Source organism: Heterocephalus glaber, unplaced genomic scaffold (genome assembly GCF_053883595.1).
Source record: "Heterocephalus glaber isolate CG9 unplaced genomic scaffold, H.glaber_assembly_v1.0 deba00001571, whole genome shotgun sequence".
Classification (NCBI taxonomy): Eukaryota; Metazoa; Chordata; class Mammalia; order Rodentia; family Bathyergidae; genus Heterocephalus; species Heterocephalus glaber.
Window position 1 is genome coordinate 6,747,044 of NW_028258356.1, and position 70,840 is coordinate 6,817,883.

Sequence of the window (70,840 nt, forward strand, 5' to 3'; positions counted from 1 at the left end):
CAGTTCATACAATTAAATGACAATGCCAATACAACATATCAGAATCTATGGGACACAAAGCAGTCTTACGGGAGAAATTCAGAGCAGTGAATACTCAGAAAAACAGAGCGAGCCCAATTAAACAACCTGCTGATGAACCTCAAGCTTTTAGAAAAAGAAGAACAGGACAAACCCAAAGCTCATACAAGGGAGGAAATTATAAAGATCAGAGCAGAAATCAATGCAATGGAGACTAAGAGAACCATAGGAAAAAATCAATGAAGCCAAGAGTTGGTTCTTTGAAAGAATAAACAAAATTGATAAACCCTTAGCCAACCTTATCAAAAAAAGGAAAGAAAAGGCCCAAATCCTGCAATTAGGAATGAAAAGTATGAAATTACAATAGACCCAGCAGAAATCCAGAGGGTCATCAATACCTATTTCAAGAACCTATACGCCAATTAGATGGAAAACAAAAAAGAAATGGACAGATTCCTAGGTACGTATGAATTACCAAAGTTGAACCAAGAAGACATAAAAATTCTAAACAACCCAATATCAATCAATGAAATTGAAAATGGAATTAAAAACTTATCAACTAAGAAAAATTTGGGTCCTGATGGCTTCACTGCTGATTTCTACATGACATTTAGAGAGGAACTACTGCCACTACTGTTCAAACTCTTCAACGAAATTGAAAGGGAAGCAATGCTCCCAAATTCATTCCTGGAAGCAAGCATCACCTTGATCCCCAAAGCAGAGAAAGACTCAACCAAAAAACAGAACAATAGGCCAATCTCACTAATGAACATAGATACAAAAATCTTTAATAAGATACTGTCAAATAGAATGCAGAAGATCATCAAGAAGATCATAAACCCTGACCAAGTGGGATTCATCCCAGGGATGCAGGGATTTTTCTGCATACGCAAATCAATCAATGTAACACACTTTATCAATAGAGCCAAAGTCAAAAACCACATGATTATCTCCATAGATGCAGAAAAAGCATTTGACAAACTCCAACATGCATCTATGATTTAAAAAACCCTACAAAAAATCAGAATAGATGGTCTCTACCTCAATCTTACAAAAGCCATCTATGAAAAACCAACAGCCAATATCATACTAAATGATCAAAAACTAAAATCCTTCACAGTAAAATCAGGAACAAGACAAGGATGTCCACTATCACCACTCCTGCTCAATATAGTTTTGGAAACAGCCACAGCAATTAGACAAAAGAAAGAAATAAAAGGAATAAAGATAGGAAAGGAAGAAGTAAAATTGTCATTATTTGCAGATGACATGATACTCTATATAGAAGACCCCAAGAACTCCACCAAAAGTCTTCTAGACTTAATAAGCAAATTCAGTAAAGTAGCTGGATACAAGGTGAACACACAAAAATCAATAGCTTTCCTGTACACGAACAACAGACTCACTGAGAGAGAAATGGCAAACAATTCCTTTCACAGTAGCATCCATAAAACTTAAATACCTAGGAATCAACCTAACAAAAGAAATCAAAGAGGACTTCTCTGAAAACTATGGCACTCTGAAAAGTGAGATTGAAGATGATATCAGAAAATAGTGAAAATGGCCATACTTCCAAAATTGCTATATAGATTCAGTGCAATCCCAATTGAAATCCCAGCAGCATACTTCATGGACCTTGAGAAAACAATCCAAAAATTCATCTGGAACAAGAAGAGACCCAGAATAGCAAAAGCAATCCTAGGCCACAGAGACATGGCAGGGGATATCACAACCTTCAACTTGAAACTATACCACAAAGCTACTGTGATAAACACAACATGGTACTGCAAAGAAATAGACCTGAGAACCAGTGGAATAGATTAGAAGATGGAGAACTCCAGATACACTCAGCCACCTCATCTTTGAAAAAGGAGCCAAAACACCCTCACTGGAGAAAAGATAGTCTCTTTAATAAATTGTGATGTAAAAATTGAGCTTCAGCTTGCCAAAGATTAAAACTAGAACTATATATCTCACCACGCACTAAACTAAAATCGAAATGGATTACACATCTAAATATTAAAACAGAAATGCTGAACCGGCTGGAACAGAGATTAGATAGAATTCTTGAAGGCATTGGTGTAGGAAAAGATTTTATGAACAAACCTCAGTTGCCCGTGAACTAAAACAATCAACAAGTGGGATCTCTTCTTATTAAAAAGCTTCTGCACAGCAAGAGAAACCACCAACAGTGTGAAGAGACAACCCACAGTGTGGGAAAAAATTTTCACCTGCTGTTCCTCAGACGAATGTCTACTATCTAGAATCTATAAAGAACTTTTGAAAAATCAGACCTCCCAAATTTAAAGACCCAATCCAAAAATGGGCATCTGAAATGAATAGACATTTCTCAAAGAAGTAGAAACAGGAAATAAACAGATGAAAAAATGTTCAACATCACTGGTCATTCGAGAGATGCAAATGAAAACAACACTGAGATTCCACCTCACCCCAGAAAGAATGGCTGCTATCATGAAATCAACCAATAACAAATGCTGGTGGGGCTGTAGGAAAAGAGGAACTCTGCTCTACTGCTAGTGGGAATGTAGACTGGTGCAACCACTGTGGAGATTAGTATGGAAATACCTCAAAGAACTAGGACTAGAAGTCCCATTTGACCCAGCTATTCCCCAAAGAATTAAAAGAAGCATACCACAGTGATATATGTGCACCCATGTTCATAGCAGCACAATTTGTAATAGGTAAAACTTGGAAGCAGCCCAATTGCCCATCAAATGGAGAGTGGACAAAGAAAATGTGGCTTAATAAAATGGAGTACTACTCAGCCATAAAAAATGAGAAAATAGAGACATTTATAGCTAAATGGATGCACATTGAGGTGATACTCTTAAGTGAATTAAATAGGAAACTCATGTGTAAATACCGAATAGTTTCTCTAGGGTGAGAAACTGAAAGTATAAATAAGGACTAAAAGGTATAATAGATAATGTGAAATAGGAAGAAAAAGGGCAAAGGGGAAAGGGAAGTGCGAGGAGTAGGGGAAAGGAAAGAAGGGAATGGAATTAATATGAGAAAATGAAAAAGTGGAAACAAAGTATCTGTAAATAGTGGAGGGATGGAGGGGTTGAAGGGAGGGCCAGGGAATGGGGATAAAATAAGAACCAAGAGAGATTATATAAAGGTACAAATTTCCAATGATAAATGTCATTATATTGTATACCTAAAATGTACCAATATAATTAATTAAAATTTAAAATAATTTGAAAAAAAATAGAGGTTTGTTTCAAGTTCAAGGCCAGCCCAAACTGCATAGCGAGACCCAAAAAACAAACAGAAAACCAACCAAACAACAACAAAACAATAAAAAAGAAAGAAAAAAAAACAGATGGCTGTAGTAGTGTGTTTGTTTCTGTAGCTTTTTCTTCTGTATTAGTTGTGTGTTAAATGTGAATTGTCTTGCTCTCTTTGCTTAGGATTGCTTTGGCTATCCTGAATTTTTTGTGCTTCCTCATAAATTTTAAGATTACTTTTTCTAGTTCTGTGAAGAATGTCATTGAAATTTTAAATAAGATTTCACTGCATTGAATTGAGTCTGTAGATATGGCCATTTTAACAATATTAATTCTACTGATCCCTGAATATGTGAGGCCTACCCATCTAGTGTCATCTTCAATTTCTTTCTTCAGTGTTTTAAAATTCTCGTATAAGTTTTTCTCCTGCTTGGTTAGGCTGATATCTATATTTTGTTAGCTTTTGAAGTTGTGGATGGAATTGTTTCCTTTCTTTCTTTCTCAGCTAGTTTATTATTGGCAAATTTTAAAAGCTAGGTTATTTTTTAATGTTGGTTTTTTAATCCTGCCACTTTGCTGAATTCTCTCATCAGCTGTAAAATTTTTTGGTAGAGTCTAGGATCTTCAACATTTCTTTACTCTAGAGGTTTTCATTAGAATTTTCCCTATTCCATTTTCATATTTCTTGATTTTCTAAAAATTACAGATGCTTTCTGAAGCCAAATCAAACTCCATCAGCAGCTAAAATCCTCCAGTGACTTCTATCACCTTTGTGATAAAATCCAAATGGTTGGCAAAATCTAAAAATTCTCTTTGATCTGACTCTTATCTCTCTCCCTGCCAAAAGTACCATTTCCATTTTATATTCCATGAGATACCAGTATCATGTTTCCTACTAGCCAGAATCAATACCTAAAAGATCATATTATAGACAACAATGAATATAATGAGAATTAGAGACTGTCTTGAGATGAGGGGGCACTGATTCCTCACTTGGGAATGCAGATGCCCAGTGAGTAATTAAAAGCTTGACCTCTGCCTTAATCTTGAATCTGTCTCCTTTGGTGCCTTAATTTTTGAGTCAGACCTGTGCAGCTCTGCATATAAGCCTGTCAATCACTTACAGAATGTCTGTCTAAAAACTTATTGCAGCCCTAGCTTCACCTAACCTCTCTCATCCCCATTTCTAGATAGCTACAGTGATGAAGATTCCATTCCTACATCATACTTTTCCATTTGCTTTTTTAAAGACAAATGGCCAGAGGGCCAGGGATTGAGCTCAGTGGTTCCGCTGCCTGCCTTGTAAGCACGAGGTCCCGAGTTTGATCCCTGGTACCAAAAAAAAAAAAGACAAATGGCCAGAGCTGCTTTGTTGGGACCCCCAGATTCAGTACTTTAGCCTAGGATTCCACTATTCCTAGATTCTTCCACTATTCGTCTTCTATGCTTTTCAAAGCATCATGTTTCCAACTTCATATTTAGGTATACTATCTCTCCAATTCCCTTCATCTCATCAGCCCTTTTTGTTTTGATCATCAACTATCTGATTCTCATTTCAGCTGAATACCTCACTTGATTTATGTAGGTGGCCCTGTCCGCCCTTTCCAGGATGGGTTATGCATCCTTTCCTGTTGAACCCATAACTCTGTGTATTCCTCTACCAGATCTTCAGTAGCCTCTATTGCAACCCCCCTTGTCATTATCATCTCACAATTCCTACCACTATACTCTCCTTGAGGGCAGTGACTGTGTATTTAACTCTATGTTACTAAGCTGAACACACTGAGCAAGATTTTAATGTGTGTTAAATTAATATAGTATTAGCTAACTCATTTAAACCTCTCAAACCTCTGTGAATAAGGAGGTAGAAAAAAAATCTCTATTTTCAGTCATTTAGTAGGCACAGGGATGTGAGAATTCAGTAACTTATTCAAGGTCTCAGCTAGTTAGGAACTTTGAGACCAGTATTCTTTCTACTACTCTCCCCTCCTTCCTATACTTCCTATATGTATGCATACACACACACACACACACACTTCCACCTTTGTGAATGAATTTCAGGTCAAGTTATGATATTAGCCAGACACAGCAGTCCCTTCTTATCCATAGTTTTACTTTTTATAGTTTCAGTTACCTGTGAGTAATCACAATCTAAAAATATTAAACAGAAAATTCTAGTACTAAGCAATTCATAAGTTTTAAATTGTGCATTGTTCTGAGTAGCATGATGAAATCTTGCACCATCCTACCTCAAGAAGTAAATCACCCATCTGTCCATTGTATACATGTCCATTAGTCATGTAGCAGATCAATTTATGCATGGTATAATAATGCTTTTAACCAAGTAATCCTTATGTTACTAATGGCCTCAAAGCACAACAGTAGTGATACTGGCCATTTTATTACAGTGTATTGTTATAATTGTTCTATTTTAGTATTAATCATTTTCCTACTCTATATAATTTATAAACTTACCACAGTTATGTGTGTATAGGAAAAAACAGTATGTATAAGATTTGGTACTATCCACTGTTTCAAGCACCTACTGATAAGGACTCAGATAAGAAAAGGCTACTGCATTCCTATGCCTCTAAAAGGGATTTTTTTAAAAAGCATTTTGCCAGTCATTTATAGAAGTAAGAAGTATGTTTTTATTTACAGTTTATTACCACAATCTACATTATTTTAAAAACCTAGAGACTGTTATTTCTGGAGACTTTAGAATTTGCTTTCAAAACATCTCCGGACTCAAAAGAAAGTCTGATGCAATCTCTTAAAAATCTGTGTTGTAATAGGCGCCATGTCACCGAGAACCACTGAAAAGATAGGGTTAAGACCAGACCTCAAAATGAGCTCCAAACCATATATGGAGAAACCCATTTCTTAAAACCTGTGAACTCAGCTTCCCGGTTCTCTCAAACTGAAGTCTGCTGTGGTTTGTGAAGCTGCCAGCTGAAAACTAGGAGCGCAAACACAAACTCAGAACCCCGTGGGGCTGAACTCCAGCACGCCTCCAGGGCGCCTCCACGCCAGAAACACGGAGCATGTGGGTCACTCTCCTTACAATGGCCTGGGTGATTTCTTTTGTCTCTAGTCATTCGTATACAGCAAATACTTTGCCAGATATCGAAAATGAAGATTTCATCAAAGACTGTGTTCGCATTCATAACAAGTTCCGGTCAGAGGTGAATCCAACAGCCAGTGATATGCTATACATGGTAAGGAAAATATCGCATTTATAGCGGTAGTAAATCAAGGCAGCTCATGTGTATAATCTGTGGGGGTGAATCCTTGGCAAGCCTAAATTTTTTTTTTTTGACTTGTAATTAATCTGTGCGGTAAATTCACAATCTCTGCTCAAAACATATCCAGTTTCTCTCTTAACTCTTATATAAGAAAGCTCCACAAATTAATTTTAGTTCTCTTTTTTGGATACTTCTTTTCTCCTAGTCATGGGTAGACTGACTCACTCTCACTCTCTCTCTCTCTCTCTCTCTCTCTCTCTCTCTCTCTCTGACTCTCTCAATTTTCTCTGTTTTGGTATTTTTTGGTTTTGGTTGGTTGTTTTTGTCATTTTTCTCCCCTTTTAATATTTGCAAAATTTCTTTTTTTTTTTTCCTTGTCTTTTTTTTTTTCAGGGGTGGGGTTGCTGTTTGTTTGTTTTTTAATTAAATTATTGGTACATTGTAGGTATACAACACAATTACATTTCTCATTGGGAATTGTACCTTTACATAATGCATCTTGGTTCTTATTTTTTCCCCATTCCTAGCCCTCCCTTCACCCCCTCCACACTACCCTATTTACAAAGACTTTATTTCCATTTTTTACATTTCTTATCATTTTTCATTTCCCTTCTTTCCTTTCCCCTGCCCCTCCCACTACCCCTACCCCTTTGGACCTTTTCTTCCTATTTTGCATTATCAATTATTCATTCTAATCATTGGTACATTTTAGGTATACAATATAATGACATTCATCATTGGAAATTTGCACCTTTACATTTTCACCCTTGCCAACCCCTCCATTCCTCCCCATTTACAAAGATTTTGTTCCTATTTTTCCATTTTCTCATATTAATCCCATTCCCTTCTATCCTTTACCCTATCTTTCCCACTTCCTTCCCCTTTGCCCCTTTTCTTCCTATTTCACATTACTTATTATACATTTTAGTCCTTATTTACACTTTCAGTTTCTCACACCAGAGAAACTATTTGGTATTTATATATGTGTGTCCAATTTATTTCACTTAAGAGTATCGCCTCAATGTGCATCCACTTAGCTATAAATGTCTCTAATTTCTCATTTTTTATGGCTGAGTAGAACTCCATTTTATAAAAAAAAAAACACACACATTTTCTTTATCCAGTCTCCAGTTGATGGGCATTTGGGCTGTTTCCAAGTTTTAGCTATCAAAAACTGTGCTGCTATGAACATGCGTGCACATATATCACTGTGGTATGATTCTTTTAATTCTTTGGAGAAGATCCCCAGCAGTGGAATAGCGGGGTCAAATGGGACTTCCAGTCCTAGTTATTTGAGGAATCTCCATACTGATTTCCACAGTGCTTGCACCAGTCTACACTCCCACCAGTAGTGGAGCAGGGTTCCTCTTTCCCCACAGCCCCGCCAGCATTTGTTATTGGTTGATTTCATGATAGCAGCCATTCTTTCTGGAGTGAAGTGGAATCTCAGCCTTGTTTTCCTTTGCATCTCTCCAATGACCAGTGATGCTGAACATTTTTTCATGTATTTATTTGCTATTTCTACTTTGTCTGAGAAATGTCTGTTCATTTCAGATGCCCATTTTTGGATTGGGTCTTTAAATTTGGGAGGTCTGATCTTTTTAAGTTCTTTATAGATTCGAGATAGTAGACCTTTGTCTGAGGAAGAGCAGGTGAAGATTTTTTCCCACATTGTGGGTTTCCTCTTCACACTGCTGGTGGTTTCTCTTGCTGTGCAGAAGACTTTTAATGAGAAGAGATCCCACTTGTTGATTGTTTGTGCTAGTTCACGGGCAACTGAGGTTTTGTTCATAAAATCTTTTCCTACACCAATGTCTTCAAGGGTTCTACCTAACCTCTGTTCCAACTGGTTCAGAGTTTCTATTTTAATATTTAGATCTTTAATCCATTTTGATTTTACTTTAGTGCATGGTGAGAGATACAGGTCTAGTTTTAATCTTTGGCAAGTTGAAGCCCAATTTTTCCAGCACCATTTCTTAAAGAGGCTATCTTTCCTCCAGTGAGGGTGTTTGGCTCCTTTATCAAAGATGAGATGGCTGAGTGTGTCTGGCATTGTTTCTGCATCTTCTAATCTGTTCCACTGGTCCACAGGTCTGTTTCTTTGCCAGTACCATGCTGTTTTTATCATAGTAGCTTTGTAGAATAGTTGCAAGTTGGGGATTGTGATACCCCCTGCCATGTCTCTGTTACCTAGAATTGCTTTTGCTATCCTGGGTCTCTTCTTGTTCCAAATGAATTTTTGGGTTGTTTTCTTAAAGTCCATGAAGTATGCTGCTGGGATCTCAATTGGAATTGCATTAAATCTATATAGCAGTTTTGGAAGTATGGCCATTTTCACTCTATTAATCCTTCCTACCCAGGAGCAGGGGATGTCTTTCCATTTTCTGATACCATCTTCAATCTCTCTTTTCAGAGTGCCATAGTTTTCAGAGAAGAGGTCTTTGATTTCTTTCCTTAGGTTGATTCCTAGGTATTTCAGTTTTTTGGATGCCATTGTGAAAGGAATTATTTGCCCTATTTTTCTCTCAGTGAGTCTGTCATTTGTATAGAGGAAAGCTATTGATTTTTTTGTGTTGATCTTGTAACCAGCTACTATACTGAATTTGGTTATTAAGCCTAGAAGACTTTTGGTGGAGTTCTTGGGGTCTTCTACATAGAGTATCATGTCACCTGCAAATAATGACAATTTGACTTCTTCATTTCTTATCTTTATTTCTTTCATTTCTTTCTCTTGTCTAATTGCCATGGCTAATGTTTCCAGAACTATATTGAACAAGAGTGGTGATAGTGGACATCCTTGTCTTGTTCCTGATTTGAGTGTGAAGGATTTCAGTTTTTGACCATTTAGTATGATATTGGCTGTTGGTTTTTCATAGATGGCTTCTATCAGTTTGAGGTAGAGACCATCTATTCCAATTTGTTGTAGGGTTTTTATCATAAATGCATGTTGGATTTTGTCAAATGCTTTTTCTGCATCTATGGAGATAATCATATGGTTTTTGTCCTTGGCTCTATTGATAATAGTGTATTACATTGATTGATTTGTGTATGTTGAACCATCCCTGCATCTCTGGGATGAATCCCACTTGGTCAGGGTGTATGATCTTCTTGATGATCTTCTGCATTCTGTTTGCCATTATCTAATTAAGGATTTTTGCATCTATGTTCATTAGTGAGATTGGCCTATAGTTCTCTTTTTCAGTTGGGTCTTTCTCTGCTTTGGGGACCAAGGTGATGCTTGCTTCCAGGAATGAATTTGGGAGTATTACTTCCCTTTCAATTTCATTGAAGAGTTAAAACAGTAGTGGCAGCAGTTCCTCTCTAAATGTCTGGTAAAATTCAGCAGTGAAGCTATCAGGACCCGGGCTTTTCTTAGTTCAGAAGTTTTTAATTACATTTTCAATTTCATTGGTTGATATTGGGTTGTTCAGAATTTTTAGGTCTTCTTCGTTCAACTTTGGTAGTTCATATGTATCTAGGAATCTGTCCATTTCTTCTGTGTTGTCCATCTTATTGGTGTATAGGTTCTGGAAGTTGGTATTGATTATCCTCTGGATTTCTGCTGGGTCTGTTGTAATCACACCCTTTTCATTCCTAATTGCATGAATGTGGGCCTTTTCTTTTCTTTTTCTGATAAGGGTGGCTAAGGGTTTGTCAATTTTGTTGATTCTTTCAAAGAACCAACTCTTGACTTCATTGATTTTTTGTATCATTCTCTTAGTCTCCATTGCATTGATTTCTCCTCTGATCTTTATAATTTCCTCCCTTGTATGAGCTCTGGGGTTGTCCTGTTCTTCTTTTTCTGGAAGCTTGAGGTGCAGCATCAGGTTGTTTAATTGGGCTTGTTCTGTTTTCCTAACATGCATATTCACTGCTCTGAATTTCCCTCATAAGACTGCTTTCATTTTGTCCCATAGATTCTGATATGTTGTATGGTCATTGTCATTTAATTGAAGGAACTGTCTGATTTCTTCTTTAATTTCCTCTGTGACCCATTGGTTTTTCAGAAATGTGTTGTTAGATTTCCACGTTTATGAAATTTTTTGAGTTTCTTTTGCTATGAATCTCCAGTTTCATCGCACTATGGTCTGATAATGTACAGGGGATAACTTCAATTCCTTTGCACTTATTTAAACATGTTCTATGTGTGAGTATGTGGTCTATTTTGGAGAATGATCCATGTGCAGCTGAGAAGAATGTGTATTCTGATTTTGTGGGGTGGAAGACTCTGTAAACATCTCTTAAGTTCATTTGTTCAAGAGTTTGACTGAGTTCTAGTATTTCTTTACTTATTTTTTGTCTAGTTGATCTGTCTATTTGTGACAGTGGGGTGTAGAGGTCCCCCACTACAACTGTATAAGTGTATATATGACTTTTCATGTCCGTTAGTATTTGTTTTATATAGTTGGGCACACTAGTGTTTGGTGCATAGATATTTATGATTGTCATCTCTTCCTCTTGGATCCTTCCCTTTACAAGAATGTAGTGTCCTTCTTCATCTCTCTTAATCCATGTTGGTTTGAAATCTACTTGATTTGCAAAGAGGATAGCTACTCCTGCTTTTTTTCAGGTTCCTGTCACATGGAGTATCGTTTTCCACCCTTTAACTTTCAGTCTATGAGTTTCCTTTTGAATTAAATGTGTTTTTTGTATGCAACATATTGTTGGATTTTGCTTCTTGATCCATTCTGCCAGTCTATTTCTTTTGATTGGTGAATTGAGACCATTAACATTGATGGTTATAACTGAAACATATTGACTTATCATTGCCATGACTTTTTCTTTTTGTTGGGTTCTCCCCCTTTCCATTTAATTTCTTGTCATGCCAGATGGGTTCATTCTGCTTTGCTTCCTGGGGTTGTGATCCTCAATGTTTGTTCCTAGGCTATTGTGTAAAATTCTTTGGAGTGCTGGTTTGGTATTCACGAAGTTCCTAAGGTGCTCTTTGTCCTGAAAGTATCTTATTTCTCCATCCATTTTGAAAGATAGTTTTGCAGGGTCCATCAATCTGGGTTGGAGGCTGTTTTCTTTTAGGGCTTGGAATATGTCACTCCAAGCTCTTCTTGCCTTGATGGTTTGTGTTGAGAAGTCTGCTGTGATTCTGATGGGTTTTCCTTTGTATGTGATTTGTTTCTTTTCTCTAACTGCTTGTAGAACTTTGTTCTTTTGTTGAGTTTCTGGAATCTTAACAATTATATGCCTATGTGTAGATTTTTTTTGATCAAGGCTATTTGGAGTCCTATATGCCTCACTTATCTGTATGTCAAGCTCTTTTCCCCTGCTTGGGAAGTTTTCTGCCATTATTTCTGTGAAGAGATTTTTTTATGTCATCTCCACTCTCTCCTGTTTCTTCATTGACTCCAATCAGTCTTATGTTATTCTTCTTTGCATCATCTAGCAGCTGCTGGATTGATTTCTCATGTTCCCTTATAATTTTGAAGCAATTTTTCTTTTCCTGGTCACTAATTGTAATCTTATCTTCTATATCTGAAATTCTGTCCTCACATTGGCTCATTCTGCTGTGTAGACTTTCAATGGAGTTTTTCATGTCCTGGAAATCTATTTGCATCTGTTTTATGGATTCCATTTGTTTCCTATGTTGGGATTCCATCATATTCCTCAGCTCCTCTCTAGATTTATTAATCATGTCTTGCACTAGGGGCACAATTTCTCTTGTTATCTGAGAAATTATTTCTGATTTCATTTTTTCCAGATCCCCTTTTGTTGCCAGTTCTATGGGTCCAGGTGGTTGAGTATCAGAGTGTTCCATCTCATTTCCCTTTGGGGTTGCTGTAGGTGATCTGGAAGTCTGGTTTTGAGACTTATTTACATGTTTTCTCATTACAATTGGGGGGGCGGGCGGGGCGGCGCTGTTGGCGCCTGCACAGATTACCTCTGAGCTGGGAGAGGTGAGACAGGGGCCAGGAGCAGCGGCAGGGATGCTGGCCCAAAATCCCTTTCCTCTGGGCTGGGAGCAGTGGGAGGGATGGTGGCCTGGAAGCCCCTTCCTCTGGACCAGGAGCAGTGGGATGGTGGCTCAGAAGCCCCTACTTCTGGGCTGGGAGTGGTGGGAGGGATGCTGGTCCGGAAGCCCCTTCCTTTGGGCCAGGAGTGGCAGGACAGAAGGTGGCCCAAAAGCCCTTTCCTTTGGGCTGGAAGCAACGGGAGGGATGGTGGCCAGGAAGCCCTTTCCTCTGGACCAGGAGCAGTGAGACGGCAGCTCAGAAGCCCCTACCTCTGAGCTGGCAGTAGCAGGACTCAGTACCGTGGTCTGGTGGTCCAGTGTCCTCTGCGTCTTTGTAGTGTGGAACCAGATGGCTGTACAGAGGAGCGGGTTGGGTGGGGGTGGGGGCGCTCCAGTGGATTGTTGCCGGGGTGAGGGCTGATTCGGCATGTTCCACAGAACTCAGGACCTCGGTAGGACTTGCACAGACCTGCCTGTCTGCAGCAGGCTTGTTTGTTTGTTTTTGCTAGCAGAGCACTGACTATCTCAGGAAAGCAGCCTGCCTTCTGGGGAACAGATGGGATTTTGATTCTGGGTTTGAATCCCAGACCAGTGGCTTTAAACTGGTTTTTAACCTTTCTGAGCTTCTTAGGATGAGGCTGTGGTGGCCAATAAATTACAGAAAATGGTGTAAACTATCTTACATATAGTTGATCTTCAGTGAAATGTTGTTCTATCTTACTTAGATTCTGAATTCCTCAAAACTAGATCACCACATTTCTTAACAGCCTTAGTGCTTGAAAACTATTTTAACAGGACCTGTATGCAGTGGTTACTTCTCTAGTCTTGTCATCAAGCCTCATTTGCTATTCAAATTCCACCTGTTCACTTTAGTTACATTGTTGAGTAATAGATTCTATTCTTGACTTCTATATTTTTTAATATTTGTTATTGCAGACTTGGGACCCAGCACTCGCCCAAGTTGCAAAAGCGTGGGCAAAAAATTGTCTCTTTGGACACAACCCACAGCTGAAGTCACACAGGCTCCACCCAAACTTTGATTCACTGGGAGAAAATATCTGGACTGGATCTTTGTTCCTGTTTTCAGTGTCTTCAGCCATCTCAAATTGGTACAATGAAATCCAATACTATGACTTCAACACTCAGAAATGTAACAATGTCTGTGGCCATTACACTCAGGTAAGTACTGGCTTATATTTTTTTTAAGCTATCTTTTCAAGAGTAAGGAGAGAACTTCAAATTAAGAAAATACATAGGCTACTGCACCTGAAAATGTGAGTGAGTAGGAGTAACAGCCTTACTTTAATAATAAGTGGAACTCAGTTGTAGAACAATTGCATGGCATGTGCAAGGCTTTGGGTTTGATGCCCAGCATCACAAAAACAAAAAAGAAATAGAAAATAAATAGGACAGACTGTAATATAAAAAGAAATAGGGCTTGAAGAGTCTGGCCATATGAAGAGAAGTAATATGTAATATGTGAAGCCTATCAGTCTGAACAGCACTAAATGCTGCAACTTTTTATATAATGTACATACATTATATTATTTAAGGCCTTATAGCCAATATCTGAATGTGAATTCTTTCTCTTACTAGCTAAATGACATTGGGGAAACTTCTTAACCTCTCTGATCCATTTGTTCATCTATGAATAACAGTACCTCCCTTCTAGGTTTGTGGCAAGAATTGAATGAGGCCTTCAATGCAGAGAGCTAACATCCACCTCACTCAAAAATTGGTGGGGCCAGGGATTTAGCCCAGTGGTTCTGCTGCCTGCCTTGCAAGCGCAATGTCCCGAGTTTGATCCCTGGTACCAAAAAAAAAAAAAAAAGTGGTTGCTGAAGCTACATCTTAGCAGACCCAGAGACACTCTGGACATCCCATGATGGGGGTCCCTCTTCTAAGGTGGTGGAATACAGTTATCTTTTAAAGAGAAGAGTTTAGGGTCACTCAGCTTGAGCTCTAGCATCTATATGGAAAGGACTGAATTTTAGAAAATGAATTTTCTCATGCCCAAAACATTAGTTCTCCAGAGAGAATTTGTAAGTTCAGTTAATTTTGGGAGATTCATCATGGAAATCTTAAGCCCATATGACGTAAAGTTAAGTTTCCTTAAGCAACTCCAACCTAGACAGCTTTGCCCACCAGCTCTCTAACCACTTTCCTATCTCGAATTCCACTTCCAAACCTTGGGGAAGCTCAGACTCCATCTCAGCTCCCTTCTTCCTTCTTCTGTCCTCTCTCCCTAGGGAGCAAATTCTATTTGTTTCTGAAGTAGCCTTGATCCTTTTCTGTAGCTATAGTGGCGTTTCAGTTCCATGAATGGGCCTTCCCTAACTAGTGTTCACACCAGCTTTACTGGAAGACTTCTCTTGGCTCTCAGACCAGCTGTAGGTCAACCTCACTTCCTTAAAGGATCTCATGGCAAACATGCCCTTAGAATCCTTCACCAAGGTAGAAACTCTCATATAATGGCTTCATGACTACTTTTGTCTACATTTTGTGAAGGCCACCTGCTAACTCTAGTTCACCTTGTATCCCCCACATTTAGCAGAACTCTTGTCACAATGTTCAAAAAATTATGGTAAAAAAATGTAATTTGGTATCACTATAAAAAAAGTGTAAATTGCTAGCCTGCTGCCAGCTACTAGATCTTTAAATAACTTCTTCATTTTTTTATGACACAAAAATTCTTGGTCAGAGATGACCCACGTAATTTGTGAGGGACCAGTGCAAAAATGTAGAATCCCCTCAAAAAGCAAGAGAAATGCATACTGAAGGCACTGAAATATGCAACAGCATTGATTTAAACCAAGGATGAAGATCTTTTGAATCTAGAAGCTGGCTCTGTTTGATTTCCCTGCACATCACTGACCACTACTTTTCATTTGCTTCGTTAACTTGTTTTTGGGGGTTTTTTTCTTAATCCCAGGCTTTCATTTGTTTTTGTCTATTATTTTGCCTGTGGGATCTCACCTAGCCCCGTATCTTCCAGCTTTATATTTCTAGCCTAACCCTGTCCTCTGAACTGCATGTGGCTAAATCTAGCAGCCATGCCAATCTTCACTAGAACATCTAATAGGCAGTACCTAGAAGAATCAAAAGTATCTGGAAGAATCTCCATTATCTCTTCCTCCATCTTTGACCTCATCACCTATATCCTCCAATCAGTACATCCTGGCTCCACTGGCCTTCTTTCTGCATCCTAACAAGCAAATTCCACCTCGGGGCCTTTGTCCCTAAGAAGGCTGCGTGAAATGCACTTTCTCCGTTACTCAAGTTTCCTAAACGTTCATTCTCACCACTCACACCTCAGTTCAAAGTCTCCTCTTTGGAGGTGGTTCCCCAGAACACTCTTGTTAAACCAGAAGTTACCTGTTTTATTTCTTCAGCCTAGTTAAGAATTCTGTTATCTCAACACACACACACACACACACCAGGGTAATAATTACGAGTCTTGGTTCCAGCAGAATTCTGAGCACCTAAAACACACCTGGTAGAAAGAGCTTTAACTCTGAGGTGAATATATCTCACTATGTTTATGAAGGCATAATCATACCCAAATAGTCATCTCATCATTTCTCATTTCTGTGTTAAAAATCCTTATTTATTTTCAGGTTGTTTGGGCTGATAGTTACAAGGTTGGCTGTGCAGTTCAATTTTGCCCTAGAGTTTCTGGCTTTGACACACTTTCCAATGGAGCACATTTTATATGTAACTATGGACCACCGTAAGTACCTAAAGTAACCTCTATCTCAAAATATTAAGACATTACATTTTAAAAGAATGCATTTTCATTATTTAAAAATCCACATAATGAACCTTAAAGAAGAAAGTTAATATAACTCTTTAATTGCTCTATCCAGAGATCTACTGCATTTACATTCTGGTACCTTTTTTCTGTGTATTATAAACACTACATAAATATACTCATCTTTAAGAGCAGCAAGTCTAAATGTTCATCAGGGACATAAATTATTTGGATATGGTAATAACACAAGATGAAAAAATAGATATTGTTTTATATTTATCGGTATATTTAAAACTTGACAAATTTTAAACAATCTTCAAAGGAACAAGGGATTATGAATGAATTCCTCAATTTATATAAGCTTATTTTACTTTTGCCAGTTTTATTTTGAAAATGGAAACAGCTTTCCCTTTGAGAACTGGGAGGAAGTGACACTAGCATGTTCTTTAAATTTATATATGTGTATGCTTGGTCATTATATATTTAGAAAACTGTGATCATACTAGAAACATGTTTTGTTTTTTAATTAAAATTAAACCATAAGTATACCTCATTAAAATATCAAATATAGCTGGGCATAGTGGCGCAGGCCTGTAATCCCAGCACTAGGAGGCTGAAGCAGGAGGATCACTTCAAGTTCAAGGCTAGCCTGGGCTGTATAGTAAGTTCAAGGCCAATTGGAATTACATTGTGAGACCCAGTCTCTAAACAAAACACAAACAAGTTTCAAACCTAATTTCAGTAACTGTAAAAACATTGCATACTTTATATAATGCTTATGTGACAAGAACTGTTCTAAATACTGCTCATAAGACTTTATCTTCATAAAAGTCTATGAAATGAAAAAAAGGCACAGCTTGTTTTACAGCTAACAAAACTGAGGCACAGGCATGGTGAGTAACCCTGCCAGTGCTGCACTTAATGAATGCCACAGCTGTACTCTGTCCTGGCCGTCTGGCTTGAGTCTATGCTCCTGATAGTAACACATGGTTGATCTCCTTGAAGAATTCACTGTTTCATATATTTTAATATACGATCAACAACCTTGGGCATAAATCTTCAGTTACTTCCATTTCCCTACAATTCATAGACTACTTCTAGCATAACCACTTTTAATTTTTTAATACCTATTGGCAAATATCCTGTCATTATTGTATCAATTTATACTTCCTTGTCATTACTGAATGTTATAACTTTAAGTATTTTCTAAATTGATAGAAAATTATATTTTGTTTTCCTTTGCATCTCTTTGATGACTAGCAATTATAAAACTCTTCACTTGGCTGTCCATTTATAAGTCCTTTGGTGAATCATTTGTGGTCTGCTCATTTTCTACTACAGTGATTTTCTTTGATAGTAGCTGTTTGTATTTTAGGGTGGTTTTTTTTTTAACCCTTTACCATGCATATTTGTTCTAATTCCTTAAGGTTAGCTGGAACAAACCTCTTTTTCGTTGAAGTATTGTTCAGAAGAGGTTTGATATTCTGAATGAATGTGGGTAGGAAGGAGGGCTCTGAAAGTCTTCAGAAGAAACCAGCTTTGACTTAAAATCTCAAAGTCAGAAAATACAAGAAATCCAGGAAAAAGTAGCCAAAGGCATAATTCAACCAGTGGTAGCATTAAGCATTTAGTAACATTTTTAATGGTCAAGGTAATTTGCTGTGCTGCCTGAGAAATTAGTTCTCTGAATCTGAGTTTTCTCTCCAAAATTCAAAATAATAGCAAGTACCATTTAGTAAAGTTATAAGAATTACACAGAAACCCTGGTGCAAAAACAACAAATATATGTAATGCCTGGCAACAGTGATGGCTCCAAGAGTATTATTTTTACTCTTGTTCTAATAATAAAATGCAAATGTGAATTTTCATGGTATACATTCACTGTGCTTAGTTATAAACATTGTAAAACTTAAAACCAGCGTTATGATTCCATAAAGATGAACTTCATACATTCATTTATTCAACAAATTCTTGTTTACTAAGCTTCAAAGGAGAAAAGACTGATTCAGTCTTTGGCCTTACTAAAGTTGTATTTATGAGGCAGACACACAAAAGTAACTGCATTATCATAGAGGCAATTAAGAAAATATAAAGAATACTGGAATAGAAATTATCAATAGGCTAGTAAGTTTAAAGCATACACAGAAGACCAGTGTGCTTGGACTACTGAATGAGATAAAACTAAGGGGAAGGAGATAGTGTAGATCTTGCAGAACCTTGTAAATAATGGCAAAGTTCAACCTCAAATCACAACAGGAAGCCAAATAAGTATCTCAAATAGAGCACAGATCTGCCTTAAATTTGGCGATAAGTCTCCATGAAGTGTGGAAAAAGGATTGGAGGAGCGTAACAGTGAAAGAGACCTGTTAAAAGCATGTCCTCACTTCCTTCTGCCTTGATGATTTTTTACCATACATGATGAAAATCACAGGTCCCCATTCCTCCAAATTTTAATAAGTCTGGTGTCCTTTCCAATATTTCTGAGCATGCCAGGGTTTAACTCACCAGTCAACTGTAACTCTCCTCTTCGTTCCCCTGGTAACCACTGAGCAAGAATAGTGTGTAACAGAACTCTATCCAGAGTGGACTAGTGGAAGGGAGGTCTACAGCACAAAGAGGAAATAACCTTGACCATCTGTTAGTACTGTATCTAGTGAGCTTTCACCACCACCACTTTCTCAGATTCACCTTGTCTCTCTTCCCTAAGGTCTCAACCCACGTATCTCTCAGGCTACTAGGACAAACACTAAAACTTTCTGCTGCTTTTCAGGCCATTCTAGTGGGATGTTTTTCCCAGGATGAATTCTTATTTCCCTACAATTCACAATTGCCTTTTTAATTTTTTTTTTTTACCTTATTTCTAAGTAGCATTTTCTCCCTTCTTTACAGTTTGTAAAGCACAATTAAAGAATAAAGTAGCATTAATGATTTTACTAAAACCGTTTTAGAACTTAAACCACCCACTGTGTACTGTGCTTTTCAACAATTAAACATATCCTGATGACTAATGTATGTTTCGGAACCTTTTGTAACTGCTATCAGAATCTCTTCTATATTGACTATTCTCCATGATACAAAATAAGCATAAGAATAAGTTTAATTTCTGAAGCAACCTAAATTAATCTAGAGCTAAACAAAATTAAAACATACACTTGAGGTCAGAAATGAGGTATTATGGGATTTGTTATCTTTGGAGGTCAATGTACAGTACTAGTGGGGGGAGAAGTGCATGAACTTGGATTAGAAAAAAAAGTTACATCTTTCTTTAAAATATTTCCTTGTACTATGAAGACAACAGTACAATCATTTTAGTAATAACTAGGTACTAAGATATAGGTATTTATAGATATAAGTGCAAATATTTTTGTATCACATTCTAGTTGTTGCGGATACCTCAAAATATACCTATGTTCATTATTACTTTGAAATTAATTATAATTATTAGACCCCATCTTGGATCTTAATAAAGCACATATTACTATGTTGCAAGTCTTTTCTTCAGCATTTTGATAGCTATTTCATTTTAATCAGCTTCCTTTATATCCTGTGTATTCTATACAATGAAAAAGCAACTTATATATAGTCTATAGTCTTCACCAAATTGTCAAAGGGTACCATACAAAGAGCCACATTCCAAAAACAAGAGTTCCAAAAATGACAGATTCACTTAATTAAATGTACAGCCTCTCATCATTACTACTTTGAAGATACTCATGGGGATATAAAATGTTTATATATTATTTTCTAATCAGTGACCTTGGTAAATCTACACTGCCTAAGCCTCTAGCTACACATATAACAGTACCATACTCATAGGTTTGTGAAGATTATTTCATTCAAGGATGCTTAAAATATGCCTAGCACAGTTGAGTGTCCACTAATCATCTATTATTCATATTACATTTTTTATGTGAAAACATATCCTTTTTTTTTTTTTTGGTACTGGGGATCAAACTCAGGACCTTGCAATGCCACTGAGCTAAATCCCCAGCCCACATCCCACTTCAAAACTTCCCCTATTTCATTATTTTCTTTGGGAAAGCATTATCCCATCTAAATAGCTCTATCTAATAAAAACTATGATGACTTAGTAGACTAGAAAATAAATAAGGGTCATGATAGCTTTTCTAAGAGAAGTTTTTAGATGGCAATAATCAAGCCAGAAGGTAAGTAGCAGGACCATACCCTTGATGTCAGACAAATCTAGGTTTCCTTCTGAATCTGTTATGTGTGAACTGTCATGTTTGGCAAGTTATTAACCTTTTAGACCAGAGCTGTCATAAGTAAATGAGAGGATGTAGATTAAGAAAGATTAATAGACATAAGCATATAAAATAGGACTATTAGCAACCTCCTATTTTGTTTCTCTTGTTACATATTTTACCAACTCTCTAATACTCTGCACTTCCACCTTATTGTTCTTCTGAATATGGTCAAGAATTCATGGGACACTGCAACTGCAAAACAACTGCAACTGCAAAAACAAATACATCTCTACTAATGGAGTCTTCTGCTTTACAGAGGAAATTACCCAACTTGGCCATATAAAAGAGGAGCCACATGCAGTGCCTGCTCCACTAATGACACGTGTTTGGACAATCTCTGTGGTAAGTAGAAGTCTACAATGGACAATGTGATAGAAACTACTATAACTTTGCATAGAACTAAGAGTACAACTATGTGTTTTATCCTAACAGCAAGTTCCAAGGAAAATAGCATCAAGGAGCAATCAAACCAACAGCTTACCATTCTAGAAATTATCATGTTTAAGAGAAATGAGATACTCTTTTGAATATCTTAAGATAGCCACTATTTTTCCATGATATGAGGGGAAACCTCAAGTTACTCTAGTTATGCAAATCCTGTGGGACTTTTCTGTTCACATCTGTAACAAACTGGACTCCTCAGAGCAGCAGGGCTGAGATGCTTAAAACAGACAAGGGACAGTAAGCTGAGCTTCCCTGTACAAAATCTTGTGTGGTAGAAAAGATCCCTTCCAGGCCTAAAACTCTCATTCTATTAAACTGCTGCTCACTTCTTCCATTTGTAAAAAGAATTTTTAGCATTACTCCAGGAATAGCAGCACTTTTTAGACTGCCTATCTGAGCCAATCATTTTTCTTTCTAACCAGTTTATTTTACTCATATAAATGAGACAATTCTAACAAATAACCACACTATAATTTCTTCTCCAAGTATCATTATGTCTTTTATGTTGGTTTAATGCTACAAAACAATATATATATATATATATATATATATATATATATATATATATTTGCACGCATATATTCTGGTAATTTTTCCTTCCTAAATTAGGACTATAACATAGAAGTTAAAACTATAGCTATTATGCAAGGTCCCGAGTTCGATCCCCAGTACCAAAACAAAAAAACAAAAAACTATAGCTATTAGAACAATTATACCAACTTCCTACTTCAGTGTCCAGTTCTACCACTGTGACCTTTAGCAACCTCTGTACAATAAAATGTCCATGAAAGTACCATCTCAGAGAAATGGTGAAATAACCACTTTCCCTTTGAAAATCTAGGTAATTAGTACCACTAATACAGTAAGAAAAAACTATTCCTGGGGTTTTAGCTTTTAATCTTTGAAGCTGTAGTATGAGATGAACTCTGAACTTCTGGGGTAAACTCGCAAGATTAAAACTCTAGTGTCAATGATGAGAACGCCTCAGCTCAAAACAAAAGCACGTGACAATTTGGTATTTATAAAATGTGAAATTAATCACTCATTTACTTTATATGACTTAACTTTCAGACTGATCCTGTCATTTATTTTCTATTCAAAAAATTTGATTTATGAAATTTACTTTCATATAAATTTTGGCTTATTTGAAAGCATTCCACTTTTTGCACTAATACTGAATAAATGATAGGATTTATGATTAAAGCAACTTAATAACCACCCATTCTTTTATTATGAAGTCTGATAAGGTAAAGAAGATAAAAGCTTTTCTTTAACAAATCTCCATCTCTAATTATGGCAAGCACTAGAATAAAAACTTCCTTCATGGTGTTTTAAATACTGTTTGTAGTTCAATAAACATCAGACTTATAAACTATGCTGGGCATACCAGTGGTACATGAGATTTTAGCTGGTGCACAGATGTACATTTGTTTCTATAGAATACTGAACACCTTTGAATTTGGGGATATAACTGCCAAGAAGAGTTAGGACAGGAACTTTATGTTAATTCAGAAATGCTCACAAGTGCTCAGAGAGCCAGCTGCCTGATGGGTTCTATTATAAGCATCGAATACCAACTGATATAGATACCAACTGATATTACACTGTCAGTGTAATAAAAGAAAGCAAAGACTAATGGCAATTGTGGAATTTATTTCTTTCAAATGTTTTGAATGTCCAAATCTAAAACCTCAGTGAGAGGCACTGATAACTGACACATTGGAATGAAGACAAAAGCTATTCTTTACCACTGACTCACCATAAATACATTCTTGGGAATCATTTTCAGGAAAATATTTTAACTGTTCACAGTGATTACTTCTAATATTTGTATTTTTAAATAGGAATTTAATTGTGAATTTAATGTTAAATGTATTATCTGCAAATTATACACGTAAAATTATTTTTCATTATAGTAGTGGTATAATTTCCTTTGCATTAAGTTTATATATAAAGTTAATGTAAAATATATTTTTAAAAATACAAAATAGTACAAAAAATTTTAAATTAACCTTACAAAAAATTTTAAATTAACCTTTGAAAACCACTGCAATAAAGCCAAATCAAATGAATGATTATAGGACTGGGAATGAGGCAGGAGGAATACTGTATGTTCAAGATCAGCCTGAACTACATAGCGAGACCTTGTCTCAAAAACACTAATTACAAAAACTTGGTTTTTAAAAATATAATGAAAATCTGGACTAATATCTAAAATTTTTATTCTCCCCAATTTTACAGTTAATCCACAGCGAGACAAAGTCACACGTATGTATATAAATCTTACATTGCTTCATTAAGTGCTATTGAATTATGCCACCACATTACGAGAAACAATGTCTAAGAAGATATTCTATGTTTATTTCACAGGTTACTACTCTACTGTGTATCCGAGCTGGCCCATATATTCACGTAATAGATACACATCTCTCTTTCTTATTGTTAATCCACCAATTATACTACTGTCTATTATAATTACCCTTTGGGTAAAGCATAAATACCCTAATTTAGTTCTTTTGGAATAATGCACTGGAGAGGGAACTTATTAACCCATTTATGCCGAAACTGAAATTTAATTTTTGCATGAAATTCATGCTGCTAACAAAAGTTCAAGGAACAAGAACTGGAAAACATTTCATTATATTCTGTTGTTATGGGCATTCTAAAAATGAATTAGTAGGCAATTAAGAGTTAATATGTGGGCTTTTAAAAAAAACTAACATCTGGTTATATTTCTAATTTCTTTTTAAAAAGTCAGAATAAAATATGTTGCTGCAGTAAAGCCTTACTCAAAAGAAAAATTGTTCAACTTCCTAACTCTACAGGAGAAACTCATCTTTACTTTTCTATGAACAAGCATTGTTTTTAGGTTGCCACAGCTGGATTTTCAGTAAGTGACCTAGTTTCTGTGTTTTACCTTCCCAATCTAGAAAGCAAGCTAGATACAGATACAGGTCAGTGGTGGAAAACCTATGACACATGTGCTACAGCAGGCTGTTTATCACTGAACGCTCTTAAAAGGTTCGCCATCACTGATACAGGTGATTCTCATTCCAGAGACATTCATTAGTTTAGTTTCAATTCTCAGGTACCTCATTTTTCCAGCTCTCTTGCAATTTGATATATTACTACGGACCACTTTTACCTAGACTAAGAATAAAATTGTAACAAAGAGATTTCAAAGGCCTTGATTTTCTTATGAGCTGTGTAATCTTGTAATGAAAGACAAAATGGTAAGAAGGGATAAGCTAAAATATTCACCTATCTTTAGAGAAGGAGAGAGAAAGCACTGAAAATTTTGCATTTATTTTTCTTAAAATCAAATGCTGGGGTAGCATAAAGACTAACCAACAGCTCAGACATTCTTTGGATTTAATGCATAATTACAATAGTCACATGCACATCCTAAAATTAAAAAGTAAAAAGTTATTCCTAAAATCATGTGTCAGTAAAAAAACTTGCCTGGAACTGGTTATACAATACACACGACATGTATACTATTTTGTAGCACAAAGTTTCTCAGAACACACATGAAAAATAGAATAATTTATATTTATAAAAAAGTACTATTTTATGAACAAAACAACTGAAACTCAGAAAAAAGTGATCAGAATATTATAGGACAACTAATGCCCTGTTTCTCAAAATCCTTTACAAAAGGAGGTAGATTCATAAATTAACAGTTCAAGGTCTGGTATTTTAATGTTACTTTTTTTTCTTCTTTTGCTTTTCATCTGCTTCCAGTTTAAGCTTAACTTCTTCAGCTGTAAGGGCTCCAAGTTTCTTATTCTTTGCTTTCTTAACCTTTTCCTTGATGGTAGCCACATCAATTTTAGTTTCAGTAGAAGCTAAAAAAGTTAAAAACATAAACAATTCATTGGGAAGCAAAACATAAAGAATATGTGTTTAGCTGGGCACATGTCTATAATCCCAGCTAGCAGGGAGGCTGAGCCAGGACAGTCACATGTGCAGAGCCAGCCTGGGGCACACAGCCAGACCCCATATGAAAAACTAGTGTTTAATAGAGAATTTCAGAGTACTATTTTAATCAGTGAAAGGCTGTGTTATAAAATACAAAACACCTGCCTAAGGAAAATTAGAAATTTCTTCAAACTAAAAGAAAACAAATCATAAAGCAAAATAGTTCACATACACATTAGTGAAAACATGAAAATGTCTTGGCACAGTTTAGTAATTAATATCAGTTATATTTTCTTCAATGTTACTTGAGATTAGATAATTTTTAACTTATAGTGTCTTCCATATTTTAGAACTTTAGAATATAGATTGGTGTGCCAATTTTTGATCTTGCACACTAAAATAACAAAATTACATTTCATGAAAAATATAAGATTTTCCTAGTTTCAGTAATTTTAATGAGCTAATCATAAAGCTACATATTAAAATCTACTGCACCTAAGACCACAATAAAAACTTATTAATGACTAGTATTTAACAAGATTTTAGTAAATAGACAATAATTTTAGAGTATTTGGATGTCTTCCTCACAAAGCCAAACCATCTACTCAATGCCTAAAGCATGAATAGAAAAAGAAAACAATGAAAAATATGTAACTTTCTCTTACCATTTTACATGCCACTTTTCTTACCATTTACAGTATTCCAGCATAAAAGAATCAGAAGATAAAACATCACCATACAGACAACCTAGCCACTTGAAATGCAGAGATTTAAAGCCTTCACTATGTAAAGTGGCTACATTCTTAATCTTTATAAACCTACATTAACCAGCTACCAAGACATTTGAAGTATACTTAACTGACAAACTGTACAAACTGAAAATTGTTTATGACATTTTTAACTTATACAAACAACTATCTCCAAAGACACAGTGTTGTTTTAAAAGCTATTAACTGTGAACCAGAACATGATACAAAAATAGTAATGTGTTACATCTGATTTTGACCAATAGCTATATACAATTTTGGTAGTGACCTCTCTCCCACTCAGTGTGCTACTGTTGGCTATGGACGGTTAATTTAGGAGGAGTGCAAATGTTCATACAAAGAATACAAGTGTTAGTAGAAGGAAGGAAAATGCAAGTCAGAGAATAAGGAGGAGGCTAGAAATGGAGTAGGCCTGAGTTTTTCTTAGTGTCTTCTTAATATCCCCAAAAGACATTCTGTCATTATTTTGTTCTTTAGTGCAAAGTAATGAGAAATCATTGTTAACAACATAGAAACAAATCTTAAGCCACTGATCAAATAAAAAGAAACTAAAAACAACAGAGAGTGCTCTGCGTTTATATATTTCCCAACAAAGTCTACCCAAGCACAAGTCACAGATTGGGAAGGACTGCCATTCTGAGACACTGTGAAATAAGCATCAGCTGCAACTAAATTTTAAATTACCTCAGTCATCTCATGAATTAATGAAATTAATTAATGAAATCCTAAGATAATAAATGAAATCCTACGATAATTGATGAAAGATAGTTATTTTTTAGTTAACACAAGATGTTCAGATAAATTATGGTTTTACTTTTCATAGATAATACACTTTTACATCAAGAGGTAAAAAATGAGCTTTACCTTCCTTAGGTTTTGCAACTGGCTTTTCTTTAGGTGGAATAAATGCTTTATTTCTTTCCTCTTGTCTCTTACTGAGAGCTTCTGCTTGTTTAGCCTACATTATTAAGAAGTACATTAGCAAGACACAATTTATAATTAAGAACTCAAGTAGCTATGAACTTCGCTGTTAATGATGTAAGGAAGACAAAGTCTTACCTTTATTGCTTCCATTTTCTGTCGCTTCTTCTGATTTGCCTTCAAAAAGTATTCACCACTAGCCAATTCTTTGTCAACCTATTGAAAACAGTATTTATAATTACATCAGAAATAATGCAGAAAGGAATTTCCTAAGAAAGTCACAATGTCCTTAGGGTGAAAAACAGTGGAGTCAATACTCTGATAAAAGATGGCAACACAGAAGAAACTGTACCCTTAAGCAGAGGAAACTGCAGACATGGAGATAGGAAAGATAAGGAAGTGTTCATCGAAAACAGAATAGACAAGTTCAGGTAGGACAGAAGGTCAGTGTCTCGGGAAAGTGTAAAGAAACTAGAAGGCTAACTTGGGGAAACTTGAAGAAAACTTTGAGCAAGAACAAACTGGAGGCATCACAATATCTGACTTCAGAACATACTACAGAGCCATAGTAACCACAACAACACAATATGGGCTTAAATACAGATACACAGACACCTAGAAAAGAATAGAGATCACAGATATGAACCTTTGCATATACAGCTAACTGATTCTTGACAAAAGCTCCAAAATGTGCATGCAGACAAGAAATCCTCTTCAATAAATCATCCAGAAGATTGAAACTTGACCCCATATCTCACTCTGTACAAAAATCAACTTAAGATGAATCAAACACCTAAATCTTAGACCTTAAATCTGAAACAGCCAGAAAAAAGCATAAAGAGAATACTTGAAGACATTGGCACAGAAAATAATTTTCAAAATAGAACCCCAAAAGAGGAGTTAACAAAAGCAAAACTGACAAACAGGAGTATAACTAAGTGAAAAATCTTCTTCATAGCAAACAATTAACAAAGTGAAGAGAAGAACTATAGCATGGGAGAAAATATTTGCCAATACTTCATCAGATAAAGGTTAATATCCAGAAAAACAGGGAAATCAAAACACTTAACAAAAACCAAGTAATCTACTTTAAAACTGGACAAAGGATTTGAATAGACACTTCTCAAAAGAGGATAAATGGCCAAGACAAATGGGCAATGAATATACCAAAAAAATGCTCATTATTAGCCTTCAGGGAAATGAAAATCAAAACTAAAATGATATACCATCTCAAGCTAGTAAATATAGCTATTAACAAAATATAAATGCTAATAAAGATGTGGAGAAAAAGAAACTCTTATACACCATTGGTGGCAATGTAAATTAGAACAGCCACTATGGAAAATAGTATGGAACTTGCTGGAAAAAATTCTAGATAGACTGTATGATTCATCAATCCTTCTATATATATTCAAAAGAAATGAAATCATACCAAAGAGCTTATCTACATGCATGTATTTGTAGCAGCACTACTCAGACCAAGACACAGAAGCAGGCTAGACACCATCAACAGATGAATGAAGAAAATGCGGTCTTCTTAATGTGCAGCTGAGTATTATTCAGCCATAAAGAATGAAATCCTATCACTGGCAACAAAATGGACGGGACTGGAGAACATCATGTTAAGTGACATAAAGCAGACACAGAGAACTAAGTACCTCACATCTGCTATCATAGATAGAAGATCAAATGGACCTGCATGTAGAACAGTTACAGTGGTACCTCAGTTCACAAACTTAATTCTTTCCATGATTCTGGTTACAAACTGAATAGGACAAGAATGGTTCTCATAAAAAAACTTAAGATCGTGAAACAAGGTACCACTGTATTACTAGAGAGTGGGGGGCCGTAGTGGATAGAAGTAGCCTGGATTTTATCAATGGATATTATATGCTCATATGGACAGAGCACATTAACCCCATTAATATGCATAATGAATATGTACTGCTAAAAACATGAAAAAGTAGCTTGCAGGAATAGGGAAGAAAGACAAGCTAGTAACTACAGGACAGGGCCAGAAGAAGTATGGTGAGTGGTGTGGATGCTTGGTTTAATAATGGGATCACTATATTCTCCTACAACTATCCTTTTCCTTCCAATCTTTCTTCCTTAATGATCCAACACTTTCATTATTTTTCACTACGATCATCACACATTTATCAAACCTTCCCTGAAAAACTCCAAACACCAGGCTGAACAGAAGAAAAGATGATCACAGAAAAGGGTTTATTACATCTTGAGCAGAAAAACAGTGGAAATATAAAGAGACAAAGGTAGAAATCATGAAGCAAGGTTCCAGATTGGTGTGTATGGAATTCAAGTAGGTAGGAAAGGACTGATGCAGATTGAAAAAAATTACAAGAGACAGAAGTTGAAGGAGATCTTTACTGATGGTCTCAATATTTCAGAAAAGTAAAATGCAATGTCAGCTGTTATAAGTGGAAGGGTGCTGAGAGAATTAAGAACACATAAAGAGCTGCCAGATAATACTGAAAACCTATCTGAGAAAAAAAACCAAAAAACAGATGGACAAGAAAAGAAAATTCTGCTTTGGTTGGAAAGCTTTTGGTTGGTTGAACCAGAAGACAGTTAATAGAAATAAGAGTTCATAACAGAAAAAAGCTTCAAATTTATGGTTTCTAAAATACAGCACATGGTCAAAAAAAAAAAAAAGTTACTAAAGCAGAGAATACTGTGAGCTAAATCACCGAAAATTTTTTGTCTGTAAAATATGTACAGTAGCTACAGCAACAGGGCTGACATTAAATACCTTCACGTAGTTTGTAGTCACAAAGTGAAGGCCCCATCCTCTACCCCCATGCATTTAGCTCGAAATACACATATTCATACTTACCTTCCTTTTCTTTTCTCTACGTACACATATACACTCTACCCAAAATACCCTCCATAAAATTTCTGACAAGACACATTAAAATATTTACCCCTTCATATAAAGTTTAACATTTAATACTAACCTGACTTTCTGGCTGTGGTGGTGGGAATGGTGTATACTCTTTCTTTACAGTTTTCTTCTTTGGTTCTTTGCGTTTATTCACATTTTTGTGTTTGAACTGTGGCAAAAATCTTTCCCAACTTTGTGATCGTAATTCAGAATCTTTTGCCAACTCTCGTTTAATCATTAAGGTCTTTAGTCATACACATATAAAGTAAAACTTTTAAATGTCAAAATCCATATATTTGTTATAAATATTACTTTTAAATAATTTTAAAAGTGACAGTTCCTACTCTCTTCAGTGGAATTAACCAACTGCACCAATAAAGATATATCATCTCAAACAGGCACAATTTGCTAAGCAGCAGAAAACTATTAGAAATTTAGATTAAGAAATCTAAAATTGTTAAAATAAGATGAAAATAAAACAAATTCAGCTTTTCAGACATTATTCCAAAAGTGTGGATTAGCTGATATTCCCCATAAGCAGAAAGTTTTCAGTAGCAACCAAGATGCTACAAGGAAAGAGAAGTCCATGTTCTAATGATTAAACAAAAATCAGTATTTATATTGCCCCCACTTTATTTGATTTTGTACATAACAAGACATAAGAGGATGTCAATTAGCCATCAAAGGCACAACTAGCTTTCTTTTCATCTGTGATATCCTAATGTAACTCAAAAATTAATTTTACTCTAATCTAAATGACTTTTTAACCATCAAATTTAAGTGGACCGTTCAACAAATATCCACCATAAAAGAGCTCAACATAACATGGTTATATTTCCAAATATCACCAATTTTATGCACAAAGGAATATAACGTACATCTCTCAGAGGAGTGACAGTTTTAGTGTTAAATTTCAAAGAAAGCTTTAAAGCAATCCAATATAGTACAAATTCTATTTAACAGAAACAGGCAGAATTCTGAAAGGTCACATCTTTAAATATAATGCATAAGCTCAATAAGAAAAGTGAACTGATATAATCTACAATACATTCTATGAAGCTTATTTTCATTATACTGTATTCAAACTATTAAATGCATTATACGATCCTCTTCAACAGTTTTTATATTAGAGACCTACGCCCCAAAGGAGGACTACAGTATAGTGAAGTGGGTTGAATTTTACCTCAAATTCACCCCAAATAGCTCTGCTTTATCTTTCTTGTGTATTAGGCTTTCATAAAAGATTTAATTTCAAGAACTATTCTGCAGCTAAAGGAAGTTTGACGATCACTAGTATGGTAATACTCACTTTGATATTATAAATTGGATGAATATTCTTCATGGTATCTAAAACTACTTTTCGAACCTGAAATTTGCAAAGAAAAATGAATTCATTACTTATTGAAAACTTTAATGAATTGGCTAGAAAACTACTATACTGCAAAATAGCCTATCAATCAATGAATATCCACCAAATTAAATACAATAATTTCTTCAATTGTTCTGAGTGGCTTCTACACCTTTCACAGTGGTAATCAATCTCCCTTGGATACAATAAAGTTTCTCTGTTAACACTAAAATATGATATAAAGAATTAATACAATATCCTGGAGCTCTCTGATACAGGGGAAAGAAGACTGGATTCAGAGGCAGAAAATAGTGAGGCATGGTGGCACATGTCTGTAATCTCCAAACCTAGGAGGGCAAGGCAAGAGAATCATCAAGAGTTCAAGACCATCCTGGGCTACTGTTATGTCTTGTGTTTAGATGTCCTCTCAAAGCCTCATGCTTTTTCAGAGGTGGCTGAACCTATAGCGTGTGAATGATTCGTGGTTGGGCTAGGCCCAAGGGCACTAGGATTATGGGCCTGAGTGCTACCCATCCTAAATAGTGTGAATAAGATAAAAAGGGGCAGAAAGACACTGTTAAGCTCCCTTGTTGCTTTTGCTACTGTGTGGATACCATGAACTGTTTCTCCTTTGTGACGCCCCTCTGCTGTGTGCCCCTCTTCCTTGGAGTCAGCCAATCATGGACCAAAACCTCTACAAACTGTGAGCTAAATAAACCCATTCCCTTTTAACTTTGGGTATCAGGTATTTTGTCTCAGCAATCAGACAGAAGTTAACTAAGACAGCTACATAGTGAGTTCAAGGCCAGCCTGGACTACAAAGTGAGACCTTGTCTCAAAACAAAACCTAGAGTTAGAAAATAAGGACTCAAATCCTGGGACTGCTGATTCTTATAGCAAAGTCATTCTTCCTGTTCCAGCTTTCTCATTTGTAATATTGAGATAAAACTATACATCTCAAAAGCCTATTACAAGAATTAAATATTTCAAAAACTTTATAAAACTATAAAGTATTCAATGCGTTTAAATTACTATTGCCCCATGACAAAAGGACAATATATGAGAAAGAGGGCCAGTAGAATTACTTTTAAAAACTTTCAGAGGGAGCAAAACAGCACAGCCATATCCAAATTACAGCAAAAGGAGTGAAGAGACAGTATTTGCTTCACAGATTTTCTAATAATGTTTGACAAGTTAAATAAAATCTTCATGAAAACATTAAACATACTAAAACATACTAAAATTGCAACAGAAAGTGTATCTTAGTTTTCAGATTCTGACCTCTACTGGCTGTATACATTATTGCAAATAATGAGTTTGCTCACTTTTCCAATTACATGTAACTACACCTTATTTTTCATGTGTGCTGTAGACTAACATTTTAAGTACTCATCTAAATTTTACAGTTGGAGAAGCCATGTTCACAGAACTAATTCAAAACTGGATGATTCCACAATCACCAAAATATGTTAGGTCCAGGTGTAATGATTCCCTCAAATTAGATGATGGAAAATATTTACTAATGGGGTATCAAAGCATATGCTAAAAATACAAAATAATTATATCACAATATATTATCCAAGGAACAATTTATTATAACCAAATTATTTAATTTGTTCTCTGGTAAAAACTGAAAGCAATAGTTCTCACCTCTTTTAAGCCACTAAAAGGTCCAATGGCTGAAACTGTGTTTCCCTGAACCATAATGTAACAGTTTGTTAAGAGTTCCAATGCCTATATCAAAAGAACAGTAAGGTGAAATTCAATACACTGAAAAATTCATGTAGAGGAAGATAACTCAAGTTTTCCACTGATAATTAGTACCTTCAGAGTAGATCCTTTGGGACCAATAAGTCGTTGTCTTCTTTTTACAAATCTTTCTTTATTTCTTACTAGAGAACCTATTTTAATGATGTCACACGCAACATCATCCTGAAGAATTCGTACTGCCTTTTGAAAAAATAAAAATATATTCTTTTAAATTAATATTGTTTATAATTATTTCCTAAGTCCTAGGTAATCATATTTAAAGCACAAAATAAAATCTGAACTCTAGAAGGAAGAGAGGGAAAGAGACAGTGAGAAAAAGATACAAGTATTGGATTGCTAATATTGATGCAAATAAAGCAAAGTCTATGTAATTCTAGACTTACCTGTTCCAATGAAACACTTCGTGCTAACAGTTTTATCAGATCTCTGGCCCTGATGATGATGTATGGATCAAAAGTCTTCTTTGAAGTACAAACAGTCATGCTGCCCTCAATCAGGTCCAGGGTTGCATTAATGTGCTACAAGAAGGAAAGACCAAACAAGCAGCTGTCTACAAACAAACTCCATTTTAGATCATTACTGAGCCTATCCCAATCAAACTATTAATTTTTGCGCCACTAAGCGATCTGTCCAATTTTACCAACTCCCTCCCTGAAGATGCTTTATAAATATAATGAAATTTAATTACTTTTATACACTTTACAGAACATATGAAACGGAAACAATTGAAACTACTCATACTTGACTTCAGAATACTTTAAACTTACTGTAACTAACCGGGATGAAGTCATACTTAACATATACCTAAAATAAAAATGTAAAGCTGTATAGCTTCCCTACCCTGGGCTCAAGTCCAATCTGAGATCTATTCCCAAGAGAAAGGCTTTTTCCTTTTAAACTTTTTTCTAGCTACTTAGAAGACTTAATAGAAAGCAAAAACAAATTATCATAGGTTCAGAAAGAAGCAATCATTTGGAAAGTTAAGCATTATGTCTCAATTCGAAGAATTTAATTTCAACAAAGCAAATAAAAATGCTATTTTCTGACTTGTGAGCTTAATATGAAGAATACTTGGGTCTCTGTGAATTTACAAGAAAAAAAAATGAGTTCTATCCAAGATGTAGACAGCTGTAAAACACACTCTGCAACTTGCTGAGCCACCTTTATCCCCCATTGAGTACAACCAACTCCACAGCAGTACCTCAGTGAGAAACATGTATCACAACCTAATACACATACACACACATATTAACAAACATAAATATATACACATGCAAAACTGATCCACAGGTTTCACAAAATGATACTTGTCATTACCACATGTGATAAATTCTTCTTTTTAAAGGCTCAGTAATAGCCACCAAATTGACTTCTCAACCCACAAATGTCTTTCAATTCTCAATTTGAAAAATAAAAACGGGCTGGGGATTTAGCTCAGTGGTTCCGCCGCCTGCCTCACAAGCACAAGGACTCACGTTCAATCCCCGGTACCAAAAAAAAAAAAAAAAAAAAAAAGAAAAAGAAAAACAATCCACTGCTTTACAGTTACAGCAGCAAAAACATACAGGGAAAAGTTGGTTACATAATCATCTTCCATTTAACATGAAAGCAATAAGGAACATGACTCAGCTCCAACTGGACAGGTGAAATGCCAACTATCAAGCCTAGAATAGGTACTATTAACAGGTGAATTTTAGACATTTCATGAAATCTCTGAAATACAGGTATGTGCATTTTAAAGTAATTTATTATATATATAATACTAACGAACTATATAAGAATAAAGTTGGTCTAGACCAGTTGTGGTGAACCTATGGCACACAAGCTGTAGCCAGCTGTTTGTTATCACTAAAAGCTCTAAAAGGTTCACCATCACTGGTGTAGACTTTTTAAATTACTAAAGGAACCAAATTAACTAGCTATGCTGGCACCTTAAAAATCAGCACACATGTAAAGGTACAATTCCCAATGAGAAATGTAACTGTGTTGTATACCTACAATGTACCAATAAAAGAATTTAATAAAAAAAAAAAAAATCAGCACACATAGGGCCGAGGATTTAGTTCAGTAGCACCGCGCCTGCCTTGCAAGCACACAGTCCTGTGTTTCATCCTGGTACCAAAAAAAAAAAAAATCAGCACACATACACTTAAAGGTAAAGGGATAAATAAAAGCAACATCTCAAAGAAATGTATAAAATATGCATACATGTTCATTCAAAGCCTTCTGCACCAAAGGCCAACACTCTTTCAAGTAGGCCTCTCTATATTTAGGGAACAAAGTTGCAAAACTGCTCTCCTCCAAGAGTCCTCTGGGATTGTCCTCTTTAGAAAAAGCTGGTTCCTTCCAACCATCAGGAACAGTGAGGAGTTCTGATTCATCTACAAAGGGGAAAACATTTACACATCACTGTAACAGTCTTTTAGACACTTTTTGAACATTATGAATACATTCACAAATTTCTTAATAATCTCCTTCCATTTCCCATTTACATCATTCAAAAATCAAAAAACATGCCTCTGTCACACTGCATAAAATTTCATGATACACTGCAGCTGCCTTATAAAATAAAGTTCTTTAAAGGCAGAGGCACTATTCCTTGTACCCACTTTAGTTGGCATATGCTTGACAGATGTGGGTATTCAAGAACCTTCTATTGCACTACACTATGATACATTTCAAGATGCAAATGTCATTTTTATATTACTACTGTATTTTAAATATTAGTAAGCTTTTTTTCTTTCCTGGAGTGGAACCTGGTGTGCACATGCATGTATTTACATGTGTGTACCCATATGTGTAAAACTTCTAAGGGGTCAATTAATGGTGTCAGTTAATAATCACTGATACAAAGAGCTTTCAGTGCCCTACTTTTATACACTTTTTATGGCAACTGCAAAAGGAAGAATGGATACCATAATAATAATAATGGATACCATTATTCCCATTTTATACAAAATACTCAATTCAAAAAGGTTAAGTGACTTGCCAAAGGGGACAGAAAGCTGACTGAGTCTAGAACTTCTTTTACTAAAAGAAAACGCTTCTTAGAGCCAGGGATTTAGCTCAGTGACACTGTGCTTGCCTTCCAAGTGCAAGGTCCTAAGTTCGATCCCCAGTACATGGGAAAAAAAAGAAAATGTCTCTTAAGGGCATACATTATTTCCTCCATCACTTATTAAAACTCCTAGTCCTGGATTTTAAGAACTTCTTAAATTCAATAGCTGCACTCTAAATTCACTTCTTCTCAAAAATATGATCCACAGACTTCTACCATCAGCATAAAGTGAAATTTTGTTAGAAATGATACTCTTGGGCCCTACCTACTCTAAATCAGATCTGTGAGATGAGGGCAGGAATTTGTGTTTTAACATTCTCAGCAGGAGATTATGAAGCCTGATAAAGTCTAAAAAGCTGGTCTTTAGCCATGTTACTGGCCAGTCAAGTAAATTTGCTTTCTCTTTTAGTCATATCCACTTTGCCATTCGTGGTTCAAATAACAAAAAATTGGACAGTCTTCTATGTTATTCACTTCTCAGCAGCAAAAACAAAAATCTCAAATTTACAACAACGATTACTTAAAATGCCTAAATCCCTACCCAATTTAAATATTTCAATGGCTATGAATCAATTAAAAAAAAAAAGAGTCACCCACCACTAACCTAGAAAGAAAGAAAACTGGCAAAGGAATTTCACAATAGCAGAAATATAAATAGCCCCCAAACATAAAATGATGTGAAAACTTAATCACTAATTAGTAAAGTTCAAATTAAAACTACAGCAGATACCATTTCATACCTACCAAAATGACAGAAATTCAAAATTCAGGTAGTAAGTAGTGGTGTGGATTTACAGCAATAAGAACTCTCATCCACTGCTAAGGGGAGTCAAAACTGGCAAACCCCTTTGGAACAGAGTTAGCATTATGTACTTATATATACACCCTATTCTTCCTTGACTTCAATCCTATGTTCAAAGAGAAATCCTTCCACGAGTTAACAAGAAGACGTATACAAATATATTTAAAGTAGTACTGCTTATAAAAGCAAGTAAATTGGCACGATCCAAACGTCCACCAATGGCAAATGAAAATATAAATTGAGGTATATTCACAGGAAGTAAACTTAGGAAGGTACATTCATATAACAATGAAAAAAAATCCTCATGTAAAAGTATCACTCTAGTTTAAATAACCAAAAAAAACCATAAGTGTAAGCAAAAACAGAAGAATCCATACAATCTTCTCTCATTCACACAGAATTCAAAAAGAAGCAAAATTTGTTGAGCGGGTGGTACAGATTATGAAGAATGGAAACGCAATGGTCAGCACAATTAGCTATGGTTACTTTAGGTACGGCCTGAGATGTACAGATAGGAAGGAGGCTTTTGGGATATGGTAACATTCTAATTAATAGTCTGAGGGCTAACAAGTGTTAGTCTACGTATGTTACATAATTATTTTTTAAACGCAGTAATAAAATCCTTTAATAACTTCCCAATGCATCGAGAATGAGAGTTCAAGCTTTTAAGCACGTCCTACAAGATTGGTTGTGCAGCTCCCCGGGGGTATTTTTCTAGTAGCTCTTCTTGTCATATATATTGAAGGACGTGGATGATACAGACTACAACACGAGAGCGGTTTGAAAATGGGGCAATCTAAAACCTAAGAGATGTGTCGTTTAATATTTCAGTAACCTAAAAAGGGGGCGGTAATGATAAACGTTCCAAAGTTTCTGACTGACAAACTAAGCTAAGGTCATGCCAGCTACCTTCTTCCAGATAGTACTGTCTCACTCCTTCCTTATCAGAGCTCTCTATACATCACCATTATCAACCCCACTGGATCTTACTCATTTGGTCAACAACTTTCACCTCCCGACCGCCATAAGGTCCTGCAGCGCCCTCTTCACTTTTACAGGAGACAGATCCCACAACGGATACCCTTTGGAGGGTTTTGGCAAAAACAGTAAGTTGAAAACACGGGGCCAACACCATACTGGCCATATTAAGGGCACAGTCCATCCCTACTCCCAATTATCAGCAATTATTTACAGGCATTTAATTACATGAAACATACTACCTACGACTTACATATCAAGAACCAAGCAAAGAAAAATATCGCAATTCAACATCCAGAAACTTGAAGTTCTCACACAACCTCACCTCGGTTCTCTGGCTTCGGTTTCTGGCTGCGAAATTCATTTCTCTCAGGTGCTGCAGACGTCCCGTTTTTCGAGGAAGACGCCATTTTCAAACTGCTTCCGGTGGAGCCGGAAATGAAAGTGTTCTTAAATGCTCCGGCTAACATACCTACCTAGAAAAATTAGTTCCGCAGAACTCAGAGGCGAATTCTGCGCTGTCTCCGTGCATACGTATGCCAAGGCGGGCGTATATGCGCAGATTACCCGGCTTCGCCTACACGGCCAATGGACAGCCGGGGACGTTATTCCCAGAATGCATTGCCTCTATGGTGTATTACTGCATGTTGGGAAGTGTAGTTTAACAAGGTGAGCCAGTTAGAATTGTTTACCAGTTGTTTTCCAGTTGTTTTCTGGGTGCATTGTAGTCTACCCTGGAACTGGGTATTGCAGAGTTTGGCTACCGAGTGCAGTAGGGCCATTCTTCCTGTCACTCATTCATTCGATAAATATTTATAAGTCCACCAGACACTGTATGTGCTGGGCATTGGTAGGAGGTACAGTTAAAAACATATGTGGTCCTCCATAGCAAAAACATGGAATGGCCCAAAGTGCTATTTGTGAGTACTTTGTTGTGGGTATTTTATTTACATTATTTCTTATCCTATCGGTGGCGATCAAACTTCAAGCCCAGGCAATCTGACCATTCTCCGCTTCAAAAAGAATACTATACTTTATGAGACGCACATGTATTTGATGGAGGGCTAATGGAGTCGGCCTTGGGTTGGGTTGGGCAGAGAGAGGCTTGGTCTTGAAGTGTTGTTTAGCATTAATAGCATTTTATAGCAAATGTTTCTTCAGAGGTTTTTATTCTGTACATGCTTATGTACTTTTACTATTATTAATTTTATTTTTAATGACTTACTATTTGAAAAGACTTGAGAATCTAATGGAGAGTGGGGAGAGGTTAATTAAAATGCACTTATTCTTTTTTTTTTTTTTTTTTTGGTACTGAGGATCGAACTCGGGACCCTGCACTTGCAAAACAGGCAGCGGTACCACTAAGCTAAATCCCCTGCCCAAATGCACTTATTCTTTATTGCAGCTATTAAGTCCATTTTAAAATATGCCTACTTTTTCAATTACTAGTTTACAGAGACCAGATTATACATATATATATAATATTCTTTAGTTTCCTTATACTATTCCTCATAAACATTTAAAATTTTTAATTATTAATTTGAATACTTTATGATCAGTGAGTCACACCATCACTGGAATTTAGATAAATTTATGCAGTACATATAGTTATCATCATTCTTTTAATCACTTTGGAGTTTCTTCTGAGTTGATTTTAGGAAACTGTAATATTTATTTAAAATCAATGTATTCTATCAACCTAAAATCAACTTATTATTTTATCTTTTCAAAGATACATATCTCTTTTTAAATCATTACTCAAAGGAATGTAAAAACATGGATAATTAAAGGCCCTTTAGGCCTCTTATTATAGATGACATCACATCAAAAATGTAACAGATTTCCAAAAGAAAAGATTTATAAGACCCCAACTATAAATTATTCTAGCATTAAGTGGTCATTTCTCATGGCTAATGCTCAAAAATGCTCATGTTGTCAGCCAGCCAACCAACCAACCAATACCAACCAACTAACCAACCAGATAAAATATAAAAACTGGATTCATAGTATTACCAGGAACCAGGGTCTTGACATAGCAATGAACTGGATCCTCACTTCCTTGGCGCTCAGTTCTTTGTGCCCTTGATGAAAGAATTCCATCGAGACACATAGGCTATGCAGAAGTATAGGTAGAATTTATTGTAAAGTAGATAAAGAGAAAGTTATTATCTTCAAGCAAGAAGGGAAGCAGTGCCAGGAGTACATCTGCTCTGAGTGTGAGTTTAGATACTTTTTACCCACACAAAAGTTACTCCTGGGGTTCAGGCAACTGTGGTGACTAAGATGCTTGTGGACATTTCTCTTAGGGGTTAATCTGGAATGTTCATATCTCAAAGATGTCTTCCTTGTTTCTTTTAAGTGGCCAGTGTTCCCTCAGGGGCCTTAATCATACATGAAAATCTAAATTAGGTATTAAAAAATTCGTTTCTCTGCTTAATATAACTGGCAAAGCATGCTATTTAACCCTGCCCTCTTTGTCCCTTAGGCCTGCTAATGTTTATCTGCCTAACAATATGACTGGAAGTTAAGTGATTAAGAAAAAAAAATCTGTTCCTTGCCTTCCAGGAACCAATACTTTTACATGAGGTACTATCACTGTTAACAGTAGGCAATAATTTTATATGTGGGAAATAAAAGCCTTTAGTTTAAAATAAATACAGATAAAGGGAGTATTAAAAACTCATGAATTAACTTGAAAATTAATATTCTCAAATGCTATTAATTATATATTGAGGGTTATATAAAGTTGTAAGAGATAGAGTACTTTGTCCTTGATGAAAATAAGATAAAAATGTAGCATGACACTAGATTGATGCTAGTAGTTATAACAAGTATTAAATGAACGGGAAAAACCTTTAATTACATAAATCTGACAAGCTGAAGGTTTTCCTCAATACATGTATTTAATTATTTTCAGGCTTAAAATAACCTCTTAAGTTTAAAGGATGGTATTTATTAACTGAATTTCAATATTATGGCTTTAAGTGAAGGAATACTGCTTATATATACTTAGTAAAAATTAAACTTTATAAGTTGAATGAGAACAATGTTGCAACAATTTGTTTAAGCTGTATTTTGAACAATTTTTATTCTTTTTAGACAGGGTCTATCTATGTAGTTTAGGCTGCCCTTGAACTCACTATGTAGCCCAGGCTGGCCTTGAACTCACTTCAATCCTCTTCCCTCAGCTTCCTGAGTGCTGGAATTATACCTATGCACCACCACACCCAGTTATTTTGAAGTTTTAAAGGGAAAGTTTAAAAACTAAAAACTGATTCATTGTAATGGTATGAAATAAATAAATTCTGAAATGCATTCAACTAGTTCTTCTAAGAATTAAGCATTATAATCAGTATTCCATTTGAATAACTGTGAATGTTTAAAATCTCCAAAGTTTCTGCCGTGCCCAAACTGCAGCCTGTGTTTTTTTGCCTTTTTTTTTTTTTTTCTTTTTTGAGTCAAGAGGAATTGTCTTGGGCCACATATAAAAGGAATATATGTAAATATATAATGTATATATGTAAATATATTTGCATATATATAAATATATGTATATGTGTAAATATATTTGTATATGTGTGTATGTATGTAACAAAACTTTCCTATAAAATATTTTTACTACAATATTTTTTAAAAAGAAAAGAAGGAAGGGAGGGAGAAAGGAAAGATAGGCTGCAGGTTGGACATGCCTACTGAGACTATACAATGGTTTGCATTCATGGAAACTATTGGCTCTAGGTTCCTTACTTTAGAAAAAGGCCAATGAGTCTAATTTAAACTTCTTCCAGAAAATTTTTAGAGTTCATAGAGCAAGTTGATTTTAAATAAATATTGAAAAATGATTTTACTTCAAAGGGCTAGAAAGTATCTTATTCTTAACCAAGCACGCCATGAAGGCAAAGTCACTTTGCATTCTTTTTACCTACCTAGGGAAGCACTTTCCTAGAGTCCAAAGCCAGAGAGTCCAGATGGGCTCCTTGATTGGCAATCCTGTTTCATTTCTCTCAAGTCTGCCTCTGTCATCCTGGAATTCTTTTGTCATTACCCAAACAATGAGATTTGTACATACAGAGGATGCCCAGGATCTAAAGACACTTATTCCTGCTTGAATAGTAGTCTTTATTGTTTTATTGGCTACAGGCCAATAAAACATTAACATTTCATTGGGAATCTAATCTGGCCTCTCCTGCTATTTACAGAGCAATCTTCCCTCTCTCCCTTTGATTGTTCTCATTGAAAAGCAACAACTTTGATTTAATTTTCAATTATATTCTTCCCCCTAAAGGAGGGCTGGAACACATTTCATAATATTAGGTTCTACCATAGCAACAAAAGGTTCTTTAATGCATGCATGAATATTCAAGTTTAATCAGTGGCATATGAAATGTATTGATACTGCTGAGATTCATTATTTTTTACTAATAGGACAAGCAAACTACAATCTTTTATTTGTATACATGGTACTGGAGAAATGTTTGAACTTTTTTGGAATACACATCATTAGTCATTTATTAGTCTATATGCCTTTCCCACCCTTCAATCAGAGGTGACAGCAGATGGCTGGCAATGAAGTGAAATTTTTAAAATAATTATTTCAAACATTTAATGTCTTTATATTTAAACAAGTCATTTTATGATGTTAATAAAATGTTGGTGTTGCCTCTTTGTAGTCTCAAATTCTCTAAAAAATCTAGGTACCTGGCACACAGGGAGATGTGAAGATTCAAGCTTTAACATTACACATTATTATTCAAGAGTGAATTCTAACCTCCTTTGGTTACCACTCATGTTATTAATACGAAAACATTTCCAGACCCTTTTCCTAGATAAGCATGTGTATTTGAGTACACATCAGGGAACTCTCCCATAGAAGCCCTCGATAATCTAGCTGTGAGGTTAAGTGTTCTTACCCTTGAAGCCACCTGAGTGAGTTTCTGACCTTATGCTCACCAAGAAAGCAGAGGTGATGGAAGGACTTCTTAACCTTAATAAAGAAGTACATGCCTTCCACAATTAAAATTCCAATATGATTTACATACTTGCTATATTTGTCAAGATTCCTTTGCAAATCATAGACATCAAAGTAACTTAGGCAAACGAGGATTTATGTTTCTATAAACTTGGGCATTGGAGCCAGGAGCTCAACAAGGTCGTAAACATATTTATGCCCCCTCTCAATCACTTGCTTCTCTCCTTGCCTTCCTCTCCCCCCGCCTTCTTCCCTCACTGTTTCTCCCCCTCCCTCTCCCCTTCCTGTCTCTTCTTCTCCTTCTCACTTTCCCTTCTCTGCCTGTCTGTCTTCCTCCTGTCCCTCCCTCACCCCCTCGCCCTCTCCTGGGCCCTCTGCCTCATCACCCATTCTGAGAGAAAGAAGCTGCCATGATCAGCCCTATGGAGAGGTCCCCGTAGTGAAGAAGGAAAGTTTTCCCCAGGACAGCTTAGAAGCAGATCCTCTAGTCTACTTAAGCTTTCAAATGACTGCAGCCCTAGCTACTCTTTGATTGCAGCCTGCTGGGTGATCCTGAGCTTTAGGATCCCAGCTAAACTGCTCACAGATTCCTCACTCTTAGAAACTATAAAGTTTTTCTTTTGTTTTGTTTTCTTTTATTACTGGAAATTGAACCTAGGGTCTTCACATTGAGCTACATCCCAGTCCTTTATTTTTTTTCTGAAATATAGTCTCACTAAATCTCTAAATGGCCTAAGAGGGGCTCAGACTTGCAATCTTGCCTCAGCCTCCCAGAATGCTAGGATAACAGGCATAGGCCACTAGGCCGGCATGAGTGCTATTTTAAGATGCTAATTTGGGTAGTAATTTTTACATAGACATAACTAACACAAAATTGAAGCAAGTCTGAGTATCCATCAAAACACTTGTAAATCATAGCTCCTTTAATAGGAGTGTGGGTAGGAAACCTTTTTTCCCAGTAAAAATATTTGTCTATGGGTCTTGCCACTAGAGGGCAAGTTGTTACAAATGATGACTTGAGTAAAGAATTAAAAGACTTTCCACATCTGTGGAATGGAAGAGATCAGATGCAAAAAAACTTTATCTCTGGCCAGCTGGTAAGTTACCCATGAGGATGCAAATGTCGGGAAACCTTAACTCACAGGTTAGGTCTAAATGAACAAATTCATCAAAATTTAGCGACCTACAAACTAGCTATTTATTGATTTTCTTGCTAGATATAGAATTACTAACTATAGAATTGCTAGATATAGAATAAACAACAAAGGTTCTTTTTAAATCTTTAAAAAAATCATTTATGAAATTAATATATTAACATTCCTAAGACCCCAAGACTTCTAAATTATTAGCCACTTACTAAACATTATGTGCTACATATCTTTGTATTTAATCTACTCAACAAATCTTTGACACTGATGCCCATTGGGGAATGAAGGTCAGTATCTCATCCAAAGACATATAGCGAAAAAGAAGCAGAACAAATTTGATTCTAATACAAATTATATTTCATTGAAATTATTGCTTAGGGAACAAGTCATTTTTTTATACCAGACGTTTGTTGCTTTTGGAAATACTTTAATATGTTGAAACATTTAAATAGTTACCACATAGCATGGAAAAGGAAAGGTACAATGATTTTGATATCTTTCGCCCTCTTTTGTCCTCCAGGGAACACACGCGCGCGCACACACACACACACACACACACACACACGGCCACTTTCCTTCATTTTACTGACCAGCTATGTGATCTTGGATCTTGGCTAACCTTCCTACGTGCTTCCTCTTAGAAGATAGCTGCAGTGTAACAAGTTCAGCTACTTAGACAAACTCACTCTGATTAAGCCCAAGCTAGAAGAAGAGACAGAAATATGACTGAGGTTCTGGACATGAGTGAGTGAAGAAGCAGTCTTAAATTTCAAATCTTTTAACTTGTGTAGAAATCACATGGGGCAAAAGAACTGCCCAGTTCCAATTGCAAAAGCAGGCTATTTATAGGTATTAGTTCTTAAACTGTTATGTTGTGAAATGTTTGTTATATAGCAACAGGTATTTGAAGCATCTATCAATAGTTAAAATAGAATCATATTTCTCTTGACTTTCTTTTCTTTGCTAAATAAAATGCAGTATCCTTTCAGAGAAACAAAGTGAGAAAATAAAAGGATCCATTTGGTAAAGTGAAAGAGGAAATTTTTTAGGTCCATAAAATTCCTGTTAAAATAGGAGTATTTAATTCTCCTTTGTTCGCTCACACATTTACACTTAGTATGTGTTGAATAAATTTATTGTCTACTGTGCGTCAGGCACAGTTCTTGGAGTGTCTTGTGCCAAATAAGATCTATAAGGTCCCTGATCTAGTGCTTACATCCTATTTGGGGAAGACAAATAACAATCACAGCAAAAAAGATTATGTAGCTAGTGATGATGCAGTTGAAAGGGGAGTAACGTGATAGCATTATCATAGACTTTCTAGAAGTCCCTCCCTAACTCACCAGCAATAAACCAATGTACAGAAAAAAGAAAGAAAATGTTTTCCTTGAGCTTGAAAGACAGTATAATTATCTGCAACCTAATTAGCAGTTTCTTAGCATAAGTATACACCCACAACTTGCTGTGTGGGCTAGGCCTTTCCAGTTTGTATTTAGTGGCCTAGCTTTGCTAATAATGAAACTGACCTGATCAGGTAGATTTTTTTTTTCCCTTGCTTTATTAGGTTTTGAGGAAGCAAAGAGAGGATGTGCTAGTCTTGGAGCACCAGGCACTGTGCTCATCTGTGCCCTCTGCTAACAGTTCCTGAGGCAGTCATTTGCTGTGCTGAAAGAAAATACATTTGAAATAGGAAAGAGAAACAAGGAAGTAGATCTTTTACAGTTCTAAATTTCTGGAAGACTTCAGTTGCTTATTTTCTTCTAATGAAAGGGCATTTTTTTCATAAGAAAATTCCATATATCAGTGCCTAAATGTAATTGAAATTAACTAAATGTAGTTCTTCACTTTTAGGGGTTATTTGCTTTGAGACAAAATCTGAAGAAAGTGAAAGACAGTACTGCTAGAATTCAATTCGGATGTACTTTCATTTAAAGGATGACTTAAAATTCTGCTTTCTTCTAAAACAAATTTCATATTTGTCCATTATTTTAATAAGTAACCACTTTATATTTTATAATATTAATTTTAAAATAACTATATTAAGGGAAAAGAAGTAGACAAAGAAAAGGAACAGCATACTTGACTTATAGTCTATAGATATAATGTCAAAAAATAACTAACCTTGCACTGTCTGTTATAGAAATTCATTTACTATGATAGTAAAGACATAAGTGATATGCCATTGCCTAAAACAAATTTTCAAATTTTGAAAAAAATCAAATGAAAGATAATGAATTGGGGAGAAAAAATCACACGAATTAGTAGTTTTTGTCTTTTTTTATGTTTATCACATATTTGTGAACCAAGTAGATGAGGAATTATCTTTATAGCATCAGACAAAATTCAATGAGATATTATTATAACTTTTAGAACATAAGCTTTGGCTAGATGAGAATACGTAAAGGCTGAGACCCACCAGTGTTTTGAAAGGAATGATAATGAGATGAATAATATTATGTTAAGACAGTCAGTTTAACACCAAGAGGTATTATTCAGATTGTAATTTAACAGAAAACAAAATGATAATATTCAATTTATAGGATAGTTTCTTTAAGTGTGTGGTGAATTGACTAATGGTCAACTTATAACACCCAGTTGAACTGAATCAGTGTGGTCTGAGTGTGGAGGATCCACCTGAGGATTGTTACCAATAGCCATAAAAAGAGAACTGGAGGGGGAAATCTTCGCCTGTTGATTTTCTAGGAGAAGCTTGCTGTGGATGGTTTTCCTGATACGAACTAGGCTGTTCTCATCAGAGAAGGAGCTCGGGGCCTTGCTGTCCCTGGGAATGGCTGCTGTTCTCCTCAGGGGAGCCCTGATCTTCACCATGAACATCACTTCCTGGCTCCAGTGTGGATCCCTCAGCTTGGTGGCACAAATCCTTCATCTTACAGGCGTAGGTTTTCTGGCTTCCACCACTGGCCTTTGGGCCTTCCAGGTGCAGATCCTCAATATGGACAAGCATGAGACATCGCCATGGGCTCTAGGCCACTGGCTGGACTCGTAGAGGACATTGCCTTGGACTCTAAGCCTTTAGCTGGACTTGTGTGGGTCATTGCTGGGATCCAGGTCCTCAGCTGGGTTCCTTGTGCCCCTAGTCTGCGGTTAATCTCTCGGCCTCCTTTGCATTTGACCTTTTGGATAATTGTCATAAAATAATCCCATAAACTATGGGTCCTGTAGTAAATGTATTACCTTACCAAAACCCTAACTACAACAAAGTGGTACAAACTTTAGCCTTTTTTTGTTGTTTTGTTTTGTTTTCTGTTTGAGACAGGGTCTCCTTTGGTAGTTCAGGCTGGCCTCAAACTCACTATGTATCCCAGGCTGGTCTTGAATTTGTGATGATCCTCCTCCCTCTGCCCCTAAGTGCTCTGATTACAGGCCTGAGTCACACCATGCCCAGCTACCAAACTTTACACTTTAAAAGGATTCAAACCTTTTTTTTTTTTAAACCACTGTGGAGAGCCTTATCTGCTCTGAAGAGTACCTAAAATAACCCTCTGATCTTTGAAAATCACCACCAGTCCTGACTGCGTTTTGTCTTATCCTGCAGTGAACATAAGTGTTTATAAATAGATTTAGAACAAGCAACAACATAATGCATTCTTACCGTGGGTAACAGATGACAGAGAAACAACCATCTCCTCATGCCTTTCTGACAAGGCAATCTGTGCAGTCTGAGGGCATTCTCTAGCCTCCTAAATTCTAAACAGCATCTCTAGAATGGAATTAGCAAATTATCTGTGTAACTTTAACACACCAAGACCACCTTTCTCCACACCAGGAGGAAGCCATTGGAAACAAGATAAACAGCAGACTCCAAAGATGTGACAAAAGTACAGTGTTTTTCTAACTGGACTGCAGCTGGATGGATATAAGATACAGGGAAAGAGAATATGAAAAGTAATTACACAATCCACACCACCCCATGCAGCTCTACGAAGAATATTTAGAATTTACCATGGCCGATGCTATTATAATCTCTTTAGCTCTCTACTTAAAAGTATGTTTGGTTCAATACCCACAAAAATTTCTATGTTTATGGGACTGCCAGGTAATCAGTGTCTTCTCGGACGGTGGGACACTTCACTGAAAATATCTCTATTTCTCTTCACCCACAGATTCACAAACCGGAAGGATTTAAATACTCCTAAATTCTAGGAAAATGGATGAGGTGGTCAGGAATGGAACAGCTGGACAGCCTGGGAAATCTTCCCTGCTCTACTACAGTATTGGCTCTTTATCCAATTTTTTCTCATGATCTGAATAATGGTGGACTTAAAAATGCTGGTGATTTGGAAAAAGCCACAGTCTGTATCAGGTGTTAGCATCGTTCAAACCATATAGTCTTTCATTAACCCATTTCATGAAGATATATCAAGTAGTTACTTTATCTCCTCCCAAACTGTCCTGGGAACCAGAAAAACTGCATTTAATAAGACAGATACTTAATGAGACTTGTCTATGAGCTTTGGTGTAAAGGGGAAGGCAGACACTAAACTGAACTAAAAGGCCAAATATTTTCAGTTAAGTACTACATACAGCTAGACATAGTGCTATGGAAACACACCATTGGAGAGTTCCTACCTTTTCCAGGTGGTAGAAAAGAAAAAGACTGCAAAGAGGTCTTCATCTGGGTATCCTGATGTGAATTACTTAATATTTTGGGCTTTAGTTTTCTCAGATAAACTAAGAGAGCTTGAAATAAATGAATTCTAAAGTCCCTTCCAGTGATAAGGTGTTGAAATCCTACTCAAATCTCCTCAATTCAATGGCACATTTGTAGGGAACAGGGGAAGGGGACGTTACCAGAAGCTCTGCAGTAAATCCTAGTCTCCTGCGAGCCCCGTCAGCACAAGGCGAATTATAGGAAAGGTAGAAAAATGAGACTGAGAAGCAGCTGAGCTTTGGGTCTGATCAGTGCTGCTCTGGGCAGCAAAGACAAAGCCCCGTAGCTTGCAGCACCTTTTATTCAGTACGTGGGGAAACAAATGTAACAAGTGAAATGCAGAGTTCAGTACTTCACATTGGGATAAACAAGGTGTAACAAAAAACTGCGGCTCAGTGGCGGGGGGGGGGGGGGGGGGGGGGGGGGGGGGGCTGAGGAAATTTAAGAACAATGAGGAACTATGCAGATGAAGATTTGGTTCCTCCCAGGGTGTCTCCTGCAGGTGTGGTCTTGTCCTGGAGCATTACAGCATCATGGGATCATTGAGATCTCAGTTGTGACCCGAGGCCAACATGGAATTATGTCTTGGAATGTTATAGCTGGCCTGTAGGCAGGAGAACTAGGCCTACTCAAATGATTTTTCCCTAGAATTATGTAGCATTGCGCCTAACATACATTCAAAGTCTTTCTCTGCAAGGACAGTTTGGGGGAATGCTTGGGAACTAAGTGCCGACAATGATATTATTTTTTCTATATCCCTCTCTTTTTTCCTCTACAATTGAGGCTTGAAGATGATTTACTCCCAGTTTTTCTTTCAAGTAAGAGTAGCTACAAAACTCAATTCTGGCCAATAAGCTGTAGTTGAAAGTCACTGGGGAATAGGAGAACTTCATGTTCCTCTGCTTTTCTCATTCTTCCTGCTATAAATACAGCAGCCATTGTGAAACTGAGAGGACAAAAGTCATTATCACTAAAGTTGACAGAGAAGAAATAGAATGAATTTAGTTCTTTGGTGACATTTTAGAGAAGCTGCCTCAGCCTTGGAAAATCCACATTAAGTTGCTATTTTCCATGTTCACTGGAGTTTTATATAACCCTAACTGATCAACTTTAATAATAATGGTGATCATATACAGAATCGTCATATTCAGAAATTTTAGAGTAGCCTTTGTAAATTTAGCAGCAACCTAAAATTGATCACAATACTCTTTTATTTGATTTGGTGGCAAAAAGTCATCTTAGTTTTTTCATAGAACTTTATCTTCTAGATATAAGGTTTTGATCAATAAATGTGGAAATACTGTAGTCTTAGCTAAATGAAAATAAAGCTGTCAGCACCAACCTGTCTTGACACAAAGATGAAGCTAATCTTAATCTCGAGAACCCCAGAAATGTGACCTCTCTAAATTCACTGGTAAGGTACTATCCTCCATTCAGAGAGATGAAGTCTGAGATAGAAAATGTGTGTATTTAAAAGTATAAGTCTGCCTCAAACTACATATCATGGATCATATTTCCTACTCCAGAGAAGACATTTCTCAATTTCTCAGATGCTTAAACATTTTGGGAGTATGAGAAGTTCTTTGTGTCTTATTAAATAAAGTATTTTGAAAATGTCACCCATACTAATCTGTAAAGTCAGATCACCTGGTTCAGACCTTGCTTAAACCCTTACTGATAGTGCAACTTGGACCAATTACAGAACTTCAGTAATGTTCAGATTCCTCACGTGTTAGTCTGTTTTTAATTACTATAATTAAATATCAAGTAGGCTAACTTTATAAGAAAAAGAGGTTTATTTAGTTCACAGTTTTGGAGGTCAGAGGGCATGATGGTGACATTGGCTAAATTCTGATGGGAACTTACTGCCAGTGTCCTAAGGTGTAACATGGCATCACATAGGCAAGAGACAGGGAATGCCTAGGTCTGTGACTGCATATCTGGTTTCTGCCCTTTGTAAAAAGCCACCAGGATTCATGGGTGCCACCCTAATAATCTTACTGAAATCTTACCTCCTAAAGGCCCCAGTTCTAAACATCATAGTCAGATTAAATTTCCACTCTTTTATTACCATTAGCATATGACTTTGGGGATTAAATGACTGCAGAGGAGAACAAACCATATTCAAACCACAGGACTTCATTTTTTAAAAGGAATAATAACAATTACCACATGCTGTATAGGGGAAATCTCTAATAAGTGTTATCTATTATAATTCCATGGAAGAAGCTTTACCTTGAAAGTGGAAGCTTTCAATTAAGTATAAGCTTCATTTTTAGCCGACATAAATTTCTTTTCTTGTGTTTAAGTTATATCAGGATTTATAGGAGTCTAAGTCCATTGCCTGTTGCTATAATGAAATACCTGAGATTGGGAAATTGATAAAGAATAAAAGTTTAATGGTTCATGATTCTGGAGTCTGCAAAATCCAAAAGTATGTTGCTGGCAACTCTTAGGTTCTGGGGCCTCATACTGCATCACAACATGGCAAAAAAAAAGCGGGGGGGGGAAGCAAGCTAGGTGTGTATACCAGAAACAAAACATAAGGGTCAGCTTTGTTTTCTAATGACCCCATGGTAATGGTACCTAATCCAGTCCTGAGAATGAGAACTCTCCAGAGAAAGATATTAATCCCCCTTAAAAACCTAATCACCACTTAAAGGCCCCACCTTTCAATACCACTACAGCAGCAATCAAATTTCAATATGAATTTCGGAGGGGATGAACCATAGCAATAGGTAAGAGGTCATTGGTAGTATTTTTAGTGGATGATATGTAAGACCACTAGACTGCATATGCTGTATTCCTTGGAGCTCCTTAAAGGCAAGTTCTTTTTTTTTTTTTAACCCCATGTCAAGCACAGTGTCTGGCACAGAGTAGGTACTTAATAAACATTTGTTAAATAAACAATTTAGTGAATCTATGAAATATGGTGAAAGAATTTCCCTAGGGCAATTCTTTATCACACTACATTTCTTAGGGGCCAAATATTAGAACTATTTTTAGAGCATCAGGGTTTCCAAATACTAACATCTGAACCTATGGATCTTGTTTTTGTCTAGGCTCTTATTTACATTATCTCAAATTGCCTGAATATTTTGTTATTTACTTATTGGTTTTCTTTGTTTTTGTTCAAGTGGGGTAGTATTGACATAAGAATTACATTTAAAGCATTGAATTATTTATGAATATTAGTATTTTTTAAGCAGGAAAAATAACCAGAAAAAGAAACATCTCATCAAGTCTCAAGAAATCAATTTTGTGTTTTTGATAACCCTGCAAATAGAATTGAAGCACTTTTTAAACAATAAATTAATACTTTTTTCCTCCAAAAAAGTAAGTTGGTCAACAACAGCCCTTGTTTGGAAATTTAGCCCTTGTTTGGAATGACATGCATTGTTCATAAACATAAAATGTATTTATAGATGAAAATCTAAACTGATAGGTAATGTGATCCCAGCAGATATCTCTTTTACCCTAGGCATGCTTAGGGTGAACCAGAAAGGCTTGCAAAAAGGGACAATAAAGCAATGATTTACTATTCTGTCATTACAGACCAGGCAAAATAAAGAAATTTCTGAAGACACTGGATCTGAACTGTAGGTGAGATAAAGTCACTTGAAGACATCGAGTTTTATTTTTTCTTATTTGTTTATTCTTTACAGTATCCTATTCTTTGTTCTTAGTTTTAATACTTTCCATGTCTTAAATACAATAAACACATTTATTTTACAGTCTTTTTCAGATTGCTCTACTTCTCAAGTTTTTATATTATCAGCTACTGAAGACCACTGAAACATTACTGGAAACCTCTGCAGTAGGCTCCAGTCTCCTGCCCAGTGTATGATGCAGGCCTGAGGGGAGGGGGGGGAACCACTGAAAGACAGAACAAAGAGAGACAGAAAGTGGGGCACCAGGATGACCAATGCTGGTGCAACCAACAAGGTGCTGGCCAGACCAAGATACTGATTTTTATTGGTAATCGATTGGGGTAAAGGCAAGCTATGTGCAAGGGCAATACTATGTGCAAGGATGCACAGTCATGCAGTTTCTGTGGAAATTAATGTAAGCAAGGCTTGTGAAGGGCCAAAGAATTCTTGAATTAGGAACGGAATAGACAAAATATATGGTTGTAATTAGAACATTGTCCTTCTAGTTAGAAGGTTTTAGTTTTGGGAACAGAATTTGGATATGAGTTACTCTGACCTTGGCATGTAGACTTTGGCTGGACTCACTTCTATAAACAAGCTAATTGTGGGGTTAACTCTTTACAGACTGCAGTGCTTACACACTGCTTTGGGCATAATTAATATTGCAGTTTCCCATAGTCAACTTTCCAGATAGATAAATAGATGATAGATAGATAGATAGTTTTATTTTTCTGTAGAACCTTGATTAATCCACCACCTATTTATGAGAAGAGAGGTCCAAACTAGATTAATCAGCTTTATTGACAGAATTAGGAGGTTTGGTTATCTCTTAAATATAGAGAAAGTTAGACTACATGGAATGTTCCTTCTTAGGAAGCTTTTTGTATTTCTCCTATAGTGCTCAACTTTTAAAGGCAAACAAATTCTCAGTCATGAACTTACTAAAGCATGAATCCAGATCCTTAGATTGTTTCTAAGTCTTGGTTTCTCAACTAAGAAATACTCAAAGTTTCATCATAAATAAATGTATTTGAAAAGTTATTTATATTGTAATAATAGATTTATTAATGATATATCATAACAGCTGTTCTTTGTGTGAAGATATTTGAAGCACAAGTCTTAGGTCATTGGAAGGAAATTAATTAAACCAACAAGGAATACTTGCAGTACATCATTACATGAAAATAAATGGTTTTGGCTGTATATCCTTTGTAAATAAAAGACAACATCTCCTGCATTCACTAATAAAATATTAAAAGTAATGAGTGGTTTTTAAAATTCTGATTTCCACAGTTATCTATTTAATGTCATTAAGCCTCCTCGAAAACTGATCTAATTTTATTACTTGAAGTCTTATGTCATGAAACATTTAAGTGTCCATATGCCAGACACTGTGAGAAACAAGAATAAATATGACATGATCTTTGATGCCTTAGTCAGAGATATAAACAGACAAAAATTAGTATATTTTAATAGATGTTACAGTGTACATACCTGATCCAGAGTCATGGAATCTGGGAGAATAAAAACCTCACTCATGGCCTGGAAGGTGTGAAGGGTGCATCAGTAGAAGATGGCACCAGAATATTATGTGGATAAGCTATATGTTCAAAGCATGGTGTGGTGGGACTAGCAAACTTTAGTGGCATTGCAGTCTGTAGTATGAAGTAGGGAGCAACAAGAGAAATAGGTTGGGGCTCGCTCATAGAGGGCTTTATGCTAAAAACTTCAAACTTTATCCTTGACATGGTGGAAAGCCATTGAAAAGTTTTAAGCAAGGATAGGATAAGATTAAATTTCAATTTATGTTTGTATATGACAACTTTGAAAGGCTGGCAGCAAAGACAGGGATACCAGTGAGGAGGCTATTATAACACTCCAGATAAAAGGTTGTAGCAAGAGAGATGAAGGTAGAGGGAAAAGACTGAGAAATATTTAGAAAGTAAAATCATTATAGCTTGGATACTGTTAAGATTTAGTCAAGAATACAAACAGAAAAGTCTCAGATGACTCCAAGACTTTTGATTTCACTGTTCCAAGAGATACTGTATAGGTGCTATTAAGTGAGATCAGAAAGTCAGAAGGAGAAGCAGATGTGAAGAAACTAATGAGCTTTAAATGCCATGGGGAATCCAGATTAAAAAAAACCCTATTGCTCAGGTGAGAAGATTGGGCTGGAGAATTAGATTTTTGCATCATTGATACTGATTGAAACCACAAAAGAGCTAAGAGTAGAGTATCTGAAGAAGAATATGCAGAGAAGAGACCTGAGAACTAAACTCCAGAGATCATCAGTGTTGAGAACAATGGTTGATAAGATGAAAGGAAGCTGTCAAGAATGGGAGGAGAGTCCAAAGAGTCAAAACTCAGAATTTTAGTAAACTGTATGGTGTGTGTGTGTGTGTGTGTGTGTGTGTGTGTGTGTGTGTCTTTTATTTCTAGTGATGATCCCATTGGGATGCTTCTCAGATAATTCTATTCACTATCCTTACAGTTTATAAGAATTCCTGACAAAGAGATGGGACTTTTTAACTTGATGCAAGTATTAAAAGCAAACAAAACTTTGAAATTCTTAGGTACACATCATTCTATGAAAGGAGAGTTTCATTACACAGCTCATTTTCCTATCAGGCAGCAGGATACCACTATTATTGTTAATATTCATCATTAATAGAAGACTTAAAATCTCTTCTTGAAGAGAAACATAACCCTATATACCTAAAGTAACTAACTAAAAATCCCTGCTGTTATACAAATGGAAAACCAGGAGCCAAATTTTAATTAAAAATATTTATAGCAAGTAGAATAGCAGCTGCCAGTTTCTCTCACCACTCCTGAATGCATTTTGCAGCTGGCCATAATTCTCCATTTCAATCGGCTTAACCAATAATAACAGCTGTTCATTAGTCAGGGGACATTTTATTAGCACTCATATGGTATGTAGTACAGACTGGTAAATAAATCTTTAATATGAACAACTTTTAAGAGGACCACCTGAGATTTGATAGATCATTATTTAAAGGTCTTATGTTTCCTTAAATAAGTAAAAGTTCTTTTACCTTGAAAGTGTCTCCCTCTTCTATAAAGCTTAAACATGACAATAAATTTTCTAATTTTTTCACTTAAAACCGTAAGAACACTTTATACTACATTAAACAAAGTTATGAACAACATAACAGGAAAGGGAAGTGGGAAGAGCTAAATGGTGTATGCAAGGATGAATTTAATACAACATTTATGGGCCTTCTTAAGGGATCATTTTGTTGTTGTTGCTTATTTTTTTGGTTTTGTTTGAGACAGGGTCTCCTTATGTAGTTTAGGTTGGCCTTGAACTCATGAACTCATTAACTCAATAGTAGCCCAGGGTGACCTTGAACTATCAGCCATCCTCCTGTCTCAACCTCCTGAGTGCTGGGATTATAGGCATGCACCTGATCAGGGATCCTGTTCTTTATTTCCCACCCACCCCCCATTCCTAGCCTTCCCTTCATCCCCTCCACCCTTCCCTATTTACAAAGACTTTATTTCCATTTTTTACATTTCTCAGCATTTTTCCTTTCCCTTCTTTCCTTTCCCCTGCCCCTTCCACTACTGCTACCTTTGGACCTTTTCTTCCTATTTTGCATTATCAATTATTCATTCTAATCATTGGTACATTTTAGGTATACAATGTAATGACATTCATCATTGGAAATTTGCACCTTTACATAATCTCTCTTGGTTCTTATTTTTCACCCTTGCCCAGCCCTCCCTTCAACCCCTCCATTCCTCCCTATTTACAAAGATTTTATTCCTATTTTTCCATTTTCTCATATTAATTCCATTCCCTTCTTTCCTTTCCCCTACTCCTCCCACTTCCTTCCCCTTTGCCCCTTTTCTTCCTATTTCACATTGCCTATTATACCTTTTAGTCCTTATTTACACTTTCAGTTTCTCACAGCAGAGAAACTATGCGGTATTTACACATGTGTGTCCTATTTATTTCACTTAAGAGTATGACCTCAATGTGCATCCACTTAGCTATAAATGTCTCTAATTTCTCATTTTTTATGGCTGAGTAGTACTCCATTTTATAAAAAACCACATTTTATTTATCCAGTCTCCAGTTGATGGGCATTTGGGCTGTTGCCAAGTTTTAGCTATCAAAAACTGTGCTGCTATGAACGTGGGTGCATATGTATCACTGTGGTATGATTTTATTAATTCTTTGGGGAAGGTCCCCAGCAGTGGAATAGCGGGGTCAAATGGGACTTCCAGTCCTAGTTCTTTGAAGTATCTCCATACTGATTTCCACAGTGGTTGCACCAGTCTGCCCTCTCACCAGCAGTGGAGCAGGATTCCTCTTTCCCCACAGCCCCGCCAGCATTTGTTATTGGTTGATTTCATGATAGCAGCCATTCTTTCTGGAGTGAAGTAGAATCTCAGCATTGTTTTCATTTTCATCTCTCCAATGACCAGTGACGTTGAACATTTTTTCATGTATTTATTTGCTTGCTATTTCTTTTTCTTTGTCTGAGAAATGTCTGTTCATTTCAGATGCCCATTTTTGGATTGGGTCTTTAAATTTGAGAGGTCTGATCTTTTTAAGTTCTTTATAGATTCGAGAGAGTAGACCTTTGTCTGAGGAAAAGCAGGTGAAGATTTTTTCCCACATTATGGGTTGTCTCTTCACACTGCTGGTGGTTTCTCTTGCTGTGCAGAAGCTTTTTAATAAGAAGAGAAGTGATAATGTTCTTAAAGATAACAGCAATATTGTTGAAAAACTACAGAATTAGTTTTGTTGTTAGTATTTGCTTACTAGGTTGTCAGTATTTCCGTGTCTAGTGAGGCATTATGCTCTAATTTGTGAAAAACAGAAAGGTGTGATTCAATAAAATGAATTAAAGTTGCTTAGACGGATGACATATGATAAGAAATTTAGTGAGCTTATGATGTATAAGGGAAGAAACTGCTGACTCATTTGAAGGAAATTCATAGACTCTGCTCCTTAAGGTTTATGGATAGCGCAACATTGCCTAGTTATATTCTCATCGGAATAAAACAGGTCAGGAGAGCACAGCTAGATAAATAAATAGGAACAAAAGGTTTTCTCAAAGAAAATATATAAAATAGGTAATGTTTCCATGGGCAACAGCAAAACACCAAAACAACAATGACAAAATGCTTTTAAAAGGCACAATTTAAACTTCATTCTTATCAACAGATCAAAATACCTATAAATGGGACACGCTCGTGATTTTCAGTATGGTTAAAACTCCTTTAGTATAATCCTTTCTAAAACTATTCCCAGCTTCTACCTATTAGAAACTATTATAAAATTGAACTAGATACCATAGGTCAACGTACTTACTAGTTTTATTCCCAAAATGTCTTATAAATTAAACTGTTTACTTGGAAAATTTGTTGAGTTAGTTATAGGTTAAAAGAAAAAAAGGATACCACCATAACTTGATAATTTTTTTTTCTGACTCACATAAATTTTTAGATTAAAAAAACAAAAAACAAAGTAAAAAATGAATAGTTCAAGATAGATCTCTTCCCCTTTATATGTAAGTATGATGCGCCGAGCAACTGTTTTGTTTTTTTTTTTTACAAAACAACATGAAATGGACTATGACATTGGTATGTGAGGATTAGTGACAGCAAGCTTCAGTTTTCAGGATGCTGGAAACCTAAATCTGAACCACAGGTTTCTTATGGCTGCTCTTTTACTTGCACAAAGCCAGCTTGAATTTTGAAACAATAATAACAAAAATCTGAATAAGTCTGTTGCCAAGGGTTATTCTCTTCATTACACTTTTTTTTAAGGGGAGAAGAAATCAAGTAGCTTTATTTTTATATTTACAAGAGAGGGGACTATACGGACATTAAAGGGCCTTCTCTCCTTGGATTTCCTTCTTTGTCTTGCTCCATTTGAGTTCCTGTACTAAATTTACATGGCAGGCATAGAAATAGACAAGAAGCCAAATTTACATTTTTAGTGGGCCCGAAGACTCATTTTAAAATAAACTAGATTTGCAGAAAAATAGGGAATGAAATGAGGGCAATTCATAAGAGAGAAGAGTAACTGATTTTTTTTAAAAGGTGAAAGTGGAAAAATAAAATAAATGGGAATGTAGTACAAAATTTATAACAATGGAATGTTTTTGTTATTTCACTTACAGGCTTAGAAGCTTTTTGAAGCAATTTGATTTAATCTATTTTAATTCAAAGCCAAAAATATAAATATGGAGCTTTGGGATGGCAATTTAAGCAGAAATGATAACAAGAGAATCTTTCATTCTTTCTACTACATTTCACTGGACATCTCCACTGAGATCACTTGCTTCCTGCTATGTAATCCTCATGTTTATAAAGAGACAGTGCCCATGATTTCCTAATCAGATCAGGACAGAATAATTAACTTCTGCAAAGTACAAGCGGGTATCTCTGCTCTAATTCCATAAACACCAGGAGGATTATCAATTAAAGACGTCTTCTGATATAGCTATGAAAAAATTTACATGTTGGAAGCCAACTGAATTTTGATTATACCAACTTTTTTGTTTTGTTTATCTTCTTCCACAAACTGTGTTTTATGCTTGGATAAGCTTTTGTAAATGTGAGAAGTGTCTTGATTCATGAAGTTGGTTGAACTATAGGGCCATACATCTCCTGTCATCACTTCAGAGTCGCATGACATTTAAGATAATTTTTTCCTGTCTCTTCACATGTTTATTTTCTTTTAAACAATCTGGATCTGCATGATTTTGTGTCTACTTTAGTTCTGTTGCATTTGTCTTCTAACTGCCTTGTTTTAGAAAATGTAAGCTATATTTGACTCAACATCTCTGGGAGGACTATCTCAATAGCTTGGTAAGGGAAAAAAGAAGTAAAAGCTCAATTAGAAAGAAATTTACGAATTATTCCTTTCTTCAACCTCTTCCTTCTAGCTCTCTCCAGATAGTTAAGGAGATGAACTGTTAAAAGAAGAAGAAGAAGAAGAAGAAGAAGAAGAAGAAGAAGAAGAAGAAGAAGAAGAAGAAGAAGAAGAAGAAGAAGAAGAAGAAGAAGAAGAAGAAGAGAAAAAGAAACAGGAGTCCTGTGCAGCTTAATTTGAAAAGAATCTGTAGAGCCCGAAAAATAGGAAAAGAATAAATATAATAAAATATGCTTATTTACATTAATCAACTTTCACACTTCCACTCAGTATTCTAGTATGAGGAATTATCTAGGAAAAAGCCTCTGAAATTTTGATTTCCTTCTGTTTCTCATAATATATTCCTTTACTCTTTCAAACTAAAATTGGAACAATTCTTAATTTCAGTTTCAAAAAGTTTCTAAGTAAATTAGATATGTCCAATTATTTACAGAGAGTTGTATAGATATAAAATTACAAATTGGCTTTCAATCTTGTTCTTTGATTTGTCATATCACTCATTTTTTTGTGAGCCTTCATAAAAGCAAAAGATCTTTTATTCATTGGTAGGAAAAATATCCGCTTCACTTACTATCATAAGGTTTCAGCCACTTTGTGTTATTTTTATTTGGTAAACAACTAGAAATTCACTGTTTTATATTAAATGAAAAACAAATATTTCTGAATATTGTACTTTCATATTGCAACTTTTCTATCAAATTGATAAAAAGATAAAAGAAGAGAAAAACTGAGGAGTTGGGAGGGAAAAAAAGCCCACTGTTTAGACACCAGATACATTCAGATCCCAACTTTCACTGAATTTGCATCATTTATCCAGAAAAGTGCAAGGTTCTGGGTGGTAAGGAGAGAATATAGACAACTGAAATGGCCAGGGAATTCATATTCCATATGGTGAAGTAAATATACTCAAACAGATAGCTGAAAACCTAATGCACCAATGAGAAGTGTCATTAATAAGGTTCTTGGGGTGAGTGTTCATGATGTGAGATCACCAAGAAGTCTTGAAAAAATGATTGTGACTGAAAAAGGTTATTATTTTCTTATGTGGAAAAATTAAAAAGGATGATATTTTGGATAAATAAAAGAGAAAGTGAAGAGCACAGCTAAACCAAGGGATAATAAGGACCTAACTTGGCTAAAGTAGAGCATGTGGGCTGGCTAATGAGAGTAGATAAGGAAAAGTCCAGTACAGAGAGATTTTGGAGGACTTTAAAAGTCAGGTGGAGGAGCCCAGGGTTTGTTTTGTTTTGGCCATGGGCAGTTGCTGAGGGGAAAAGAGCTCTGGGGAGATCAGATCATTGAATTAGAGGGAAAGCTTTTTATTCAAACAAAATCAAGGAAGTACATTACTCCAGAGAGGTTTCATCTTCTGAATTTCTTCCTGTGCATGTACCAAGGCTCTTCAAAAGCCAGTTTATCCAGATTTATTTAATCAATTTATGTTAATACATAAGGTAAATAACAGGTATGAAAATCTCCAAATCTTTCACATAATTACTACATCTCAAAAATATTTCCTATTTTCAGTGTTTGGGGCCTTATAAATTAAACAAACTAAAGGTGAAAAGTACACAATTTTATTTTTCATACATTAACTTTGACAGAAAATCCAAATACCATTTTAACAAAGGAAACCAGGATTGGCCTTCAGGAATGATAGATCATAAGGAAGTGACTAAAAATTAATGAGAAAACTAATGGAAGATAAGGGTTATTTTAGTAAAGATTGCTTATGCAAACTCATTTTGCTATTGATCTCCTATTTCAAGTCATAAAAGTTGATCTTTTCTTCTTGATGTACCAGGGACTTCTTTCTTAAGAGAAATATATTACCTGTTTTTAGGTAGATAGGGAAGGACAGAGAACTCTTCCTATATCTGGTGAGTCTCACTTGCCTTCAACTCAAAATACTTTTTATGGTAAAGTGATATAATGTAATATGTCATATTCTGATCACCTTCATTAGCATATATATGCAATTCTAAATTTATAGATGACTAATTGTAATTGCTACCCCATGGTCACAACATGTAAATACTGAGTAGCACTCATTCCAAATGTATATCCTATTCTCTTTCCAGCATCTCACTCCATTTCTAATCTGTGCTAACACAGATTTTTTATTTTGAAAAGAAGCATTCGTACACAATTACTTATTAATATTTTTATTTTAAAACACATCTCTATGTAGCTGTAAGCAAATAGTACTAATTTTAGGAATTTTAGTAACTCCCCCCAAATAAAAAAACAAGTAAAATATAAACAATTAAAAATAACAAATGAAAACACACAAGATGCTTGATCAATGAGTATCCATTTAAAAATCTATTAGATGGCATGTTTTATAAAAATTATACAGTATTTTTGCTAAAAATGAAAACTTTTCTATTTAATATACTTTTGTTCTTTTTTTTTTGGTTTTTTTGGTACCAGGGATCGAACTTGGTACCTTGTGCTTGCAAGGCAGGCGGCAGAACTACTGTGCTAAGCCCCCAGCCCTCTATTTAATATACTTTTAAACTTGTGCAATAATTACACTAGCGAATATAGTCTATTTGGATCACTTTTAAGAGGAGGATCTTACATAGTATAAAATTCATAAAATGGGCCTGGGGACATGGTGGAACGCCTGCCTAGTACACGTGAGGCATTGAGTTTCATCTTCAGAACAGGAAAGCAAAGAAGAAAGAAAGGAAGAAAGAAAGAAAGAAAGAGAGAGAGAGAGAGAAAGAAAGAGAGAAAGAAAGGGAGGGAGAGAGGAAGGAAGGGAGAGAGAAAGGAGGGGAGGGAGAGAAAGGAAGAAAGATGGGTGAGGCAGCAGGGAAAAAGGAATACTTTACATTGTTGGTGGGAATGTAAACTAGTAAAACCACTATGGAAAGCAATATGGAGAGTCCTCAAAAAAACTAAAACTAAATATTCTATTTGACCTAGCTATTCCCCTTCTAGGTGTCTTCTTGAAAGAGTTAAAGACATCACATTACAGTGATACATGCATAGCTATGTTTATAGCAGCACAATTCATAATAGCTAAATCTTGGAAGTGGCCTATATGCCCATCAACAGATGAACGGATTATGAAAATACACAATGGACTACTACTCTGCCATAAAGAAAGATAAACTCGAGTCACTTATAGATAATGATGCACCTTGAGATCATAATGTTAAATGAAATAAATCAGACATATGAGTTTAAATATCACATGATTTCTCTTACATTAGAAATCAAAAATACAAATAAATTGAAGAGAAAAATAAGATAGATAATAGGAAACAGGGAATGTCTCAGGTTTGTTTTTTTTTTTCCTGAGACAAAATATTCAACACCTACAAGGTAAGGGAGGAAAGGTTTATTTAGCTCACAGTTTATAGAGGTTTTAGTCTATAATTGGTTAACTGTAAGGCAGGGTAGCCCAGCAGACAGGCCTTACAGAGGAGAAACACTTTTGGCGGGCAGAAGGTAGCAAAGCAACAAAGGCTGACCACAGCTCTTTATTTTTTTACCTTATCTAGGCTACTTAGGGAAGGCAGCACTCACATCCTTAATCATAGTGTCCTCGATCGTAGCATTGTTTCCTATGTGTAGGTGTATCAAGTGTGTATCTCAGCTTACACATTTTAGATTTAGCCACCTTTGAAACAGCCCCACCTATGACCACATGAGGCTTTGGAGGGGACATCTAGACACCAGCTGTAACGGGGATAGATCTTCAGTAAAAAAAAAAAAAGAAAGGAAGGAAAAAAAAAAGAAGGGGAACAAAAGATAGAGGGAATGGGAAGGGAGGGGAAGGGAAGAGGATGAAAGAATCAAGATGTGTAATGTACATGTACTTGTCCTCACAATAACTGTAACGAATGCAGTCGTGTAGTGCAAACATGTACTAATCAAAAAAGAGAGAAGGAAGGAAAGAAAATGAAAAAAGAAGTTTTTTAAAAAACTTTTTATAGGTTCTCACATAAAATGAACCCATCAAATGAAATTAAATTTGACCTGACAAGGCGTCTGTAGCAAGCCCCTTATATAACAAACCACAACCTAACCCAGGACATAAACTAGTTGAAAGTAAAAGGTAGGAGTAGCAACATCTGAATCTCAGCCAATCACAGCAGCCAAACTTCAGACAGCCACAGGGGGCCACTATTCAAATTATGTTCAAATGAGGTAAACAGTAAGCCACACCCAATCAGCAGTCTCTGTACCTCACTGTTTTCTGCACCTCACTTCTATTTCACATAAAAGCTTTCAGACTATTTTGCAACCCCAGAATTCTCTGAACCTGTCCTGTAAGGACTGCTCAATTCTAGAACTGCAAATAAAATCCAGTTAATTTCTTTAAGATTTTTGTAATTCTGTCTTTTAAAATTGTGTGTGTGTGTGAAATCAATAAAGATATAATTATACCTAGCATATGTTTCATTCTGTTAACAAATACTTATTAAATGCCTAATATGTGTAAGACAAATGTAGGCTCTGAAAGAAATGTCTTTAAGAATTTGGAGATGATCTCACAGAGATGACCTCACAGAGTTACTAAAGGACTCAGATAATATAAATAAATGAAACAGATTTGTAAGAAAATGGTGAGTAGCTCACTTCTGGCCGTATGTACACAAATACTCCATTTTGAAAATATTTCAAAGTAATCAGAGAATAGTTAATATGGTTTCATAAGTTAGTTTGCATATTTAGTCTGAGATAGTTGTGTGTTGGTGTTTAGTAATTAGCTCTTTTGTGAAGAAGTCTTGAAAATGCCGTATGTACCAATTTCTGTAGGGTAATGACCTTCAGAAGCCACTAGAGGGGAGTCCATTTTCAAAATGCTTGGTTGTTTTCAAGCCAGGGAAGGCATGTCACTGAAAACAGTTTAGGAAGTGATTTTTTTGAGTATTTATCATTATGTTTAAATATAACTTAATTGATTGTTTCTTTTCATTTTTTTAAACATTGTTGGTATCCTAAAATTCCTAATAGGTAACAACTGACTTATAAACTAGTGGGAAAACAGATGTAAAAAGCCAGTGTAGTTTTAGGCTAGGCAAGTAGAAACTTGAGATTATGTGAGGCATATAAAGAGTAGGTCAATTTGATATTCATAATATTTATAAAGAACTTCAAACAGGAAGTTCTTTGTCTAATTTCTAATTTATTCTCACAATAATAGTATGAAGCTCTATTACTGTTATGCATTTCTAATAGATAAAGTAGCAAGCATTGAGAAAGAAAATAAGTTTTTCAGTGGGAAAGCAGGGATTAACCCCAGTTTTGTTTGATTCAAAAGCCCAATGCTCTTAAAAACAAGTATATACGAACACTTCTCAAGGAGACCTTACAGCTCTTCAAAGCCATTCACAGCTTGGACTTCAAAAAGCAGTGGATTTGCTCCTTCATTAAGAAGATTTAAATTAAATATAAGTGGAACTAGTAAATGACAAAGACTGAAATAAGTACCTTTGCTTTGACCCTCTTGCAACTAAATTCCGAGAAAGTGTGTACATACTGTTCGGATTACTACATTGTTTACTCTCCGTGAAATTATTTTCATCTAGGCTTTTCAGTTTCTCAGAAATAAATAAAGCTTGGTGACTAAATGCTTTTTTAACCACTTCCTAGATTTCCAACAGTTGTTCTGGGAAGTGTGGGCTCAGATCTCTCCACTTGTCTGAGTGATTAATTAGGTTTAATTTCATGCTGTTGTCTCTGACATCCTTTCCCTACCCCAGTGACTAATAACTCTTCTACAAAATCCAAACAAATGGCCACAGTATCTAATTTTTATTTTTGGATGTTTTCCCTAGCCAAAATGCATACGGCCTCTTCAGAGACAGCAGTTTGGAAATTCCTGGCTAGGATTCCTCCCCTTGACAGCCGCACTTGAAATGGCTAGATAGCCCGTTGACGGATACCCTAGATGGCATCATGCCAGCCATCATTGCCAAGCTATTTGAATCAAGAATAGGCACTAGGTAGTGATAAATACAGATGGGCAGCCTGCAAAACAACTCTGTGAGGGGCCATATCTTCTTCAGGAAGTACGTTGGGGCCAGCACTACAGTATTAACAAACACCATGTCTTTTTTCTACACTTGACATCTGTGGACACTTAGAGTATGTGACAAAAGGAGGAAGAGAATGAGAGTGGAGAGGAAGACTAGAGAGTTTATAGGTGCAGCTAACAAACCAGAGAGAGATGAATTCCAGCTGGGGCTCTAGAGTCCGTTAGGAAGCATGCCTCACTGACTACTTAGCATGTGACACCAGTGCTAACAGATGCTTCATTTCAAGTCCAGAGCTTAGCACAATGGGAGGAAGAGATAGGGGATGGACTGGTCAAATCTTTGTTTCTAGTCATGCCATAGACCCCCCAGAAGGTTCCATTAATCAATATGTCACATGGCCACCAGGTGACACTTTAGGGTGAGAAACAGCCCCTTCCCAAGACAAATTCACAAAAAAGTGCATTTAAACGTCATGAACCCAGATCACTGGCAAGAGGAGGCGAGAAACCACTGCTGTTCAGATGGTTCCAGACATCCAGACAGGCTTGACACGGCTTTAGTAAATTAATCAGTGGAATGAAGATGTCTAGTGGTCTAAATATGTGTACAAGTATGGGAGTCCTTCAGATTCAGGATTTGTGGGACTGAAACGCTGCCCTGTGGCTAATTTAAGGCTCAAGAAGGTTAACAACTGGCTTAAGTATCATTTTACAGATAATCCCCAATTTCCTCATCTGTAAACTGAGAATTAAATTAAAACATATCTCACAGTGTTGTTATTAGGCTCAACTGAGATGATCTGCATGAAGTACTTACTAAATGAAAAAGTTCATATAAATTTATCATTGGCTCTTTCTGGAAGGAGCTCATTCCCTAGTAAAAGTGAGTTCTTACACTAATCACCACTATTAGTACTTTTCAAGAATAATATATATAAAACAATTTAAAAGACATGAGTCCAGTATTGATACTGTGATTGTTTTTAAATTGGTAGTATTTTAGAAGTAGTCATCTTGGGATACCATAACTTCAGACTACCGAGGAAGTCATTTCACTTTTTAAAAGGTCAGTCCACCTTTATAACTATACAAACTGAAGGGGAAAAACTCTATCTGAAAAACCATTCTCATTTGTAACGCAAAGTAGTATCCATTTTATTTACCTGACACACTTTGTATGTATGTCTTTTGGCTCAGATACAAAATCTTTATCCTCAGAGGAAGAGATTTATATTATGCTTCTTAGTTACAACTGCATATAACCTTGCCTTTTGAATCTCCTTGTAGTTCTTTAAGTTGGGGAAAGTAGGTGCAACCAGGGCTGATTTTCCTATCTCCAACGGGATTTTTATACTAGGAAGAAATTTTCCCTTGTTCCTTAGGTTATTCTCCTATTCCACAAAATGTTCAAATCATTTTAGTTGATTCCAAAGTATAATTGTAGCCGGGGATTTAACTCAGTGGTTCCAGCATCTGCTGCGCAAGTGCAAGGACCCGAGTTCAATGCCTGGTACAAAAAAACAAACAAAAAAACCTTGAAAACAAAGTATAATTGTAAAAATATTTTGAACACTGGCAATGATATTGGTATATGAATAGAGTCTCCCAAAGGAGAATTTGGAATTTCTGACATTTTCACAAGTATAAGTTCTGATATATACATTTATAGATGGTCTGTTGGAATCTTTATTTTAAAGCAAATGTGTTACATGTTTATAAATCTCTTATTTTCAGAAAAACTAAAGTTTAGAAAGTTTAAAGGAATCTATTCATTGATGTTTGGATGAATTTCCCAGGTCACCAGCTAGTCATTATCAACCCACGAAGAAATACACAATGAATCCAGAAAGTCTTTTTACTGTCTCTAAAACAATATTGTATTTTTAAAACAAATGGCAACATATGTATATGGTATTATCCGTATAAAGTGATTTTCAAATTTTGAGCCTATTTTTCAATCTTAAAAATTCACTCTATATTGATTTTACTTTTTTTTTTTTTGGTGCTGGGGATCAAACTCAGGATCTTGCACTTGCATTACTTTCTACTTCTCTATTTGTATAATCTCCAATTTACAAGGACTATGAAGTCCTTGAAGGCAGGGACCTTTACTAGTTTCTCTTTCCTAGCATGTAGTATGGTACCCAGTATATAACAAAGTGTTTGATAAATGAATGAATATATACACAAAATTTAAACTATGAGATGGTATAAATAAACAAAAAGAGGCTTGTGACATGTTAACACGTATCAAACCAGGTTCAATGCTTATCTATTTACTATGTTCTCTTGCAAAAATACCAGGCATTTTGGTTTTGAGAATCTTGAGCAGCAAGTAGTCATAGTCACCTCAGAAAAACCTGAGCCGAGGACACTGCATGGGGATTACTGTTGTTAATAGAATTATTTTTAGTCCTTCTGTTTAGTTAAACACATTCCTTTGTGGGGAATTTAAAGTGCTTCGTTCACATGGCTGCTTAATTGTCACAATCCCAGGAGCTGTGTAGGGACAGGATTATCACCTTATTTCATGAATGGGGAAGCTGGAGAAGCTTGACTCATTCAAAGCCATTCAGGTGGCTTTTGGGAGACAGAAGATTAGAAACGCTTTTCCTATTCTTGATGTTTATATTGTGTGAAACTGTCACTAACTTTAGCATCAGAGTAATCACAGCTTGACTGCTGCTGAGAGATCCAAACATTCACAAACCTGAAGGTCTTGTGGCTATACAAAAGGAAGCTGCCAAATGAAGAATGTACTGGCTTAGATTCTTGGTATGTGCTTTCCCTGGCTCAGCTAATGTGAATTTCTCTTTCAGAATTTGCTACAAAGTGTTGGGGGCCTGGTGCAAAGTAAAAGCATTGGCTCCTAGGTTAAAAATGAAGAATTTCAAGGATTCTTCAGAACAATGAACCAAGCTTAGGGCCTTTCTGAAGGGCTTGCTCACAAAAGCGGCTTTGTCCTTGCTCTTTTCCTGTTATCTTCTAGATCCTCATCAAGTTTTATTTAACTGCTGCATCTGTCTTCTCTACTTGCTTTCAGTGACATCCTATTCAGCATATCCTCTATGCTTATAGTGGGATGACATTTTACAAATAAAAATCAGTTGAGGTCATTATCATGTTTGAAATCTTTCAACAATTCCTCTCATGTCCTGTATAGGATAAAATTCTTAGGCTTTTCTTTTATCTAATGCTGCATAACAAACCACTCCAAAACTCAGAGGTTTAAAGCAACCACCATGAGGGCTGGGATTTAGCTTAGTGGTTCTGCCTCCTGCTTTGTAAGTGCAAGGACCCGAGTTTGATGCCCTGGTACCAGAAAAAACACCAACCAACATGATTTTGCCCCTAGTGCTGGATTTGGCCATTGAGGAAGAATTCATCTGGGAAACTTGTCCCTGCTCCCTGGGCATAGGGTGGGCTCTCTTGTGTTTTGTGATCAGGGTGCTCTTTGGGTAGGAGCAGGTTAGCCCCAGATAGCAGCTGTATGAGGCTTTTGGCAGTGTGTCTTAGTTATGTTTCTTGTTGCTGAGGCAAATACCCAACCCCCTATAGTTAAAAGAGGAAATGTTTATTTTGGCTCAGCTTGTAGAGGTTTCAGTTCATAGTTGGCTGGCTCCAGGGCAGGGTGGCATGGCAGAGGGGCATTGTAGAGGAGAAACAGTCCATGGCAAGCAAGCAGGGAAGAGCACATTAGCCTTCTTTTTTGTCCCTTATATTTTATGCAGGATACCACCCTAGGGCAGGGGTAGCATGACTCACACCCTTAATCCTAGCCACTATGCCAAACCAATCAATCAGTGGACTGATTTGTAATCACAAACCTTTGACTCCAGCACCACACACTCTAGGTCAAGCCACCACTGATAAGGCCCCCTGTGACTACATGAGGCTTTGGGGGGACATCTAGACACAAGCCACAACACATTGGGTGCTTCATTTTACTCCATGTAGACAAGCAGATTGGCTCGATCTACTCCCGAGGCAGCTGGATTTGATGGGAATAAAAGTGGAAGCTGGAAATGCTTCAGCCCATAAACTCCACAGTATCCCCTATGCCACATTCTATTTCTCAAAACAAGTCAAAAGGTCAGCTCCGATCTGAGATGTTGGAGAAATAGATCTCACCTCTTGACAAAAGGAAAAGCAGCATCACATCACAGAGGGGTGTGATACAGGAATGGGAGGAATTACTGGCAATATTTTACAGTCTATCACAGTTTGCTGTGCATCCTTCATAACCTCTCCTTCATTGCCTCCCATTGTTCGCAAAATATAACATTGTAGCCTTGACATTGATGATGATGGTGATGGTAACAAAAGACCTGGTAATCCAGTATTTCTATTATGCAAGCCAGTGTCACTGATGCTGTGCATGCATTATTGCACTTAATTCTTCTAATTCCATATACCGAACATCTTTGGGGATGTTATGGTTTATATCTAGATTTTCCCTCTAAACATTATGTGCTACTAGGTGGGGCTTTGGAGAGGTGATTGGATCATGGGGGAATGACACTTATCAGTAGATTAGTCCACTGATGAGTTTATAGCTAAATGTGATTTGGGAGGTGAAGCCCGGTTGGAGGAAGTAGGTCACTGGGGATGTGACCTGGAAGAGTCTATCTCCCTCCCTCCTACCTTGAGCTCTCTCTGCTTCCTGCTGCCATGTTAAGAGCTGTTGTTCCTCTGTGATGACCCGCTGCCAGGCTGCCCTGCCTTGGAATCAGCCAACTATGGACTGAAACCTCTACAAACTGAGCCAAAGTAAACCTTTCCTCCTTTAACTTGTAGGTGTCAGGTATTTTATCTGTGTTTTACAGAGAGGAAGCTGAGGCATCCAAAAGCTTAACTAGGTCTTCCAACAAGGAAGAATGTGAATTGGAACTCAAAATCAAGTATGCTGGATTCCAAGGTCCTTACCCATTTGTGATTACACACAGCCCGGAGTGGTTGCCTCACCTTTAGTGTGAGCATATGCCTTTGTGGCTGTCATACATTGCTTCCTCTGCTGGGAAAGGCTTTCATCTTTTCTCTTCTTCCTTATTTCTTTTATCCCCTTCTCCACACACAATGGGAAAGTACACACACAATTCTTAATAAAAACTTTTCTGATTCCCTCAGGAAGAGTAGGTGACCCACTATAGCATCTTATACAATTCTTTACTTATATTTTTCTTCTAGACCATTTGTTCCTTGAGTAGAAATCTTGTCTTCTTTCTCTTTGCAACAAGCAAGCATAATAAAATGTTTGGTTATAGTAATTGCTTAATAAATGATGATGGAATGGAATTTATAAAAGCCTGCTAATTTTGATAATTAAGATTATATTCAGGGTCGGGGATTTAGCTCAGTGGTTCCACTGCCTTCCTTGCAAGTGCAAGGTCCCAAGTTCTATCCCTGGTACAAAAAAAGAGATTATATTCAGACATGTTCATAATTTCACTAAAATAAACAACGTAAGTAGTAAAATTAGCCAAAATCAGTGTCCATGTGAAGTTTCAGAAAATCTTTTGCATGTTCCAACTGCATTAGGTCTTCAGTCATTTATTTAATTATTTAGGCTACTTTGGGTACTTCAACAGGGCATTCCTGCATGGTTTCACTCATTAAAAATGTTAACAAAGTGAAAAATCAGCCACTCTTATATTTAAACAGCATTGGGTTCTATTTTGCTTTGTTTTTGAAACCAATATGATCTATAATGTACGTGGCCTAATTTAGCACTCTTTTCCAATCCTGTTTTTTTATGGATTTCTTTTCCTTTTTGCATAAAATGTAAGCACCGTTGACTTCACACTTACATCTCCTTTTCCTTCTTGTGAACACAGACACAATGCCAGGAGCTACAGCAGCCATCCTGAAACTATGAGAAACAAGCACTACACTAAACATGGCAAAATGGTAAATCCCAAAGAAGCTAAACCCTCTGTGATAGAGGTAAGCTGCTGCTTAAGCCTCCAGACCATCTACACACAAACTTTGTGCCAAGTTAGAAAGGAGGCCATTCTTGCTTATACCATGACTGGTAAGATTTCCTAATCTTACTGATAGCAAAATGCCTTCTATCTAATA

General features: G+C 36.2%; 2 protein-coding genes across 4 annotated transcripts; one reads left to right on the forward strand and one right to left on the reverse strand.

The window, feature by feature from the left end:
* The first annotated feature begins 6,062 nt into the window (after window positions 1-6,062).
* On the forward strand, window positions 6,063-26,187 carry Glipr1 (GLI pathogenesis related 1). 2 transcript variants are annotated; one of them, XM_087192445.1, is made up of 6 exons: window positions 6,063-6,487; window positions 13,416-13,658; window positions 16,097-16,209; window positions 20,752-20,837; window positions 23,181-23,207; window positions 23,310-26,187. In XM_087192445.1, exons 1-6 carry the CDS (start codon window positions 6,314-6,316, stop codon window positions 23,462-23,464), a joined length of 798 nt encoding a protein of 265 aa, XP_087048571.1. In that variant the 5' UTR covers window positions 6,063-6,313; the 3' UTR covers window positions 23,465-26,187. The 2 variants fall into 2 exon arrangements, with proteins under 2 accessions (XP_087048571.1, XP_021114175.1); XM_021258516.2 differs by having other exon boundaries at window positions 6,075-6,487; window positions 20,669-20,837.
* Krr1 (KRR1 small subunit processome component) lies at window positions 24,230-37,937 on the reverse strand. 2 transcript variants are annotated; one of them, XM_004845016.4, is made up of 10 exons: window positions 37,732-37,937; window positions 34,777-34,949; window positions 32,952-33,086; window positions 32,623-32,748; window positions 32,449-32,532; window positions 30,760-30,816; window positions 29,524-29,694; window positions 26,687-26,764; window positions 26,492-26,585; window positions 24,230-24,787 (listed from the first exon to the last, which is right to left on the reverse strand). In XM_004845016.4, exons 1-10 carry the CDS (start codon window positions 37,874-37,876, stop codon window positions 24,645-24,647), a joined length of 1,206 nt encoding a protein of 401 aa, XP_004845073.1. In that variant the 5' UTR covers window positions 37,877-37,937; the 3' UTR covers window positions 24,230-24,644. The 2 variants fall into 2 exon arrangements, with proteins under 2 accessions (XP_004845073.1, XP_021114176.1); XM_021258517.2 differs by lacking the exon at window positions 29,524-29,694.
* Between the last annotated feature and the right edge of the window lie 32,903 nt (window positions 37,938-70,840).

Coding starts and splice junctions, on each gene's coding strand:
- Krr1 (XM_004845016.4), bottom strand. CDS start 37,876: ATGTTAGCCGGAGCATTTAAGAACACTTTCATTTCCGGCTCCACCGGA. Junction 33,087..34,776: donor AGAAGGCTTTGAATGAACAT/GTATGCATATTT, acceptor TCCTTCTTGTAG/CACATTAATGCAACCCTGGA. Junction 26,586..26,686: donor AGAAAATGGAAGCAATAAAG/GTAAGACTTTGT, acceptor TTAATAATGTAG/GCTAAACAAGCAGAAGCTCT.
- Glipr1 (XM_021258516.2), top strand. CDS start 6,314: ATGTGGGTCACTCTCCTTACAATGGCCTGGGTGATTTCTTTTGTCTCT. Junction 6,488..13,415: donor CCAGTGATATGCTATACATG/GTAAGGAAAATA, acceptor TTGTTATTGCAG/ACTTGGGACCCAGCACTCGC. Junction 13,659..16,096: donor TCTGTGGCCATTACACTCAG/GTAAGTACTGGC, acceptor ATTTATTTTCAG/GTTGTTTGGGCTGATAGTTA.